Genomic DNA, 71621 nt, shown 5'->3' on the forward strand with positions numbered 1-71621 from the left:
CTTACAAGCATGATATTCTGCTCAATTGGATCAGGAGTGGACTTTACGTGGGCAGGAGGCAGAGTTAGAGAAGATGGGGAAGGAGAAGGTGGTTTGATTTTCTCAGAAGGAGGTGTGGTGTTCTGACTCGGATTAGATGGAACCGATGAAACATTCCCAACCTGGAAAGGTGGAGCTGCAGTAGAGGCAGTGGGTGGTTGTGGCAGAGGCTGCTGAGGCGGGGTTGTTGGCCTAAATGTCTGACCAAATCTGGGTCGAAAAATAGGCGGAGGGGTAGGAGGTTGAGCTTGAGCCTGAGGCTGAGCATCAGGCGCTGTTGACGCAGTCGCAAGTGCTGGGAGGTGGGGCTACTGGCCTCATGGAACCCAGGATGAGCCATGAGCGAGATTGGAGAGGCCGGTTTGCCATAATCCAACAGAATTAATCTGGAGCAAGTCGCCCAAATACTTAACTTGAACAAGAGAACGAGGAATGGGCACAGAAATTAAGTTTAGGGAACTTGGTATTTTTAAGTTCAACACCCAAGAAAAAAAAATGCAGAAGACATCTAAAATCCTAACACTAGTGCTCAAAAATCAAAACACACTAAGTGCAAATACGATGAAACATATGCTTCCTAAGACATGGTCTAGAAGAAGTGAATTTCTTACAGGACTTGACTCAGTGATATTCAAGATCCTTAATTTTGAGAATCAATTAATGCCACCACCACAATCTTTATTCTCATTGCCCTTGTAACTTTTATTGAACTAAGCAAATACAACGCATTATCCATCATCTTAAATATGTAAGGGAAATGCAAGACTAAAGCTTGATACTATATCAGCTTATGTTTCAAGGCCAGCGGATACGAGGGAGATATCCTATTGGCTCCTTTGTAGTCTAAGAATCTAGTGGGATCATGCACCCGTAAAAGATACTGGGAAGTGTATCAACTGTACTTTCTACGACTGTTAAGTATGGAATGTGGAGCCTTGAACCTCTCCCTCACTTTATACAGGCGCCTGAACATTAAGACCCAAAATTAGTATTGCTTGTAGTTGTACATCATAATTTCCTTTATGAAATATTGTACTGCTTTTCATTTTAATGGTATATATGTGGAACCAAGTCTCACACATCTCTGTTCCTGCTAGAGGGCACATTGATATCCCAAAGAGATGCTAGCGCTTTCAATACAAAACCCCATCTATATACTCCAAATTACTTCGATTTTTGTCTAACTTAATTCTTCTGTATGTTCATGGTTGCTCAAATGTGTTGGTCATGGACTCATGGCTGGCCCTCTGTTTTCTTGTTATCTCAATGAAAAAATAAAAATTAAGTGTAGATTTGAATACTAATATTATTTTTTTATTTTTAAAAATGAAAAGTCACAATAAATTTCATACAGAAAGTAGAATTTTTTAATAATATATATATTGAATCATATTTTTAAAAAATCACTTTCAAAAATTTTTTAAATCAAGGTAGCAAAAATTGTTTGATACCTCAATTTTTTTTAAAACAAATTTTAAGATGATTACTTTTTCAATATAAGTTTTCCAAAGTTCTTACATTTTATTTTCAAAATTATAACTATTTTTTATGTTAAAAATGGAAAATAAAAAATGTATTCAAATAGACACTTAGATTTCTTATTTTTAGTTTTTCTAATATAATGATTTTTTTTTCCTTTTTGTTTGTTTATTTAGCAAAGGATCAAGCCTTTGGGTTGAAAGACTAGTCCTAACCCTAGTAAGGGTCACCCCAATTTGGGACAAAACTCTATCCAAAGGGGCTCATCAAAGGATAAGAAAGGGGCAACTCAAATGCAAGTAGTGTTTCTATTACTGAAGTATCGGGAACCATCACTTCTGGTGACAAGGCTAAAGATGGTTTGTGAATTACAATGATATGAATCAAGAGACTCAACATCAGGAAAAAGAAGTTGAGAAAATTTGTTGCAAACTCAATTTAACTATTAAAAAATAGTGTTCACTCCTAGCCTTATCTCCATGTTTGAATCTCTATCTTGTGATTCTCCTATGAAAATGGATCCGCATGATGGAGAGGGTAAGGAGGCAGCTAAAAAGGAAAAAATGGTTCCGAAGGGTTTTGAAGCTAGTGATTGTGCAATCAAGATGGAAACAAATGGAAATAGACCTATTTTGAAAGAAAAAAAAATAAGTTGACGGCTTAAACTCTTCCAAAAAAGATAAGGAACAAATAAATAAATAAACCAAGGGAATAAGAGGAAGGAAGAAGAAGGCTAAGGAGGCATCAAACCATCCAATCCTATCCCATGAAGCTCATGGCCTAGAATGTTAGAGGGGTTCATTGCCCTAATTTTGTATCTCAAGTTAGGAAGCTACAAAAAAAATCTAGCTCATCATATTTTGTTTTAATCTAAAATTTAATGTTAATAGAACAATTGATATTTTGCCTAAACTCCAATTTGATTGTTATGGCAGTTGAGATAAAGCCTTTAAATTTGGTGATTCAAGGATAGAGAATAGAAGTGTTTTAGGATAGTTATTAAAGACTCTAATGGAATTATAAAAATAATTGCAAGTAAGCATATGGGTATTGCATCAATAATTATTTTGGAATGTATGAATTTAAGAGATGGTGAGCTAACCACTAAAAACAATGGTGACTAAAAAATATTCTTAATTCTATTATGCTATTAATGAAAGATATTTAGAACTTAGATATTGAAGGTAACTTAAAAATAATGATAAATTGTTATAATAAATAAAGAAATATTCTTAATTTTATTGTCTTATTAATGAAAGATATTTAGAAGTTAACTCGTGATCTAATATTTATAATTATCATAGTATTTATAAAGAAATAAATAATAAATAGATTATTTAGTTAAAAAAAAAAGGTATTTATAATATAGAGTATTAAAAAGAAAAAGAAAAAAAAAAGGGACTTACAGCTATGAGACCCAACTTCACCTTTCTTCAACTTAGGATCCTTGGTATGACATGTGATCTAAACTTGGAGCCAAAAACTTGAACTTAGTAGCCCTAACAAGGCAACCAATGAGTTCGAGGTTTTCAGAGAAACTTAGATTGTAAATTGAATATTAATTCACTAAGAATATAGTTAAACTTCTAATAAATTAAATTATTAAAGTTTTTAGCTAATAGGATAACACGTTATCTTAAAAAACTTTTTTATTTTTAAGTAATAAAGTTAAAGTCAAATTCATACCAAATACATGTAGGTCCATTAGAAATGACTTTAAGGTGAATCGAAACTCAAAGTCATAGTTCTAAATAAATAAATAAAAATCATAATATTATTGTTATTGTAAAAGGTTTATTAAATATGAAATAGGCTTTTACATAAAATCAAAATAAATTTTCTTAAAAAAATAATAACATTTTTCTTACTTTTAAATTTTTTTTTTTTTTAATCATGAGATTTTTTTAATAAAATTAGTCAAATAAGGTCAAAACCTTTGCTTTTAACCTTTTTGAAATCAATTCAAATATGATTCTAGAATCTTTTATTGACGTTTAAAAAAGAACTTTTGACTTCTCAAGTCAATCCAAAACTGATTTATCAATGCTTATTGAGGTGGTTTAATATATGAATATTTCGATGAATGAAAACGTTAATATTACTTTCAACTATCTTAAATGGTTATACGATATATCAATAATGTATGTAAATTGATTAATTGATTAACACATGACTATTGTAAATCATATGATGGATTTTAATGGGATAAATTACAAAAGAAAGAAAGAAAGAATTACTTCTACCAATGAGGGTCCATAACTTTTATTCAAACAGCTTCTGTACCTGTGGACGATTTGATTGACCCTGCCCCTGCCACAATTTAGATCCACATAAGATAAGATATATTGTAGAAGGGGGAGCAACAGAGTCGAGGGATTGGGTCTATATTTAGCCAATCAACTTGAAATCCAAATCAGATTGTCTAAAAATTTCAAGCCAAAACCCAATTAAAGTTCGAGCACATAGCTCATCAGATCTCCTAAGAAGATCCTTAAAAATGGTTACAAAGGGGTTTAAGCTGGAATGCCTACTAGGACCAAGCTAAAGGAGGCCCAAGCCTGGCCCAATTCCAATAGAAGAAGGTTCGACCGTTTGCATGGCTAATTGAAGCACAAAACAAAGGGAAGTTGTGAAGAATTATAGCACATATCCTTTGCTATAAACAAACAAAGAAATTCAAAAAATAGAAGAAAAATAATTTCGAATTTAATATATATTAATAGGTGAAAAATGACAGCAAACACTGTAAGGCTAGCTCTCATCCCTCACAAGGTGATCAAATTGCAACTCATTCACTCGATACTAATTCAAATCAAATGCAAATTGCACCTTTTATTAATTTCTTCCCCAATCATCGTCACCTCACACTTACAAACACTTAAATATTCAAATGAGGGCATATGGGTCACCATCTTAGGTTACATTCCATCTGAAGATCTGGAACACAACCATGGAGAATCAAAACCCATGCCTTTTTATCATATCACCAGTCACTTTTATTTATTCTCTTACATATATATCCTTTTATATAATGCAAGAATTTTGAAAATGAAAAAGCTTAATTTTATGCGTGCAAGCTCTTTGATCTCTACTTATCTTGCCCATCTCCATGGTCCTTGATATGCAGTCCACGGCCGCCACCACGACGAGTGAAGAAAACATGGACACCAGGATCGTGGTGGTTGCAAGAGGTGTTGAAGAGAATGGAGTTGTTAACGGCTTGAACATTGCTGTTCGTGAATGCATTCATGGGTGGTAATGGGGTCCCCATTTTGTTGTGAGCTTTGTCTTTCTTTTTCGACTTCTCTTCATCGCTGCTACTGGCATCGCTTCCTAATTTGGTCCCCAACCAAGTTTTGAGGTCGGTCTTCTTGACAAGAGGGTTGGAGTTGCCTTCAGGGTCGGGTTTCTTGCGGGCGGGGCTTAGCTCCATTACGGCTCCAGTGTTGTCACCTGCAAGCGTTATGATCTTCAAGCTGGCATCCTCAGAGTCTGCTTTCTTGAGGTTAACTTTCTGGTCTTTGGTCCCCGGCTCACTCTTCTCGTAACCAGGGACAATGCTTGGCTTCACAGAGTCGCCCACATTACTTTGCAGCCCACCAATGGAGGGCCTGAATGGTGACTTGGGCTTTTCGATGACCACAGTCTTCTGCTCAATTGGCTCAGGAGCGGGTTTTGGCTGGGCAGGAGGCAGAGTTAGAGGAGATGGGGGAGGAGCATGTGGTTTGACTTTCTCAGAAGGAGGTGTGGTTTGTGCTGGAAGCCTGGACAATAGTGGGGCTGGTGCCAATGCCCGTGCCCATGCCCGTCCCGGTGATGGTGCTTGTGCCTGTGGGGGTTCTGGTGCCGGGGCCGGTACTGTGATCGATTCGGTGATAACAGTGGTGGTACTGGTGGTGATGGTAGGAATGGTTGAGATGACTTTGGTTGTGGGGGAAGTTGGCACTGAAGAGGAGGAGGCAGAGGTTTTGGGAGATTTTGGAACTGGAGATGTTGGCACGGAAGACAATGTTGTGGCTGGAAAAGCACTAGTTGTGACCACTTTCTGGACTGGAGATGTTGGCACTGATGAAGTACCGTAAGGTTTCGCGACTACCGGAGATGTTGGCACGGATGTAGTGGTTTTCTGAATCGGAGAAGTTGGAACTGATACATTCCCAACCCGGAAAGGTGGCTGCTGAGGCTGGGTTGTGGGCCTAAATACCTGACCAAATGAGGGTCGAATAATAGGTCGAGCTGCAGGAGGCTGAGGTTGTGCCTGAGGCTGAGCCTCAGGAGCTGCGGACGCAGCCGCAGGTGCTGGTGTAGGCGCTGCGGGCCTCATGGAACCCAAGCGGATCCATGGGCGGGCTGGGGCAGGCTGGTTTGCCATAATCGAACAGAAGTAATCTGGAGTTACTCGCCCAAATACTTAATCTGAAACGAAGAAAGAGACCAAGGAATGGACACAGAAAAATAAGTTTCAGGCACTTGTTATTTATAACTTCTGCACCCAAAAAAATGCAAAAGACATCTAAAACCCTGATACTACTGCTCAAAACAAATGGGCAAACAATATTCAGAAAGAAAGAGGAATAAAAAAAAAAAGCATCCGATTCAGATTGCTCCTACGGCATAAAAATAAAATAAAAAAACTCGCTCCTAAGATTGGTATCATTTCCTGGAGTGTTTCAGGAGAATTGGCCCTTTTTTTAGCATACAGTTTACTCTCCAAAAAACCTCAAAAGTAAGGCTGGAATCAACTCTCAACCCCTCTCAGCTCCCTTGTGTCATTCTGAAGAGTTTCCCCCTTTCAGCCATACCATATATCTTTAAGCTATTCAACACCAAATCAAATACATATCCATTGATAGATGAAATTAGACTGCAACCCCACATGGATATCAGTCTTCTCTACTTAGCTTTCATGGAGCCATTGAACTTCATTTGGAAAGTCCCCACCAAACCATTCATGAAACCCACTTTCCAAATTAATTTTTATCCAAATGTTCTATATATTTAACCTTCAAATGTTCTAACAGTCATCACCCCAAAAAAACAAGACAACTTTCCCGTTGGGAATACTGATACTAGGGCATGTTTGGGAAAGTTAAATTGTTATGTAAGTCCCTATTCTTCCAAGTTATACATGAATACGTTAGCAAGCATGAGACCCACCTTCCACAGTTCTATCCAAACATCCCATTAATTAATTTAATCTTCTAACCTTTGCAATCTATATCATGCTGACAATCATCGTCCAAAGGCTGAAGAATAATTTTCACTACATAATGTTTAATAAATGATTTTCAACCATAAAGTTCGTATCAGTGTTACAACCCATTCAGCTGCCGCCGTAGTTGTTCATATTACGGCGCATAGTCTAGTGCTTGACAATCAAAAAAGTTCAACTCAAGACCATTTTCTCGAATGCTTCGGGAAAGTTAGTGCAAGTTGATGTACTGTCTCTCTATATACCTTCCTTCTGACTTTGCTTGCCAGGCTGGTGATGCCTCTTCCTTTTCCTCTTTTTCTACACCTTAGCTTCCTTCACCTTCGACGGCCCTACGTGATGATGTTGTGCTTTGATTCCATGCATTTCTGCTTATGAATTCAACTGCTCTTCCCCTACTGTTAATCTAATAATCTCCACCCTTCACGTCAATGTTATAAAATTAACGGTCAGTTTACTTCATTCCCTAAGAATGGAAGCTATGGTAGCGATTCTCTTCCTTCTTTCCATTTCTTTACTCAAATCAAAACATAGAGGTAGGTCCATGCAAATCTAAAAATCTCATTCTTCCTTTTGTACGTGAAATGGGTCTTCTTAGTTTACCGTTAATAATTTTCTTTTTCTTTTTCTTTTTCTTTTTCTTTTTCTTTTTCTTTTTTTAACAAAAATCAAAATATAAAGCAAGTCCATGAAAACCCAAAAATCTCATTCTTCTTTTTGTGGAATATCTTAAATTAGTATTAGGAATGTGGATTTTTTTTAGTTCGGAATATCATTTGAATTCCTCAAAATGACAAATGAGGCTTACGTTCATCACATATTTAAATATTTAAAAATACTCTAAAAAATAATATTGGAATTTTATTTTTTTAAAATAAAAATAAAATCATATTAAAATTGAAGTTATTTAAAATATTAAAAAAAATATTTTTTTCCCATAAACAATTCAAAATCGATCATTTTTATTTTTATTTTATTTCTAATAATTATGTGAATGCTATGATCATATTTTTGATTCTAATTCCATTTTCTTTTATTTGTTCGTTTCATATTTTGACTTTTCTTTTTCTTTTTTTTTTCTATTTTGTTTCTTAGTAATTTAATAAACGTGCCATAAATGTAATGGTTAATATTATGTTATGAATTCAGAATTTGGGTTGGGAGCTTCGCATGGGAATTCTGGTGGATTCAAACATACCAAAGGAATCGTAATGAAGGGGAAAAAGAGAGGAAAGGAATATAAAGCGATGCGCCCACAAGAAATATTCTTTGTTTTTACAATCTTTTGCTTTTGCTTTTGCTCCTTTTCTATGACACAAATGCTTGACAGACAAGATCGAACAATGGATGAGTTCAAGGTACAAATATTAATGGAAAATAAAAATATTGGGATCCACCATATTTAACTTTTACATTTCAAAGTTTTGCCTAAATAATAAAAGAAATACAAGCACAAATGCTTCGAATTTATTGCCATAAAGTGTCCCAAATTTCTAATCAGTATAAATTCTATTTTCTTTCATATATGAACGCAAGTATGATTGGTTGAATCATATTATAATTATGTATATTTCTAATCAATGGAAAAGTTAAGTCATTATTTCTTCATTATTTCTCAATTATTCTCTCTTCAACAACACACACACACACACACATATATATATATATATATATATATATATATATATATATATATATATATATATAAATGGTTGAAAACATTTAGACACCATGATCTTTGGGTGTAAATTGTTTTATGTTTATGTTTTTGCACAACAAATAGTATCAAGTTTTCAATTAGCACAAAAAGTTCTATTAGTGCCAAGCTTGAAATTTTGTTTAAGATAGAATTAATTATTCTCTCATTGGAGGATATGATACATGAAACATGTACTTCGTTATTCAGAATTAGTGTGATTTCTCCTACACACTTATTACATCTTGAAAAATGGAATTAGTGAAGGGGTTAAACCGTTCGAATCCTTGGACATCTACTAAAGGCAAACGAGGAGTGTTTATAGCATATGACAAGCACGTGGGCATAAACCAACTATGATGTGAAATTTTTCTAATTAAGTACATTGGGTGATTTCCTTAATGTATAGAAGGAAATCAAAAGAGACATATGCAAAGGTGAAAATTGTTTAAGTATATGTGATATTAAGAATATCTTTATAAAGTCATGAGATGAAAAAGAATGTGTGAAGACTACCAAAAAAAAAAAAATTGGGAGGTACCCACTACTGTGAAGGCTTGCAATTCAAAGTGTATATATAAGAAGTAAAGAAATATGAAATGTTTCAAAGTCCAATTGATATATCTATTTTATTTTTTTTGTCTATTTTAATATTTTCTATAGTAAAAAAGAATGACTCTCTTTCTTATTTGTAGATATGGGAATGCTCGGTTGAATTATGTTAAAATCTCGTGTATCTTAAATCACATCAGAAGTGTCTGCCCATGTCTAAACATCCTTAAAGCTGCATTAACCTTCTCGAGGTCCTTCTCTCGCTTAAAAATCTATTCTAAATAGGGGTTTAATTTTAGTGGCTTCTGTGATTGGAAGCCCAACAGGACTGGGAATAGGGCTTTGCTGACCCTGCCTTGACCCAATCCAAAATTTGACCGGATCAGCCCATGAGATGGTGGCCCAGAATGGACTGGGCTAGGTCTTTGATCTTTTATTGGACCTACGAAATTCTTTATCGATGGAGTGGTCCGAGCCCACCCTGACCCAGGCAAGTGCTCGGACGGGCCAAGGCAAACGGAGAAACCTAAACGGTGTCGTTTTTATCCAACATCTGAAATAAAACGACGCCGTATTGGAAGACTAAAAAGATTAAAAGGCCGAGGAACTCATACGCCTTGATGAAAATCCTGAATTTCCTCCATCTGGGTACCTACATCATCCAAAATGACTACCAGAAAAACCATCTTTTCACGTATTTTTCAGGTTGAGCTCTGTCTCCTTGCATAACTCAGTGATCTTACTAGCACAAACACAAAGCCATGACTCATGATCTCAATAGGAGAGGGTGATCTACAATGGTAGAACATTGCAGATTCAAGCTTCTTGTTTGTAAAAAGTACAGATGATACTAACACAGGACTAATACAGGACAATTTTCCTCCTCTCAATGCAATGCACCGATTCAATCCCGAAAATGGATGTTCCACAATGTAACATAACAACATTGATGATTTCCCACAATGTGCATAGTTATCAGAAACTGTTAAGTGTAATTTTCCCATACTTGATGAAAGATAGTCAATCTTACAAAGCTATAAGTAGTACAAAGTGGCCTAAAAAGAGATGAGGATGAAGTGAAGAACCTCACATTTGGAATGGCAGTCCCTCAAGGCCAATTAGTAAACTCAAACACTTTGAATACTATATCGATTCCGGTAGGGATCTGCCATATGAAGAGCAGCACATTCAGCCCATTCAATGCAATGTGAAGATTTCTGGCAGTTTCATTCCCTTTCTGCATTGCAGGAACAAGAGCTGCTGCAGCTGCCCATAATGCTGTGATAGCTGCACAAGGAAAAGCAAATCAGAAACATCATTCGGGTTGTTGCAGATATGAAAATTTTGGTAATTTTAACTCAACCCAGCTCAAGAAAACATCATTCAAAGTAGTGGGGGTGGCTTCAAACGCAAACCCTCATGCTATACCTGCTCCTGCAAAGAGATGAGGTCCTGGGAATAGCTTTCCTGTCCTGAACCATGTGTTGACTCCTCCTCCAATTGATTCAAAAACTCCGAACCCTAGCAGTATTGAACCTGCATTGAAGTGCCTATCTCTGAAGGACCCTTTAATCAGTTCCTTCCTCTCCTGAATTTTGATACAGAATGTGCAGCATAAGTAACTACATTTCAAGCATATTCCATAAATGGGGATTTGATATAAAATTCATACTAAGACCTGCCTAGTCTGCAGACATTGAAATTGAATTCACAGCCTAGAAACAGCAGTATGGCCTTAAATTCAGGTGAATTCATAAGGGAAAATGAAGCTCAACCACTTTATTCATTTGGGGGTTTTGAGCCTACCTCAGTGAGTTGCTGGATTTTGGCTTCAATAGGCGAAGGCGGTGGCGCTTCTGCAGGTGGGGATCCTTCCGGTGTGACTGCAACAGGCCTGACTTGTTTCTTGAGCTCATTGATCTCATTCTGAATTGTCCTGACTCGACGCCATTGCCAACCCAAATACCCAGCCCACAAGGTGTAGAAGAACAAGCTACCCATCACAATGGGGTGAATCAGGGCCAATGTTCTACCCTCCAAAATCCCAAACTCCCCACCAACAGCAAGTGCATCCTACTCGAGCCAATCACCCAATACAAAACAACAAAAGGTAAGCAAATAAGGTTGATGAGACAGTTCCATTGTTGTCCAAACGGGGGGAGAAATGGGTGAACTGGGCTTACCTTGGAGTCCAAAAGGAAGGGCAATGTGAGTGCTGTGAGGGGAAGAGCAGCTGATTTTAGGCGGTGGGTGGTCTCAGAGAGGAGTCTCTGGGGGTCAAGTGAGTGCTGGGAAATGACTGATCTCACTGGGTTGGGGCGATTTACTAGTTTTGAGTGGGTCTGGTGTGATTTTTGGGAAACAATAGAGAGTCTGAGGAGGCTGAGTGTGGTTGCCATGCTCTTTCTCTTATGTGTCAGGAGAGACACAGAAAAGATAACATGCTCCAAAGGATAAGGAAGTGGGATCTCGATACCTTCCTTCCCTTTGCTTTGGCTGGAAAATGGGCCACCTACCACTGACCTTTTACTTTTCAGAACCAATGAATCAATGACTCGCCATCACCAGAACCTTCTCAAATTTGCCCAACCCTGGAGAAAAATGAACACGTGACTGGGCCTATGTCAAGGCCCATGGGTGTTCTGAAAGGTAGCCTCACACTGTCAGACCCCAAAGACGCTGGGTTTGTGCTTTCATCTCTGATGAGTTTCAGGCTGGGCCTTGTACTTCCAATGGCAATCAGCTTTTCTCAGTTCAAAACTCTTGTGGGTGGCCGCCGAGGACATGATAAGTTACGGAATGAGGACAAACCCAACTCCAAATCTAAGCTATTTGTTCAATTAGCATAAATATGGATTCAACATTGGAATATGTACAAGGATTCTAGTAGGCCCATGTTTTTCTCTTCACATCCCCAATTTTTCCTTTTTTAATGATATGAAATATTTTATCCTAAGTTTTATAATTTTGCCACAATACACTACGTTTACCTATCATTTCTTGTGTCCATTAACAAGCACACGTGGTAGTTTGATTGAGCAACAGACAAGATGGGAAGGAATATTGCTGTGTGTATAAATATAACTATTGTCTCCTTTTCCTTGAATTAGGCAATTTTGTAGCCACAACCACCACACATGTATGACAATCCCCTTCTCCTAAAATTTCATTTTCAAGCATAAGAACACTCCAATTTATCTAGAATTTCCCCTTTGTTTGTGTTTGGATCCAGAGAAAAACAACACCCATGTGAAAATTTTCAGTGGGTCTTCATCAAATTACCCAAAAGGAGATTTTGGTGTAAAATTTTTGTATAGACTTTCATCTTTTTTTCTTCTATGGATAGTTCTACAAAGTCTTTGGGAAAATAAATTAAAATATTTAAGTTTTCAAACAAAATTTTGTTATTAAAAAATAACTTAAATTTGTTTTTAATAACAATTCTTAAAAAACCGATTTTTCAGAGTATTTTCGAGCCATCAAATAAACTCTAAATTTTATTTGCTATATTTTTTGAAAGCAAATAAAAGTTGTGGCATATATAATCATAAATATTTTAAATTTTCTCTTTATTAATTTCATGGCTAAGATTTGTTTAGACATTGAGGTTTGATATTATTAGTAGCATGGAATTTTCTCCGATCACTAAACATTTTTCAGCATATATGCCCCATCCAAACACTGCATGGAATAAAAAAATATAAAATAAAATAAATAAATAAATAAATCCACTTGAGAGTTGAGACAAACTCAACTATTAGAGCAAGTGGACTGCAAAAATCAAGATGGGGACTCTACACATGCCAACTTGCGATCAATATGGCCCATGAAAAATTTTCCTAGCTTGATAAATCCAAAAAAATATTGATTTTTTAATAAATTTAGTGATGAAGAAATTAAATTACGTGCCCTATTCTTGATCACACAATGATATGTCACCAACAAAGAGTAACACTAAATTTTAACATTTATTTTATATAAAAAAATCATAAAAATTCAAAGAATTTCAAATTATTAAAATTTTAGAATGGAAAATCTCATAAATTTTCATATCAATATATCAGTATTTACATATGAATATAAAGGGTATGTTTGGTTCTCCAAAAATAGTAAGAAAAAAAAAAAAGGTTATATGTGACTGAGGAAATAAAAAAAAGTTTGACAAAAATGATATTTTTATATTCCATTGTCCTAATTTATGTATTATCAAATTATTTTATCTTCATATTGAAAAATTATAACAAATTAAATAAGTTTAAAAAAGTAGTATATAAAAATAATTTATTAACTTTAAATCTATTTTTTGTTTTCTTTCGATCTTTTTTTTCTCGTACTTTTTCTCACTATTTTATTTTCCTTATATTTTTTCATAAATTTTTCAAAAACCAAACATAATATTAAAGAAATTTATTATTTTCATGTTTACTTACGTTATGAAAAGTACGAAAAATATAAAATATAATATAATTAAAATTAATTAGGATTAAATTATTTAATTTGTATATTTAAAAGTTAAAATAAGTAATATGAATCTAAAGTAATATATAGAAATAATTTATTAATTTTATTTTATTTTTCTATCTTTTTTTTTTTTCTAAGTTTCCTTTATATTTTATCTCAAATTTTCTAGAACATTGCCAAAAAGATCGGTTTAAAAAGTGAGTAACTTCTTTTCACCTACCAAAAAATTTTCAATAGAAAAACATAAAGATGAGTAATGGTGGAAGAGCCTCTCATCAGCATTTTGGACGTACTTTTCTTATCTTTGGAATCTATAGATAACTTAAACAAAAAGGATTCCCACATTAAAAAAGCCCTAACCTTTTGAATCGAATAGAAAAAGAAGAAATTTTTGGACCAACTCTTAGCAATGGTTCTATCTTAAGATAATGGAAGAGAATGTAACAACACTTGATTAGTATGATACAGCATGGTGAATTTTTATGGCCACACATTATACTTTATACCTAAAAAATTGTTCCACAAAAACTATAGAATATGAAAGACTTGGTTCATTTTAGATTAGTACACACCAAGATGGGTGGTAAGTCAATTAAAAAAATCATTAATGGAGGCCAAATCAACCTCATCTTTCAATCCAAACCAACCTATCAAGACAACCCATGGTTAGAAAAATACCCATTGAGATAGACTAGTTACATTTTTTTTATCTATTTATTTTTTAATTATGAATTAATTAATTAATTTGGTAGTAACACGCATTGGGAAGTGGAGAGATGCCAAATGGGGACTAGTCATGTTGACCTTTTCTGGTCTGAGCCCATCTACTTTTACACGTATAACACACGGTAGATACACCTTAGACAATTTGAACAAGAAAACTTTATTAATAGTATCAATATTGGGGGCTAAAGTTTAGTGATCGAGAAGTTTGGGGATGTGGGTCTTGGAAGAAAAAGACACATGAATGTTGTCCGGCTTGGCACCAACAATGGGTGCACCCAATATTTGAAAATTAATGCGATATAGTAACTTATTGAATAATTATAAAGATGCCAATTATTGGTTGATACTGTTGTGCGTGTGGGATGGGATGGGTTGTACGTACAAGGAAGTGTTTTTAGTTTTTTTATTATTAATTTTATCGTGATTTTAGTAATTATTTTTAATCTAAAAATTGATTTTTAAAAAATATTTGATGAAATTTAAAAAATATTTTTAAAATTTTTAAAAATTACTTAAAATGTTTTACATTGATTTTATGAAGTGTTTCTAATATTTTTTATATTTAAAATATAATTTTTTTTAAATATTAAAAAAATAGAAACATTTTTTAAAATTATTATGAAACGTAATTTAATATATTAAAAAATCGCTTATAATATATTTTTTCTAAAAAAATTCAATAAAAAATATAAATGCAACTCGTGGTTGTTGTTGGCATTGAGATGGCTAAAAAATATAGCAACTAAATTATTTTATAAAAAATATTAAAGTTTTAATCGTGGCCATCCACATGTCCAAATAAATAGATTGAAAATTATTTTAAAGCTCATTCAATAAGAGAATTTTTTATTTAAAATTTATTATTATTATTATTATTATTATTATTATTATTGTTTTGGAAATCCAATTTAAAAAACCATCTTATTTACTTGAGGAATGAATTTGTTTCCTCCGTTTATTTCAAGAAAGGACTTATTTTTTGAGTTTACATAGAATGGTTTATTTTTATGGATATTATATATTACAATAAATCAAATTAATACACGAATTTTATTTATTTTTAATATATTCAAAAACCAACTTATTAGAGTGAAAAAAAAAATTGAGTACGAAAAAGGTGTCTTTGATTTGGACGGAGAAAAAAATGATTTGATTTTGAACATGGGATGTGGCGTGTGAGGGAGGGAGTGTTTGGCATTCAATGGGGGAATAGATAAAGAAATTGATAAAATGGCTAAGTTTTGACTATTTTACTAACTTATGATAAGGGGCATCTTTGACTAGTGTAATTTAGGGTTTGAACTTTAGGGTTGAATGAATCAAAAAATTGAGGTAACTTCCATGGGGGAGATTTGTAACTTGACCAATGTTCAATTGAATTTCATTTTTATAAGTTTTGCCATAAAGATTTCATCATCATTATACCATCTCGAAGCCTTGTTGGTTGAGTGAACCATATTGAATTTTAATACTATAAATGGTTCTAATTTCAAAGTATGAATTTAGCCTAAGACCAATATGTGTATCAAGCTACTAAAGTCTTACATGTGAGTGAATATAATGAATGAAAATAAATAAATAAATGAAGTAAATGATTGAATTAGACTTTTGACTAGTACTAATTTTTTTGAATTTATTTGTGATCATATTTCGATATTTCCATTTTATTCAAATTCAACACGATGTTAAAATTTGTCATTTAAAGATAAGTAATACCACGTGCCGTTTAACAGATATTCAACACGGAAAAACATTTCATTCATATCATGCAAATCGACTTGACATCACCTCATTTTTCTCACAATCATAATTTTAAAAATATATATATTATTGCTTTATAATTTGTTTTTAATTTTCATATTAAATTTTACCAAAATTGGGGAAACGAGTATAAAAGCATTTACTAAACCTGAAAAAACATTTTTGACATGTAAAAATCCAATGGAGACGGGGGCAGGAAAGAGGAGACTTTTTCTTATTATGACCCTTGAATCTTGGCTATAGTCATACCCAAAAAGCGGCTAGAAGAATATACAAAATATGAATTCGGCTGTTCGATCAAGGTGCAACCTTTCGGCTTGGTAGGGCCAAAGACAAAATACACATAAAAATATATATATATAGGTATATGAAAAAAAGGCCAAAAAGATAGAAGCTGTGATGATGTTAGGGAAATAGTCTTTTGGAAAAGTGGGGAGCTATAAGCCTACAACCTCAAGCTTGAAAGTGAAACCTTGGGATATAGAGGCTTTCTGCCAATGCCATGATGTCATTTGTGGAGTTTACACGTAATTCACACGAAATGTTTGCGGAAAGGCTGGTAATTTTTTCCTTTTGGGTGTTTGGTTGGTGAGAAATATCATGGGAAGGGGAAAGAGAATTGATGGTCTTGTGAAATGGGTGTTGTCTTCTCCTTAATTTTGGTCAGTTTTTGGCTGGCATAATGAATGATGAATGTGATAATTCACTTCTCAGAAGTCAATTCCAATTCCATTCATGACTTTTGTTTCTAAAATTAATTACTTTATCCAAAATTGTTTGGATATTTTTCCTTTTTAATAAGAATTTTTAAAAAATTAGAAATTTGAAGTTTTAAAAGAAAATCTTAAAAATTGAGAAAGATATAATAAGTTTCTTTTTTCAAATTTTTTTCTAAATTTTATATGTATTTTTATCTTAATATGCCATATTCACAAATTATAAATTAAGAAATATTTCACAAAAAATAAAAATAAAAATAAAAATAAAAACAAAAATGATTCACAAACAAACATGGCTTCTTCAGCTTTTAAATAAGTCTATTTAGGAAGTGGGTGGAAACGAAATACAAACAAAAGGGAGTTCTGCCATCCCTTCCAAACTGTAGAACATAAATTAAAATTTTCAAATTTAATTAATTAATTTAATAATAATAAGAAAGAGGGAGGAAAAGGGAAAAGGAAAAAGAAAAAACAAAGCAGTTTATATTATCCTTCTCTCCCTTCGCTCTCTCTGGCCTTTGACCCCTCAATCTTCTTCTCCTCTATTCTCATTTCTCTGTATATAAAGTCTCCATTCACCGTAATTCTTAGCTTTCAAAACCCATTATGGTTTTCCATTATCCCATCTGGGTTCTGGCTCTGGTGCTCGGTCTCGTGGCGGTTGCTCTGAAAAAATGGTCGAGAGTCGGAGACTGGTTTCAGGCTTATCAGCTCTTCAAGGTTCCGGAATTCAATGAAAACATGCAAGACAATTATCTGTACAGAAAAGTTTCGGTATATATTAATTCGTTGGTTGCTCTGGAAGATTCTGATTTCACGAACCTATTCTCCGGGAAGAAGGCGAACGAAATCGTTCTGGCTCTGGACCCGAATCAGACCGTCCACGACACGTTTCTGGGGGCTAGGGTTTCGTGGACGAATGCCCATGCAAACAGTTGCAGGACCTTCGTGTTGAAGATTAGGAAGAAGGACAAGCGGCGAATTCTCCGGCCGTATCTGCAGCACATACACTCCGTGTTCGACGAATTTGAGCAGAGAAAAAGGGAGGTGAGTCTCTACATGAACGGCGCCGACGGGCGGTGGCGGTCGGTGCCGTTCTCGCACCCCTCGACGCTGGAGACGATCGCCATGGATTCCGACCTCAAGAACAGAGTCAAATCGGACTTGGAGTCGTTTCTGAAATCGAAGCAGTACTACCACCGGTTAGGCCGCGTTTGGAAGAGAAGCTTTCTCCTCTACGGCCCCTCCGGCACTGGAAAATCGAGCTTTGTCGCTGCAATGGCAAAGTTCCTCTGCTACGACGTGTACGACGTCGATTTATCGAGAGTCTCCGACGACTCCGATCTGAAACTGCTTCTGTTGCAGACGAGAAACAAGTCGGTGATTGTGGTGGAAGACCTCGACCGATTCGTGGTCGACAAAACGACGACGCTGAGCTTCTCCGGCGTTCTCAATTTCATGGATGGGCTATTGAATTCCTGCTGCGGAGACGAGAGAGTCATGGTTTTCACGATGAACACCAAAGACCACATCGATCCAGCCATGTTGAGACCAGGAAGAGTCGATCTCCACATCTACTTCCCTCTCTGCGATTTCAACGCTTTCAAAACCCTAGCCAACAGTTATCTGGGAGTCAAGGATCACAAGCTTTTCCCTCAACTGGAGGAGATTTTCCAAAGCGGCGCCACCCTCAGCCCGGCGGAGATCGGCGAGATCATGATCGTCAACCGAAGCTCCCCGAGCCGGGCTCTAAAATCCGTCATCACAGCTCTGCAAATCAATGGCGATTCAAGGAGCCCGGCGAAAATTGGGCAACGGAGCGCCGATAAACCGCCTAGACCGGTGGAAGAAGCTGGCGACCAGGGCGGCGGCTTTCTTTGCCGGGAAAGTGTGCACACAGTGAGAGAGTTCCGGAAACTGTACGGCTTCTTGAGGTTGAAGAGCAGCAGAAAATCTGGATCGTTCGATTTAGATTCAAACCAAAATGAACGATGATGACGACGATCGTGATAATAATTAATATATAATATTTTGGGAGGATTCATTAGTACAGGAATTAATTTGCGTACTACTTAGAAATTTAGAATACATCGAAAACAAAGCCGAAGGGCAATTGTCTGTGACGTGAATTCAGGCAGCAAGATTTGGTCATCTGATCATTTATTTTTATTACAGTTATTATTTCTTTGGAAATTTTTTTTTTTTTTGTAGTCTTGTAAATGACAAGATTTTTTGAATGATATATGCATCCTAATTTCCATATTTTTTTTTATCACTATGTTTATAAGAAATGGTAATTATGAATACAATTTTGAATTTATAATAATTTAAAAAATATTTTCAAATTTACAAAAATTTGGGAAAACGTCTCATCTGATTCTTAATTCAACCGTTACGGGTAATGGGACAAAATTAGTGGCTACAATGATAGAGAAACGAAATTCTATGTTAAGAATTCTATAATAACCAAATTTGTTTCAAAAATTATTTTTAAACAAACAAATCACAACCCCATGATAATGAACCAAAATAGATGTTTAGTTTTGTCGATAGCCCGACCATATTTTTTCAAATTTATTTTTAAAAATTATTTTTTATTTTTAAAATTTTAATAAAAACATGGTGAAATATACCTGTGTTTTCTTTTTATCTTTAAAAATGGGTGAAAATTATTTTTATTTTATTTTATTTTTAAAAATTGTTTTTAGAGAACCATGACCCAATAATGTTAAAATTTTAAAATAATCTTCTATTTTTTAAAACAAAAAATTGATTTTAACAGCCAAACAAACTCCTAGTAGTATATTTTCCATTTTAGAAAACAGTTTTATAAAACGCCCCCCGGCCCCCACCCATAAAAAGGAAAGAGAAGAATTTTTGGGGTTTTTTTCTGTTTTTTTTGGAAGTGGGCATTGAGCAACGCAAGAGGGTCTGATATGAAGTATTGGAAAGTCAGTTTTCCCCAATTTTTCCTGTTGTAGCCAAAAAGGCCGGCTTTTTCAAGCTATGATGATTGGTGATGATGAATTGACTTTTCTTGGGAAATGTCACTTGTCCTTTAGCCTTTGTTGTACACGCAAAGAATCGTTCGAGTCCAACCAGTGTCACATGAGGGATTACTGCTCAGAATCACACTGAGGGACTGTTTTCCTGGAAAACAACACTGACTTCCACTTCCCTTCTCCTTCAAGGAAAATGGGAATTTGAATTGACCCACTACCGTGAAAATGAGTCATGATTCTGGGTTTTTCTCCTTTTTTTTTTTTTATGTATTTAGGATTCATTTTTTATTTTTCAATTGCAAAATTTTTTCAAGGCCAGCTGGGTCTGTTGATGGACAGACCAAACTGCCTGGCACCAAGATGTGTCCTACACCACCTTTTCTAATGCCCAAAAGGGCTTTTAAGTAGGGCTACCTGCCCTAATAATGATCCTCTACCATACACAACTACTTTCGCGACCAATTGTTCAAAATTAATGTATACAATCATTGATAAATTCAAAGTTTCAGAATTATTCGGTACAACAACTCATGAGATAAAAGTAGGGCCAATTATAGTACCAATTGGATACATATAAAAACATACATCAATCATGTATGTATTTAGCTTTCATTGTTTTATACCAAATCCAATCACTTTATTTTATATTTTGATTTAGGTGGTATTTATTTTTCTATTTAATAAAAAAAAAAATCAAAATATTAGACTTTTTTATTCAACGAAAAAACAAACACCATCTTAACAGATGCCTTTTTGATACTCGAAACTTTTTCTAAAAAATTCTTGCCATTTTCTTTGTGGTATTGGCAACTTTTAACATATATACTTAACAAAAAAGATAGTAAGTGATGATTATGTTGGGAAATGATCGACTAATATTTTATGATCGACATGATTAAAGTTTAGTGATTGTCATCGATAACACCTAATTTATCAATGTTTTAGCTTGGCCTTTTATTGGTACTAAACTCAACAAACTTCCAAATATTTTTCTAATGTTGGAGGGTACTTTTTCGTTTGGACCAACATTATAATTTGGACGCTTTAAACTAATTAATTTAATCGGATCTAGTTGATTACTAAATGAACTTTAGGTTAAGCTTTCGAGATATGATTGAGATTAAGAAGTTTTAACTCTTCCAACTCAACCTTGAAGTCCCAACCATAAAGAGGGTTGTAGTTTTTGGATCATTTTCTAATATATGTCTATTTATGTTAATTTTTTAATTAATATAATTTAATATGAGATTTTGTATATGGTCATGTCATGATTGTAAACAATATAATAAAATAAATATTGAATCAACAAGGTCCAATTGGGTTGGGCTTATAAATTGGGCCAAGCTAGAAATTCAAAAGCCCATAAACCAAACTAGAAATTCCAAACCCATATGTAGGGAAATAATTTTTCAATACCATACAACATCATATGTAATTATTTTTAAAATTTTCATCATGGATATCATAGAATTTTCCATGTGATTAACAGGTACAAGCAGATAATTTCTTAACCTCACTTATTTCCAAATCAGATGCTGAAATCACATCAATCTTTGAGCCCTTGAGATTTGACGCATCGCAGCCGTTGGATTTTCCGTCACACTCTAAAGCCTTCTTCGACACCACACCGTAGATTTCCTCCAAGACCCTGAAAAACGCGGTCTCCACGTTGTCACCGTTGAGAGCCGAGGTCTCGGAGAAGAAGAGGCCTTGATCCTCTGAGAACTCCACAGCGTCTTCTGATGGAACCGCCCTCTGGTCCACCAGGTCGGCCTTGTTTCCAACCAGCATGATCACGATGGAAGTGTCGGCGTGGGCCCGGAGCTCCTCCACCCACCTAGCCACATGATCGAACGTTTGACGCTTGGTGATGTCGTACACCAGCATGGCCCCTAATGCACCTCTGTAGTACGCACTCGTAACCGCCCTATACCTAAAGAAAAAATTAAAAAATTCAAAATATATATGATTAAAAAATAAATTTATTAAGTTAAAAATAATAAGGATGGTTTTATTTCTTTTAGGGGTTCGGAAAATTTTTATTTTAGTTGAAATGAATAGAACATTATTTTTAAAAATAAAAAATAAAAAGACAAATTTCATGAGGGTTTCAGAAAATTTTATTTTATTTTAATAGAAATGAATAAAATATTATTTAATTTTACAAAATAAAAAATAAAAAATAAAAACCCAAATTTGAGTATTTGACTTGTCAAACTTTTAAATTAAAACTAATAAGAAATAACATAACCAAATGGGCAAAAATTTTCTGCAAAATTTCCCTAGATTCTTGACCAATTCATGTGAAACTTAATCTGAAAAAGGACAAAAGAATCAAAATCCAGTACAAATGGAACCAAACCCACTTGAAGAATCATGAAACAAAACTATAAAACCAACAATTAATAAATAATTGAATGTGTGGAGGGAGATCAAAGCAGAAGAGAAACCTCTCTTGGCCAGCAGTGTCCCAGATCTGAGCCTTGATGACTTTGGATTTAATGGTGACAGTACGAGTCTGAAACTCAACTCCAATGGTGGACTTGGAGTCGAAGCAGAACTCATTCTTGGTAAACCTTGAGAGAATCTGAGTTTTCCCAACCGCTGAGTCTCCAATCACCACCACCTTAAACACATAGTCTATTTTCTCGTGCCCATTCTCTTGATTCTGATGGCTCTGATCACCATGACTCCCTGCTCCATTCATCTCGTCTTTCATCTGGCTTTTTCTCACAATCCAGACACACCCACTGGCATATCCAACCGCTGTTATATCATATAAAAGGAAAGGAGAAGTGGGAGTTGGTAAAAGAAGAAGAAAACAACAGTGAAAAGATGATTAGACAGGGTTAGCTTCAATCAGTATTTGGTAGTACTCCGGTCTTTGTCCTACTGTTTATTTCAAGCCTTCTCCACCTCTTGAGTAGCTTCCATTATCTAATCAAATCTTTGGGCCAAACCCACTTGGATTAAGGGGTACAAAAAGTTGGGTTTGAGTAGGATTTGAAGAATTGGATATGCAAAGTGCCCATAATCCTTCCTCTTTGTCCCTTGATTTGGGGCATAATCCAAGAAATGTGACCCATACTTTATGATGTTTAGGGTTGTGTTTACAAAGTTGATCTCATTATTAAAGGCACTAAAGGGCCTTTAGTCCCTTGACCCGTGGACCCACTTCATGAACTTTCTAGAGTAGGGTGCATGGTTGAAACTACCGATGAATACTTTGACCCAAAATTCATTCAATCACCATCATTTATTTCCATTTACCAGATGAAAAAAGTACTAAAATTTAATGGATTTTATTTTTCTTCCATGGAAATGGCATTAACATTTGCATTCCCCCCACCCCCAAATGGTGAACAATGTTTGAATTGGGGAAGCCATTCTTTTTCCTTGTCTTGAATTGTGTCAGCCCCTTACCTTCCAAAGCTTCCACCGACAAATATAAGTACCATGTTGAGTAATTAAAGAAGAGGATTAACATTTTGGCAGGTAGCTGAAATGAAGGAGATGCAAATTGTACTAGGTTGGAAAGGTGGGCATGACCAAATTTGAAACAATAAATTTGTCGGTTGGTAGTTGAAGTGGCCCTTTAGTTAATTAAATGATTATCGTTTTCAAAATAGGCATGGACACTTTATTTTTTCTGTTATCTTATTTTATTACTTATTTTAATTCTTTTTTTTTTAATTTTATTTTCCTTTTTATAATATGAACCTTTGGCCATTAAGCCCATGACCTTGATGTCAAATCTTAGCTCTATGTCAATTTTTTTCTCTATATATTTGGTAATTTTTTGCCCATGCACATTGTTTACAACTCCAAAATTTAGGTTATGTTTGTTTTCAAAAAATGCTAAAAAAAGAAAAAAAATATAATAAAAATAATTTGATCATGGTTGTTTTTATAGAAAATTCAAAAAAAATATATATATAATTAAAATTAGTTAAAAACTTATATATTTTAAAATTATTTTATCTTTATATTAATGAATTAAAATAAATAAAATAAGTTTGAAATAATAAATAAAAATAATTTATTTATTTTAACTCTATTTTTATTTTATTTTTTTCACATTTTCTTTTCTTATATTTTTCTTCTCTATTTTCTTTCTCTTAAATTTTTTAGGAGCCAAATATAACTTTAATATTTATATAGATTCATTTTATTACAAGAAGTACAAAATTACAATCACTTAAAAAATAAAAATAAAAAATAAAAAAGAAGGAAATGAAATAAGAAATAATGACATTGAGATGGATTCCATTGAGCTTTCCCACATGAATTTGAACACTTAAAATAACTCGTAATCTCCCGTATTACAACTCACATATCCAATTCTATTTTCCATTTTATATTATTTTAAACTTCAATTCCTTTCTTTTTTTTTTTTACATAAAAATTTTGAATTTCATAATTTTTTTTATTTGATATTTTCTTATTGGTATTATCTTGGAGACAAAGATATATAAATTTTAATATTCTTTAAATATTTTATTTCATGAAGGCATAGGATGAACTTTATTAATATATCACTTCTAAATTTACATTGTGATAATCAATTATAATAAATAAAAATATATTATTCAACATAAAAAAAAAAAAAAAATCCAAAACCATATATTGATCATATAACTTTGGAAGCTAAATCTAGCATGTAATTTAATTATTGCTATGAGATTATGACAAATAAACTTGTAAGATTTAAAATAATAAGAATCATCTCCCATGATTGCTGCTTATGTGGTTACCTCAAGAAAAAGGACCCCGCGAAATATCATAGGAATATTTCAGGAGGGAAATATTGAAAAGAACTCTAAAAAAACATGTAAGCACAAATGTATTGGCATGTTGTCTGAATTCATACAATCTGAAAAATGGTTTAAAGCCATTCAAATCTGTCTTATTTTCACCTAAACTGGTATTAAAATCAGCCAATGGAGCTATGAAGAAAAGTATTCATGTACCAAAAACCAGTAAAGACAGAAATACACCCTAACACTACATGAGCTTGTAGTAGCAGTCGCTTTCAGAGATGAAAACTTGGTAGGCTTTGGAACAGGGACACTTCAAGTATATGCTCAGGTACTCCCCTACCCTCTCTATGCTCACTTCCTCCTCCTGCATCCAACAGAGTCATTCTTTTTCTATTAATTTTCTTAGCAACCAAACGGTCAAAAATAATAATAAAAGAAAAACACATGCATTTGTATTGTTGTGGTGAGACCCAGCATCCTCTACTTCTAGCACTACTTCTTGCGACCATTGTTTCATCTCTTTAATCCTCTCTATCATTCTCTTCAACCTCTGCAACCATTCAAAAAATTTTCAATGGCTTTTAGTTTCTGAGACAAGGCAGGAAAACTGTCGAAACCATTATAAACGACCCAAGAAGGCTAAAGAAACTAGCTGTAATACAAACAACAGAAACAAAATACTCTGTAAATTGTTTTGCATTTTTCCTTAATTTCTCAGCAACCAAGCACACAATAATTTGAAATTACAATACGTAAAAGCATCTTAGTATCATAGTAGTATGTGGGCTGCAAGGGTTCTTAGGAAACGCGGGAAAACAAAAGAAACCCAGAATTTGAATCTTGAATTTCTTTTTCATCATTTAGGGCCCCCAAGAGAAATCATACATCCAAATAAGATTACACAACTAATTATTCAGAGACCCAAAATTTTGACACTACTTCTATACGTGAATCTTGAATCTTCTCCATTTTTCAAGAGCCAAGAAACTACTAACAAACAAAAAAATAAAAAGGAAAAAAGATAGTTGAAATAGAAATAGAAATGAAAAAAGAGAAGAAAAACAAACTTAAAAGTATTAACGCAATTTTCTCAGCAACCAAACAACAAAAACTTCAAAATTAACACAATACAGTGCACCAACCTCAGGATCAGGGTTCTCTTGGGACACCGCCGGGGATCCAATACCCATCTCGCCGTGACCACTGACTCCGGTTCTTGGTGGAGAAGCCACCGGCAGCTGATCAGAAACGGACCGGCGAAGAGGAGGCAATTCCGTGGAACCCTCTTTCATCAGTGACGGCGACAGCGTGGAGACATTGGGGTTCATCGCCTGAGGCGAGCAGGAAAAATTCTCCAAGGAGGACCGTTTCGCCTGGTCGAGGCCGGGAGAGTTGATGAGATCTGAGCTCGTGCGGCTGAGAATGGGGTAGAAATTTGGCGGAGGAACAGCGACCCTGGAGAAGCCGCGGAGGCGGTAGTCGTGGACGGAGACCGTTTCTCGCTTCTTGAGCTGGGGTTGGCCATCGCCGGAGGCATCGTGGGATGTAGTGAGGTCTCTTTTCTTGAGAGAATCACATAGATTGCAGTAGTCGGAGATGCTTTCTTGAAACTGAAGTTCTGGGTTCTGGGCCATTATCTCAGGTTCTTTATCATTCATTTGAAGATCTCTCTTTCTGTTTCTTGAAGCTACGATTGATGTTTGTTTTGTGAGAAAATGTGGGAAAAATACAGTTGAAAGTTGAGAGAAAGGCTTCAGCAGGGTGCATACATATATATAGAGGAAGCTCATAACTAAAAAAAGTTAAAAAATATTTTAATTTAAAAATAGTAAGGATTGCAAAACTAAAAAAATAAATATTTGAAAATATAAAATTAAAAGAATTTTTATTATATAATTTAAATAAAAATTAGATATTGAAAGACACATTAATATTAAATTCTTATATCATAAAGGAGAAATTTTTATGATTGTTAGTCTCATTTTTTTAAAAGTATAATTGAATTAAAAATGAATTAATTTTATATAGAATAATATCAAGATTTTATATAATAAATCTGGAAATTAAATTTATTTTGGTCTTATCATATTTTCTTAACAATGGATTTCTCAAAATTAGTTTTTAAGAATATTCTAGAAAATAAGTTGTGGACCCCGCATTTCGTCTCATGCGTTTCCCACTCGATGGCGAGCTCGATTTTTATTTTATTTGAAAAATTGATTTTTATTTGATTAAGAAAATGACTTGGAGTCGCCACTTATTTTTGTTTTATTTTTAAAAGGGTAAACAAAATAAGAAAGAAAAACCCTAAGTGTGACTCCTTATTTTGGAAAAGGTGGTCTGCGAAAAACCGGATCGGGTTCGGGGGTCAGGTTACTTATCGGGAAGGTACGGTAAAGACCGTAGCACCCCTCTAAGTCCCTAAAGTCGGGTCTCTACTAATAGACTGAAACTGACGTGGCAATCAATGAGGAAATCAACGGATACTCAAATCAAACTTGCACATATGAAAATAAGAGCATGCATAGAGAATAATCAAAATGAGAATGGGTGCGTACCTGGACCTCCAGTGACAAATGCGCTATCATGAAGCAGGATCAGTGAACAATGAATATGTACATATACTTATACGCATGTCAAGGAACAGAATAAATCAAACACGCATGGCAAATAAATCAACCAAACGGTCAATCAGTCACAAGATCATATATGTGGGGCCCTCACCAAAGCCCGTTTATTTTTGCATGAATTAATTCCATAAATCTCATCAGTTGAGAATCACGGAATTTTATTCTCGCTTATTTTAAAACATTTCAAAATCATGAAGTTTGTGAAAATTGCATGCCGAAGAAAATGACAGCAAATTTTATTGAAAATGGGATTTTGAGTCCTAAAAACTCTAAGGATGAGAATTTGAAAAAAGCTAAAATTATTTAAAGGATTTGGAAATTGGGAAAATTATTTAAGAAAATGAGAATTTAAGAAAAAGTTATTTAGACAACCATGAATGGGAGAAATCAATTAAGAAAACAAAACAAAGATGAAGAATTTGGAAATTTGACATTATTAAAAAAAACAATTGGAGGAATTATTAATAAAAATGATATTAAGGAAGATTATATTGAAAATCACGGGAAGAAAAAATGGGCGATAACACGTGGCCTCAAGTTCACTGCCACTGCCATTATACCCACCATAATCACCAGGCTCTCTGTTAATATCTCCGTTCCTTGTGCAATCCTTCCCATGGCAGCATCAACAAGACTTGGGCTTGTTTTCAAATGCTGCCAAGTGTTCCAGCCAAGTCCCATCACATGTGATCAGTCAAACTCCCGACATGACAAACATTTCCATGTTCTTCAAGAAGGTCATGCATGCACCAAGACGGGCATGATAGTGGTGGGCGTTTCGAGCAACATGCGGCCACGTTCCAGCAGGTTTACGCCGCGGCGGTAATGGCTGTGGACTGAGTGTCTTGGCCAGAAAGCTTGGTGAAGCTGGTAGAAATTTGATGTTTCAGATTATGAGGCGATGACTGCTTGATCGGTCAGATTCCGATACTGGCTTTACCTCCTGGTGGACTGCCCGGTATCCCATTAGGAATGACTTTACATAATAATATGAAGAAGTCAGCTACGGCGTCCATCTACCAGTTCATGAGTGAAGTTTTGCTCTGAAACCCATTTGCAATCTTCACATTTTGCTTCATCTCCGACGGAACCTTGATGCTATCGCTGACGACGCGAAGATTAATGACAGCAGACTAGGACTTGTTGGACTAGTCTTGAAGGTGCATGACGGGCAGAGAGGTTGGGATATACAGAGATTTGCGTGCATGCGGAATGGGCAAGGATCTCATGGGGAGAGTGCAGTCACGGGTAGAGAGAAGGTAAAAAAATATTGGTTATATGGAAATGTGAGCCTTGGGTTTGATGGTCATGGATATGTGCAGGATAAGGATAAATATGAAATATGGTAAGAAAGAATGCGTATGAGCAAATGGGAGATATAAATTGTGATGGGAACACATGGGTATGAAAATCAGTTAGAGCGGGAAAATAACGAGACATGTGGGCATGATGAGCATATGAGGTGACATGTTCGCATGGGGACCCAGGTTGATGAGCAATGAAGGGGAATGGGTATGAGGTGAAGTATGCTGGCATGCAAAGGTGAGGGAAACAATGGCTTCAACAGCGTGCTCCCTCAACAGTTTCATGCTTCTTTCTCGTTCTAATAACGGTCCTCGGTACATTCTTGACACTCTGATTCTTCTTCTCACCAGGGGCATAGTTTAAACCTCATGACTCTCACCTTCAAACCGATTGAAAGCTTTACCAGAGAAAACACATCCAAAAACAAAGAATCTTCTCTTGTCAAAAACGTGAATCGACTTAGAGACATAGAGCATAGGAAGACCTTCAGGATCAAAGTTTCCAATAGTAGGCGGCGTGGGTATCACCCAAGGGTCTTTTATACACATTATCCAGATGATATCTTAGAACCGTGGCAGACGAGGGAAAGTGGAAAATCATCATCTCCAGGAGGTCAGTGCTTGTTGGGACTCAGCAGGTGATGCTACCCAGTTTCTTACCGGACCCCGTTCAAAAAGCTCCACAATACCTATCCAGGTGCAGAAAATTCTCTATCTCAAGAAACCCACTTCACGGAACATTGATGACCTCCAGACATGATCTCATTGTGGTGAATTTCATTACCTCTCCAACCCCATGCATGGAACCAGAACCAAAAAAACAGATGCGGTCTCGACAATAAAAAATGTATGAAAACAGAGCATAGCAGGAAACAAATACAAAAAAAACGTCCTCAAAGAAGGCTTCACATCATGGGTCATCAGTGAACCTCCTTATTGGGTGAGAAAATCAGCATCAAATATGAACATTAGAATGATTCTTGGGTATTTAACAAAAGAGACATGGCACATCAAGATTAATAATGTTGGGCATGAACTCAGAATTTTATCTCAACAGGCAATAAGTGGCCTTCATTTATCCACCCAAACAAGCTAACCAGCATTCAGATATCAACAAGAAACATAGAAGAGTAATAGGAATCCAAATCAAACCATAAACAATGTTACATTCATACCTGAGAGTATCCTCTTCCAGTAAGATAATACCCGGCTTCAAACACCTTAAATCCTCCTCTAAAACCCAAGGAACTAATGAAACAGCCGAGCTACCTATACTCTCCAAATACACCACTCTCCTTTTCTTACTCTCAAGTCGTATCCTCCCCTTCTAAGCTTCTTTCTCCTCTCAAGCTACTCTGAAACATGCCCTGTCTCCTCTCTTCAGAAACCTCTCTGTTTCTTCCTCGCTTCCTCTCTCTAAAGCTCTCTGAAAACTCACCTCTCTTGCCTTTCTTTTCCACCTGCAGAAAACCACCCAAAAAAACCTCTCTACTCTCTGCAGCCTGCCTTCTCTAAAAATATCTCTAACGGACTCTGAAAAGCACTCCCTACTCCAGCTGCCAGAGACGCTCCTCCATTAACGGCTTCCAGATTCCCATGCAACGTGTCCCCTTTTGATTGGCTTCCCAAACCACTATTATGATTCTCTCATGGCTTCTCAGGTGTTGACACGTGGCTGACCAAGGCTCTTCCACATGGTAAAATTGAGCTGCAAGGTAGGAATGACCTAAAAGGGGGTCTACAAATATGCCCCTCTTCGATAGAGTTCACGAGTGTAAAGAACATGAACACTGGAGTGAAAAGTAAGTGTGAATAGTGAGTGGAATGAAGTGAACTCTACCGAAGAACCAAGGAGACCCCCATAGAGACACTAGTGAAACACGAACTCACTGAAACCAACGACCGAACACAAAGGCTCTAATCCTAAGAGAAAAAGATGTCACAAAATGCCTCTGAAGCCACACTAAGGATCCAAGCTCTCTCTAAGACGTCTCCAAAAGTGACTCGAAGATCAATGTCAAAGATGAGTAACAGTCGAACCACCCTGGAGTACAAGAAAGAATGTGCCCGAAGGAAACTACCCTATGTGAACTACATGAGAAGACTAGGTGTAGGGTGCCCAACGACATGACAAAAATACGCATCACGGGATCAAAGAACTATGTCATGTGCAATGGAATGGGAAGTCTAGAAGAGCAATGACGATCAAGCAATAAGCTCCAGGTAACTGAGTGAGGAAAATGACTCTGAAAAACCAAAATGGAGGAATAATGACGACTCAGAATGCAAAGAAGACTCAACTATGCAGGCGTGACTCGGAGGTGAACAAGACTCAACTCAATCCGACAAAACAATGACCGATCGATATAGGTGCGGTCCCGACTCAAACTGGACTGATAGGATGATGGCCGATCGATATAGGTGCGGCCCCGACTCGAATTGACAAGACAATGACCGATCGATATAGGTGCGACCCCGACTCAAACTGTCATGATGAATGACCGATCGATATAAGTGCGGTCCCGACTCGAACTGAACTGATAGGAAGATGGCCGATCGATATAGGTGCGGCCCCGACTCGAACTGACAAGACAATGACCGATCGATATAGGTGCGGTCCCGACTCAAACTGGACTGATAGGAAGATGGCCGATCGATATAGGTGCGGCCCCGACTCAAACTGACATGATGAATGACCGATCGATATAGGTGCGGTCCCGACTCAAACTGGACTGATGGGAAGATGGCCGATCGATATAGGTGCGGCCCCGACTCAAACTGACATGATGAATGACCGATCGATATAGGTGCGGTCCCGACTCAAACTGGACTGATAGGATGAATGACCTGATCAAGTGACCCAAAACCAAAGGATGACCCAGATAATGATGCAAGTAAACTCGGGAGGGGATATGCCCTAGTATGACAACTCATAAGGATCGACAACTAGGTCGAAAGATAATGAAGCCTGTGAAAGGTCCGATGATCCTAGGGAAGGAGGGTATGCCCCAGTATGCAACTTCTGGGGTAGACAACTAGATGAAAGGTGAATGAAACCTGTGGAAGGTCTAGTGCTCTAGGGGAAGGGGGTATGCCCCAGTATGACAACTCAGAGGATCGACAACTAGATCGAAAAGTGAATGAAACCTGTGGAAGGTCCGATGTTCTCGGAGAGGGGGTATGCCCCAGTATGCAATGATAAACAGACAGAGATGCAAAATGCCTCCAAACCACTGTACTCTGAAATATGTTCATCCATCATGTAATGAAAATGTCCAACCTCAAATGGGTAATGCCAAACAGGACCATGTGTCATGACACCATGCTGACAAAACAAAACTAACTGATGAATAACAACAATAATGATGACCAGTGCTCAAAATGAAAAGAGCAAGCAAACCAACACTCAACATGCCAACTATCAAAATGAAAGCATCGTCACTGATAAGTCAACAATCTGTCAGGCCCTGCTATCATGGAAGATGTTGAACCTAAAGTCCAGAAGATGTATGAAAACACAACTAAGGTGATCGAGGACTGATCTGCATCTCCTCCTAATCGAGAAAGGGGTGAGTTCATGTGTCACGGTGGGATGCGTAGGATAAAAGAAGGTGATGATCAGGCTCTGGTATGATAGAAAGCGTGAAAGTATCCATAGTGAAATGTCTGAGTATGAAATGAAAGGTATGGAGATATCCGAGATCATCCAAGTATGCCGAGAAGACTAAACCCGAGGTGTCGATAACTCCATAACCCATCGTAAGCAGCAATCACAAACAGGAAGTCAAGCCTCAATGTCAAAACCTCTAACAAGGTGGCTATGCCCCAGTATGCAATGAGGACAACATGAAATAATCCAATGATCTCCCTATCACTCGTCAGGTACTCCAATGTCAAGAACCAATCTGATCTCCCTCCAAAAGATGGACATGCCCCAGTGTAGAGGATCCAAATAGGGTGGCTATGCTCCAATGAAAAATGCTCTCCATCCCGGCTATGCCCCAGTGTAAAGTAGTGTATCCGAGTCAACAAATCAACCAACCTCTACTCCTGGTGCCAAAACGGAAACATCTCAACATAATCTATATGAATCAGAATCCCCGGGCTCCATGAATGTGAATGCGGTGGCTATGCCCCAGTATAAACCAACTGAAGTGACTATGCTCCAATGACCAATCAAAGTCCATCACCAATGAGAGGGTTACGCCTCAAATAAAATCGTCATCTCAAAAACCAACCATCGATGAGTAGAGTGTGTCCCAATGCAGAGTATCGAGTAGAGCGACTGTATCTCCAATAAAAACGCCCTCCGAAATGGCTATGCCCCAGTATAGGGTCATCCCACAACTCCTGATCCATCGTAATCCAAGTGAAGAAGCGAACTGACTATGCCTCAGTGCAAGGCACCATCCCGAAAGAAAATGTCATCGATGAGCGGGGTATGCCCCAGTGTAGACGACGTCGCCTCTAAAAATCCATCACTGATAAGAGGGGTATGCCCCAGTGTAAATCATCATCTCAACTCCCCATCCATCCTGCTCCGAGGAACAATCTCCGACCAAACTCAAGTATTGCCCATGTGTGAGCCGTCAAACACAATGTGAAGTAATGGCCTCAGGGTGGTCTTCAGACACGGGACGTAACGTAGGTCAAGGTAATAGGGTGAAAGAAACGAAAGGAAACTAGGTTCAAAAATCCCAATGATACAATCCCCATACCCTTCGTGCATGATATGCTATGCGTAGAAAATGTCATGAGTCCCAGACCTAGGGGTCCCCACACGAAAAGTGATGATAAATGAATGGTCGCATCGAATAAGCAAGAATAAAGTGTGGATGCTGAACCCATGTCAAACATCAGACAGAATGAGAAAAGAATGAGATAAGATGAAGTGGAGTGAAACGGAGGGGTAAAATAAAGATGAAAGAAGGCGAAGAGATAGAAAAGTGAGTGATGGTCACCCTGCATCAAAGCATGGAAAGTAGTCACATCCGAAATAGACGGAATGATGGATAGAGCAAGGATCCAGAGATACTGAAGAAAGGTCGCTCGCATCTCTCACAAAAAAACGAATGGGCGAATCATACTCCCACCCAAAATATACATCAAGATAAACCTCAAGAATAAGCTCCCATACGAGCTCTCTCTAACACATAAACTCAATGAAACAAACTAGCACGTCCATACACATGCCCAATGGAGAATAATAAAATGAACAATCCGCTATCCTTTTTTTTATTTTTCATTTTTATTTTTATTTTTATTTTTTTTTTGCGCATACTCTGATCAATAGTGAAGGATCTCCCATGAAAATACATACCCAAATGATCAAACCCTCTCCACATACGAATGTAACATGAATCCTCACTAACAAGACAACCTCTCAAAATAACATCTCTGAACCACTGCCCATGGGGTGAATGATAGGAAAGAATGTGACAACCCTCCATGCAGTGACGTGTGAGAAACCACCACTCAAGGTGGAACAAAGATAATGTCGAGTAAGTAATGATGTGAGAAAAGACAAAGAACGAATATCGCAAGTGGTGATATGTGATATCGGAAAATAGTGATGAAATGATGACCAAGTGGAAGATATCACAATGAAGAGTGAGGAATGAGACCCGAATATGTGTGCCAGGTCTAGAACTCATGACGTATCCAAACATAGCATCCAAGCACTACAGGATCCCCAACCCGGTGTAATAGGTAAATGAGGTGATGAAAGAAAAGGCTATGATGCTCGTGCGAGGCTCAAAGGGCTAGCAATGGATAACTCTATATGTGAGGGTGGTAAAGTAAATAAGCTCATGAAATGATGGCCACCCATCCTTTGACCACAACCTCGAACATCGTGCTTTCAAGATCTCACATGGCCAATACTAAAGACTGGCATCCATCTAACATAGTCATGTCAACTCCTCCGAAATCGTGTGAAAGCCCCCACTGATGCTCTATGATAACCATCAATGTCCTCTGAAAATCAACTCACTCTATCATCACAAGCTACTCACCATCATCTCATAAAATCACCCTCTGATCATCTCGACTCTCTGAAGTCATGTGTAATGGCTCAAATCTGGATGCTCCATGACGATCCATTTGCCTCAACAACATCATCAAGTAGTCAAGCCACTCTCTCATCACGATCCATCTATCATCATGTAAAGCTCACCTCGGGTCTAACCATCTCGGACCCTACCTGGTCAGATCCATGAAATGATGGAAAGGATAGGTAATGGTACTGTAATATGCTAAGGTGAACAATGGATGGCAAGGTCGTATGATGGTACCAAGGGGTGGTGTCATGTCAGGCTCAAAATGGGTAAGTCATCAAGTCCACAGAGTCAAGGTGTGGATATGGATATGGTACTACTCTAATCAGAAGGTGAGATGAGTCACAGTCTCGAACTCCCTAGGTCGATCTCCCGATCCTAGGTCAAAAGGCTCAATATCCTCCATGATAGGTCAGGCCAAAGTGATCGTGATGTAAGTGAAAGATGTATCATATCGAAAGCATAACACGCATCAATCACAAGATATGTAAAGCACACATGAGAAAAATGCCACAATACTCAAATAAAATATCATATCACTGAATGAACCAACAAGTACATCATATGTGAAACGATAAAAGACTACAAACAACTGGACTCTCAACATGAAACTAAAAATAATGACCCTAAACCGAAAACAGGACTCAACAAAACAAAAACAACTCTAATGAACTGAAAACTGGACTCAACAAAATGGAAATGAGTCTGATGATGACCATAATCAAAATGAGAAATGCTCTGAACTGAACTGCTACCAAGTGATGTACCCATGCCGACTGACCCAAGTCCTCATCCTGGAAGATCCCAGAACACCATATGCCATCAGTACCCTCAACATCCAAATCAATCTACTGAAGACCAGGAGGAGGAGGAACTGCATGTGTGGAATGCGTAGGCAGGGGATTGGCGGTCACATTTGGCCCAGCCAAGTCGACCAACCCCGAATCGATCAAGTCCTGTATCGCATGATGGAGTGCTGAACAACGCTCAGTATCGTGCCCCGGAATCCGATGATACAAGCAGTGCTCATGTGAACGGAAATGAGGAGGAATAGGATGGGGCAAAGGCCTCGGCGCCAAAGGAACAATCACTCCAGCGTCTCTGAGCTTCTCAAAAGCTCTAGTCAAAGTCATACCCAACGGAGTGAACTGTCTCGCGGGCCTCTGTGCATATGGTCTGGGTGGCGGGTGAGTAGCGGCTCTCGGATGCGAAGGTCGTGGCTGCATGCTAGTCTGAGCAATGTAAGGCTCCTGAACATAATCTGGCTGATACTGATACTGTGGAAGAGAGAAAGGAGCTCTGACTGTAGGAGGCCTATAAGCTGAGTGATGCGCGGGCCTCCGATGCTGATAACTAATAGCGCCAACCTCTCCAGATCTACCCAATGGTCCAATCAGCTTCTTCCCCTTACTGTCAGGGGAAGAAGTAGTATCTGTCCATAATCCTCGAGCAATGGCCTCCTCAACACTGAAAGCTGCCTGAACCAAACTCCTGAGATCCTGAAATGGGATACCCACAAGACGTCTCGCGAACCTCGGCTGTAGGTTCCGAAGAACCATATCAATCTGATCCTGCTCCTTAGGCCGGTCTACCATACCAGCCACTTTTGCCCTCCAACGAGTGACAAATGAAGAAATAGACTCCTCTGGCCTCTGTCTAGTGGCCTCCAACTCTCGTCTGGATACATCAATATCAGCACTGAAAGCGAACTGAGTCAAGAACTCACGAGCCACGTCCTCCCAGGTGCGGAGTCTCGAAGGCTCAACTGAAGCAAACCATCTCTGAGCTGCTCCACTAAGTGACATCGGGAAGAGGGCCACCAACTGTGCATCATCTATCCCATGTGCTCTCATGACTGTGCTGTATAGTCTCAAGTGGATCTTGGGGCAACCAATCCCACTATAACGCTCAATGTCCGGCATGCGAAACTTGGCGGGCAAGCTAGCCGCCGGTATGCCGTCTCTGTCATCCCAAGTCAAACCTCCATCCTGCAATCTGATCTGTCTCATCATGGACTCAAGCCTCTCAACCTTGGCCTCCTGCTCGGCCAACCGAGTATCCTCAATAGTAGGAACCATGGGAGGCGACACTGTGACAGTAGGTGGTGGAATGGTCTCATAATGATCTGCCAGATGGAACGGAGTACCAAGTGAAACCCCAGGTGGACGAGTCTGTGCTGTCTGAGATGCATGAGGAACTGTCTCATCAATGACCATGCCAACCGGCTGGGGATCCTGGCGAGAACTCTCTATCTGATCCAAGCGCCTACTGACTCCAGCCATGAACTCCTGAATGGAAGCGAGTGTGGAAGCTAGCTCGTCTGACATCTCAACTGAACTGTCTGAACTCAAATATGAATCTGATCTGATCAATCGTCCTCCAACTCTCCTCCAAGAATGTGACTCCAGACTCAACCGACTCCTAAACTGACTTCCTACAATGCAAACAAGATGGATGAAGGACACGAGATGAAACTCTAAAAGACGACAGTACAACATACAAGCACATGGTCCAGAGGTGGCAATCAGAAATCTGGATGTATGACGAAAACTCTAGAGTCATAAAGGTGTCCATTGTGAGATGGCTACAAATGTGACTAGAGAATTCCTATCAATAATCCAAGATGAAAGAGGTGTGAAAAACACACTATCACGAGATCGGTACTCCATCAATAAACATATACCTTTAACTCAACTTCCAACCCAAGCTCCATAAGAGAAAAAATGATAGGGTGATCAAGGCGAATCTCTCGAAAAAAGTGTGGATGTGAAAATGCGCCTTTCACCTTTCCGTAATGAAAATATGAGCATCGGGTTGAAAATTGAATCAAGTATCCAACGAAGAAATGAGGTACTGAGCCCGTGATAGGTGTACAATGCAAAAAGATGATCAATGAGCATATCCCAAAGTATCAAGTGAGTGTCAACAAAGTGAAAGAAGTGTGCCGAGCCAAGAAATGATAACAAAAAGCCCTAGGGAGAAAACATGCTAAACTCGTCAAGTGAAAAGCACAAACTAAGGCGACAAGATGAAGGGTGATCCAACCGATACTCAAACTCATACCAATCTCCGAGCACTCTCAACTGGAGACTAAAAAGAGGGAAAACTGGATCCGAACTGTAACTAAAGAGGCTCTGAAGGCCCTCAGATGCACCCACGTGTAGGGAGGGGGTCCTAATAGAAGGATCTACGGCTCAACCTACGAGGTCAAGGTGGCTCTAAATGGATATGGGTGGACTTTTAAAAGATCCCTAGCAGAAGCGATCATACCCTCCAACGGTACGCAACCCTCTGCACGCCTCAGAAAAGACGGGGCGCTTCCATGCAAGGTGGACATCGCATCCACACATGCACTACCTCGACATCCCAGGGGGTTTCCTATGGTGAATCCTCTCAAACTCTCAACGCTCAATAGTCAACTAGAGTGCATAGTGATCAGTGTGGGTGCATCCGAAACCCTAAGAAGCTAAAGCAGAAGATGAAACGCACTGGTCGCACAAATATCCATGAAACCTAGCTCAGGGCTATACAGGTCTTCAATGATCGGACTCCAATCGACAACAATGCGCCGCTCTCCTCCAGAATGCTCCCAAACATCGGTATAGCCCGTCGCTAGACCCTACTCTTAACCTCTATCTCGGTCAGAGTACAAACACACACAAGGCCTCACACTTGCAAAAGTGAGAACCGTAATGAAGGAAGTGACCGAGACTAGAGAGTGAGAGATAAGGGGATAGATGTGAGACCCACATAGACAAGCAACATGCAATCACGCAAGAGGAGGGCAGTCATGCAACACGCAATCAGGCAAAGCTCAGATATATCATCATGTACACACAAGATAAGCGAGAATACGACGATCAAGACGAATAGTGATACAAACATCATGCTCAAAGACGATCAAAATAGTATACAAGTCAGAGAATCAACATGTCAAGCTGAGTGATATACAGTGGTGAGTATATGCATGTGAAGTGATCAAAACAATCATGACAAAATCAGGGTCAACGTGCTAAGCAAAGCAATAAGATCAATCATCAATGATCCAACATGTCAATGTCTCAAACGAATATATCAATGAAACACAGAAGAAATCATGGCATCAGAATCCTCAATCAATATAAATCAATCAACACGATCAACGTGTCAAAGTCTCAAGTGGATATAAAATCCAAGCATGCATCAAATATCCTCAATGTGCAATCAAGAGATGAGTACCCACTGATCGACTCACCAAACGCCACATTTGCTTCATCCTAAGTTCAAGCTTGACCCTCTAAACAATCCCCAGCGGACCGTTATTAGAACGAGAAAGAAGCATGAAACTGTTGAGGGAGCACGCTGTTGAAGCCATTGTTTCCCTCACCTTTGCATGCCAGCATACTTCACCTCATACCCATTCCCCTTCATTGCTCATCAACCTGGGTCCCCATGCGAACATGTCACCTCATATGCTCATCATGCCCACATGTCTCGTTATTTTCCCGCTCTAACTGATTTTCATACCCATGTGTTCCCATCACAATTTATATCTCCCATTTGCTCATACGCATTCTTTCTTACCATATTTCATATTTATCCTTATCCTGCACATATCCATGACCATCAAACCCAAGGCTCACATTTCCATATAACCAATATTTTTTTACCTTCTCTCTACCCGTGACTGCACTCTCCCCATGAGATCCTTGCCCATTCCGCATGCACGCAAATCTCTGTATATCCCAACCTCTCTGCCCGTCATGCACCTTCAAGACTAGTCCAACAAGTCCTAGTCTGCTGTCATTAATCTTCGCGTCGTCAGCGATAGCATCAAGGTTCCGTCGGAGATGAAGCAAAATGTGAAGATTGCAAATGGGTTTCAGAGCAAAACTTCACTCATGAACTGGTAGATGGACGCCGTAGCTGACTTCTTCATATTATTATGTAAAGTCATTCCTAATGGGATACCGGGCAGTCCACCAGGAGGTAAAGCCAGTATCGGAATCTGACCGATCAAGCAGTCATCGCCTCATAATCTGAAACATCAAATTTCTACCAGCTTCACCAAGCTTTCTGGCCAAGACACTCAGTCCACAGCCATTACCGCCGCGGCGTAAACCTGCTGGAACGTGGCCGCATGTTGCTCGAAACGCCCACCACTATCATGCCCGTCTTGGTGCATGCATGACCTTCTTGAAGAACATGGAAATGTTTGTCATGTCGGGAGTTTGACTGATCACATGTGATGGGACTTGGCTGGAACACTTGGCAGCATTTGAAAACAAGCCCAAGTCTTGTTGATGCTGCCATGGGAAGGATTGCACAAGGAACGGAGATATTAACAGAGAGCCTGGTGATTATGGTGGGTATAATGGCAGTGGCAGTGAACTTGAGGCCACGTGTTATCGCCCATTTTTTCTTCCCGTGATTTTCAATATAATCTTCCTTAATATCATTTTTATTAATAATTCCTCCAATTGTTTTTTTTAATAATGTCAAATTTCCAAATTCTTCATCTTTGTTTTGTTTTCTTAATTGATTTCTCCCATTCATGGTTGTCTAAATAACTTTTTCTTAAATTCTCATTTTCTTAAATAATTTTCCCAATTTCCAAATCCTTTAAATAATTTTAGCTTTTTTCAAATTCTCATCCTTAGAGTTTTTAGGACTCAAAATCCCATTTTCAATAAAATTTGCTGTCATTTTCTTCGGCATGCAATTTTCACAAACTTCATGATTTTGAAATGTTTTAAAATAAGCGAGAATAAAATTCCGTGATTCTCAACTGATGAGATTTATGGAATTAATTCATGCAAAAATAAACGGGCTTTGGTGAGGGCCCCACATATATGATCTTGTGACTGATTGACCGTTTGGTTGATTTATTTGCCATGCGTGTTTGATTTATTCTGTTCCTTGACATGCGTATAAGTATATGTACATATTCATTGTTCACTGATCCTGCTTCATGATAGCGCATTTGTCACTGGAGGTCCAGGTACGCACCCATTCTCATTTTGATTATTCTCTATGCATGCTCTTATTTTCATATGTGCAAGTTTGATTTGAGTATCCGTTGATTTCCTCATTGATTGCCACGTCAGTTTCAGTCTATTAGTAGAGACCCGACTTTAGGGACTTAGAGGGGTGCTACGGTCTTTACCGTACCTTCCCGATAAGTAACCTGACCCCCGAACCCGATCCGGTTTTTCGCAGACCACCTTTTCCAAAATAAGGAGTCACACTTAGGGTTTTTCTTTCTTATTTTGTTTACCCTTTTAAAAATAAAACAAAAATAAGTGGCGACTCCAAGTCATTTTCTTAATCAAATAAAAATCAATTTTTCAAATAAAATAAAAATCGAGCTCGCCATCGAGTGGGAAACGCATGAGACGAAATGCGGGGTCCACAAAATGGCGACTCCGCTGGGGATCATTAGAGGGTCAAGCTTGAACTTAGGATGAAGCAAATGTGGCGTTTGGTGAGTCGATCAGTGGGTACTCATCTCTTGATTGCACATTGAGGATATTTGATGCATGCTTGGATTTTATATCCACTTGAGACTTTGACACGTTGATCGTGTTGATTGATTTATATTGATTGAGGATTCTGATGCCATGATTTCTTCTGTGTTTCATTGATATATTCGTTTGAGACATTGACATGTTGGATCATTGATGATTGATCTTATTGCTTTGCTTAGCACGTTGACCCTGATTTTGTCATGATTGTTTTGATCACTTCACATGCATATACTCACCACTGTATATCACTCAGCTTGACATGTTGATTCTCTGACTTGTATACTATTTTGATCGTCTTTGAGCATGATGTTTGTATCACTATTCGTCTTGATCGTCGTATTCTCGCTTATCTTGTGTGTACATGATGATATATCTGAGCTTTGCCTGATTGCGTGTTGCATGACTGCCCTCCTCTTGCGTGATTGCATGTTGCTTGTCTATGTGGGTCTCACATCTATCCCCTTATCTCTCACTCTCTAGTCTCGGTCACTTCCTTCATTACGGTTCTCACTTTTGCAAGTGTGAGGCCTTGTGTGTGTTTGTACTCTGACCGAGATAGAGGTTAAGAGTAGGGTCTAGCGACGGGCTATACCGATGTTTGGGAGCATTCTGGAGGAGAGCGGCGCATTGTTGTCGATTGGAGTCCGATCATTGAAGACCTGTATAGCCCTGAGCTAGGTTTCATGGATATTTGTGCGACCAGTGCGTTTCATCTTCTGCTTTAGCTTCTTAGGGTTTCGGATGCACCCACACTGATCACTATGCACTCTAGTTGACTATTGAGCGTTGAGAGTTTGAGAGGATTCACCATAGGAAACCCCCTGGGATGTCGAGGTAGTGCATGTGTGGATGCGATGTCCACCTTGCATGGAAGCGCCCCGTCTTTTCTGAGGCGTGCAGAGGGTTGCGTACCGTTGGAGGGTATGATCGCTTCTGCTAGGGATCTTTTAAAAGTCCACCCATATCCATTTAGAGCCACCTTGACCTCGTAGGTTGAGCCGTAGATCCTTCTATTAGGACCCCCTCCCTACACGTGGGTGCATCTGAGGGCCTTCAGAGCCTCTTTAGTTACAGTTCGGATCCAGTTTTCCCTCTTTTTAGTCTCCAGTTGAGAGTGCTCGGAGATTGGTATGAGTTTGAGTATCGGTTGGATCACCCTTCATCTTGTCGCCTTAGTTTGTGCTTTTCACTTGACGAGTTTAGCATGTTTTCTCCCTAGGGCTTTTTGTTATCATTTCTTGGCTCGGCACACTTCTTTCACTTTGTTGACACTCACTTGATACTTTGGGATATGCTCATTGATCATCTTTTTGCATTGTACACCTATCACGGGCTCAGTACCTCATTTCTTCGTTGGATACTTGATTCAATTTTCAACCCGATGCTCATATTTTCATTACGGAAAGGTGAAAGGCGCATTTTCACATCCACACTTTTTTCGAGAGATTCGCCTTGATCACCCTATCATTTTTTCTCTTATGGAGCTTGGGTTGGAAGTTGAGTTAAAGGTATATGTTTATTGATGGAGTACCGATCTCGTGATAGTGTGTTTTTCACACCTCTTTCATCTTGGATTATTGATAGGAATTCTCTAGTCACATTTGTAGCCATCTCACAATGGACACCTTTATGACTCTAGAGTTTTCGTCATACATCCAGATTTCTGATTGCCACCTCTGGACCATGTGCTTGTATGTTGTACTGTCGTCTTTTAGAGTTTCATCTCGTGTCCTTCATCCATCTTGTTTGCATTGTAGGAAGTCAGTTTAGGAGTCGGTTGAGTCTGGAGTCACATTCTTGGAGGAGAGTTGGAGGACGATTGATCAGATCAGATTCATATTTGAGTTCAGACAGTTCAGTTGAGATGTCAGACGAGCTAGCTTCCACACTCGCTTCCATTCAGGAGTTCATGGCTGGAGTCAGTAGGCGCTTGGATCAGATAGAGAGTTCTCGCCAGGATCCCCAGCCGGTTGGCATGGTCATTGATGAGACAGTTCCTCATGCATCTCAGACAGCACAGACTCGTCCACCTGGGGTTTCACTTGGTACTCCGTTCCATCTGGCAGATCATTATGAGACCATTCCACCACCTACTGTCACAGTGTCGCCTCCCATGGTTCCTACTATTGAGGATACTCGGTTGGCCGAGCAGGAGGCCAAGGTTGAGAGGCTTGAGTCCATGATGAGACAGATCAGATTGCAGGATGGAGGTTTGACTTGGGATGACAGAGACGGCATACCGGCGGCTAGCTTGCCCGCCAAGTTTCGCATGCCGGACATTGAGCGTTATAGTGGGATTGGTTACCCCAAGATCCACTTGAGACTATACAGCACAGTCATGAGAGCACATGGGATAGATGATGCACAGTTGGTGGCCCTCTTCCCGATGTCACTTAGTGGAGCAGCTCAGAGATGGTTTGCTTCAGTTGAGCCTTCGAGACTCCGTACCTGGGAGGACGTGGCTCGTGAGTTCTTGACTCAGTTCGCTTTCAGTGCTGATATTGATGTATCCAGACGAGAGTTGGAGGCCACTAGACAGAGGCCAGAGGAGTCTATTTCTTCATTTGTCACTCGTTGGAGGGCAAAGGTGGCTGGTATGGTAGACCGGCCTAAGGAGCAGGATCAGATTGATATGGTTTTTCGGAACCTACAGCCGAGGTTCGCGAGACGTCTTGTGGGTATCCCATTTCAGGATCTCAGGAGTTTGGTTCAGGCAGCTTTCAGTGTTGAGGAGGCCATTGCTCGAGGATTATGGACAGATACTACTTCTTCCCCTGACAGTAAGGGGAAGAAGCTGATTGGACCATTGGGTAGATCTGGAGAGGTTGGCGCTATTAGTTATCAGCATCGGAGGCCCGCGCATCACTCAGCTTATAGGCCTCCTACAGTCAGAGCTCCTTTCTCTCTTCCACAGTATCAGTATCAGCCAGATTATGTTCAGGAGCCTTACATTGCTCAGACTAGCATGCAGCCACGACCTTCGCATCCGAGAGCCGCTACTCACCCGCCACCCAGACCATATGCACAGAGGCCCGCGAGACAGTTCACTCCGTTGGGTATGACTTTGACTAGAGCTTTTGAGAAGCTCAGAGACGCTGGAGTGATTGTTCCTTTGGCGCCGAGGCCTTTGCCCCATCCTATTCCTCCTCATTTCCGTTCACATGAGCACTGCTTGTATCATCGGATTCCGGGGCACGATACTGAGCGTTGTTCAGCACTCCATCATGCGATACAGGACTTGATCGATTCGGGGTTGGTCGACTTGGCTGGGCCAAATGTGACCGCCAATCCCCTGCCTACGCATTCCACACATGCAGTTCCTCCTCCTCCTGGTCTTCAGTAGATTGATTTGGATGTTGAGGGTACTGATGGCATATGGTGTTCTGGGATCTTCCAGGATGAGGACTTGGGTCAGTCGGCATGGGTACATCACTTGGTAGCAGTTCAGTTCAGAGCATTTCTCATTTTGATTATGGTCATCATCAGACTCATTTCCATTTTGTTGAGTCCAGTTTTCAGTTCATTAGAGTTGTTTTTGTTTTGTTGAGTCCTGTTTTCGGTTTAGGGTCATTATTTTTAGTTTCATGTTGAGAGTCCAGTTGTTTGTAGTCTTTTATCGTTTCACATATGATGTACTTGTTGGTTCATTCAGTGATATGATATTTTATTTGAGTATTGTGGCATTTTTCTCATGTGTGCTTTACATATCTTGTGATTGATGCGTGTTATGCTTTCGATATGATACATCTTTCACTTACATCACGATCACTTTGGCCTGACCTATCATGGAGGATATTGAGCCTTTTGACCTAGGATCGGGAGATCGACCTAGGGAGTTCGAGACTGTGACTCATCTCACCTTCTGATTAGAGTAGTACCATATCCATATCCACACCTTGACTCTGTGGACTTGATGACTTACCCATTTTGAGCCTGACATGACACCACCCCTTGGTACCATCATACGACCTTGCCATCCATTGTTCACCTTAGCATATTACAGTACCATTACCTATCCTTTCCATCATTTCATGGATCTGACCAGGTAGGGTCCGAGATGGTTAGACCCGAGGTGAGCTTTACATGATGATAGATGGATCGTGATGAGAGAGTGGCTTGACTACTTGATGATGTTGTTGAGGCAAATGGATCGTCATGGAGCATCCAGATTTGAGCCATTACACATGACTTCAGAGAGTCGAGATGATCAGAGGGTGATTTTATGAGATGATGGTGAGTAGCTTGTGATGATAGAGTGAGTTGATTTTCAGAGGACATTGATGGTTATCATAGAGCATCAGTGGGGGCTTTCACACGATTTCGGAGGAGTTGACATGACTATGTTAGATGGATGCCAGTCTTTAGTATTGGCCATGTGAGATCTTGAAAGCACGATGTTCGAGGTTGTGGTCAAAGGATGGGTGGCCATCATTTCATGAGCTTATTTACTTTACCACCCTCACATATAGAGTTATCCATTGCTAGCCCTTTGAGCCTCGCACGAGCATCATAGCCTTTTCTTTCATCACCTCATTTACCTATTACACCGGGTTGGGGATCCTGTAGTGCTTGGATGCTATGTTTGGATACGTCATGAGTTCTAGACCTGGCACACATATTCGGGTCTCATTCCTCACTCTTCATTGTGATATCTTCCACTTGGTCATCATTTCATCACTATTTTCCGATATCACATATCACCACTTGCGATATTCGTTCTTTGTCTTTTCTCACATCATTACTTACTCGACATTATCTTTGTTCCACCTTGAGTGGTGGTTTCTCACACGTCACTGCATGGAGGGTTGTCACATTCTTTCCTATCATTCACCCCATGGGCAGTGGTTCAGAGATGTTATTTTGAGAGGTTGTCTTGTTAGTGAGGATTCATGTTACATTCGTATGTGGAGAGGTTTTGATCATTTGGGTATGTATTTTCATGGGAGATCCTTCACTATTGATCAGAGTATGCGCAAAAAAAAAAAAAAAAAAAAAAAAAAATGAAAAATAAAAAAAAGGATAGCGGATTGTTCATTTTATTATTCTCCATTGGGCATGTGTATGGACGTGCTAGTTTGTTTCATTGAGTTTATGTGTTAGAGAGAGCTCGTATGGGAGCTTATTCTTGAGGTTTATCTTGATGTATATTTTGGGTGGGAGTATGATTCGCCCATTCGTTTTTTTGTGAGAGATGCGAGCGACCTTTCTTCAGTATCTCTGGATCCTTGCTCTATCCATCATTCCGTCTATTTCGGATGTGACTACTTTCCATGCTTTGATGCAGGGTGACCATCACTCACTTTTCTATCTCTTCGCCTTCTTTCATCTTTATTTTACCCCTCCGTTTCACTCCACTTCATCTTATCTCATTCTTTTCTCATTCTGTCTGATGTTTGACATGGGTTCAGCATCCACACTTTATTCTTGCTTATTCGATGCGACCATTCATTTATCATCACTTTTCGTGTGGGGACCCCTAGGTCTGGGACTCATGACATTTTCTACGCATAGCATATCATGCACGAAGGGTATGGGGATTGTATCATTGGGATTTTTGAACCTAGTTTCCTTTCGTTTCTTTCACCCTATTACCTTGACCTACGTTACGTCCCGTGTCTGAAGACCACCCTGAGGCCATTACTTCACATTGTGTTTGACGGCTCACACATGGGCAATACTTGAGTTTGGTCGGAGATTGTTCCTCGGAGCAGGATGGATGGGGAGTTGAGATGATGATTTACACTGGGGCATACCCCTCTTATCAGTGATGGATTTTTAGAGGCGACGTCGTCTACACTGGGGCATACCCCGCTCATCGATGACATTTTCTTTCGGGATGGTGCCTTGCACTGAGGCATAGTCAGTTCGCTTCTTCACTTGGATTACGATGGATCAGGAGTCGTGGGATGACCATATACTGGGGCATAGCCATTTCGGAGGGCGTTTTTATTGGAGATACAGTCGCTCTACTCGATACTCTGCATTGGGACACACTCTACTCATCGATGGTTGGTTTTTGAGATGACGATTTTATTTGAGGCATAACCCTCTCATTGGTGATGGACTTTGATTGGTCATTGGAGCATAGTCACTTCAGTTGGTTTATACTGGGGCATAGCCACCGCATTCACATTCATGGAGCCCGGGGATTCTGATTCATATAGATTATGTTGAGATGTTTCCGTTTTGGCACCAGGAGTAGAGGTTGGTTGATTTGTTGACTCGGATACACTACTTTACACTGGGGCATAGCCGGGATGGAGAGCATTTTTCATTGGAGCATAGCCACCCTATTTGGATCCTCTACACTGGGGCATGTCCATCTTTTGGAGGGAGATCAGATTGGTTCTTGACATTGGAGCACCTGACGAGTGATAGGGAGATCATTGGATTATTTCATGTTGTCCTCATTGCATACTGGGGCATAGCCACCTTGTTAGAGGTTTTGACATTGAGGCTTGACTTCCTGTTTGTGATTGCTGCTTACGATGGGTTATGGAGTTATCGACACCTCGGGTTTAGTCTTCTCGGCATACTTGGATGATCTCGGATATCTCCATACCTTTCATTTCATACTCAGACATTTCACTATGGATACTTTCACGCTTTCTATCATACCAGAGCCTGATCATCACCTTCTTTTATCCTACGCATCCCACCGTGACACATGAACTCACCCCTTTCTCGATTAGGAGGAGATGCAGATCAGTCCTCGATCACCTTAGTTGTGTTTTCATACATCTTCTGGACTTTAGGTTCAATATCTTCCATGATAGCAGGGCCTGACAGATTGTTGACTTATCAGTGACGATGCTTTCATTTTGATAGTTGGCATGTTGAGTGTTGGTTTGCTTGCTCTTTTCATTTTGAGCACTGGTCATCATTATTGTTGTTATTCATCAGTTAGTTTTGTTTTGTCAGCATGGTGTCATGACACATGGTCCTGTTTGGCATTACCCATTTGAGGTTGGACATTTTCATTACATGATGGATGAACATATTTCAGAGTACAGTGGTTTGGAGGCATTTTGCATCTCTGTCTGTTTATCATTGCATACTGGGGCATACCCCCTCTCCGAGAACATCGGACCTTCCACAGGTTTCATTCACTTTTCGATCTAGTTGTCGATCCTCTGAGTTGTCATACTGGGGCATACCCCCTTCCCCTAGAGCACTAGACCTTCCACAGGTTTCATTCACCTTTCATCTAGTTGTCTACCCCAGAAGTTGCATACTGGGGCATACCCTCCTTCCCTAGGATCATCGGACCTTTCACAGGCTTCATTATCTTTCGACCTAGTTGTCGATCCTTATGAGTTGTCATACTAGGGCATATCCCCTCCCGAGTTTACTTGCATCATTATCTGGGTCATCCTTTGGTTTTGGGTCACTTGATCAGGTCATTCATCCTATCAGTCCAGTTTGAGTCGGGACCGCACCTATATCGATCGGTCATTCATCATGTCAGTTTGAGTCGGGGCCGCACCTATATCGATCGGCCATCTTCCCATCAGTCCAGTTTGAGTCGGGACCGCACCTATATCGATCGGTCATTCATCATGTCAGTTTGAGTCGGGGCCGCACCTATATCGATCGGCCATCTTCCTATCAGTCCAGTTTGAGTCGGGACCGCACCTATATCGATCGGTCATTGTCTTGTCAGTTCGAGTCGGGGCCGCACCTATATCGATCGGCCATCTTCCTATCAGTTCAGTTCGAGTCGGGACCGCACTTATATCGATCGGTCATTCATCATGACAGTTTGAGTCGGGGTCGCACCTATATCGATCGGTCATTGTCTTGTCAATTCGAGTCGGGGCCGCACCTATATCGATCGGCCATCATCCTATCAGTCCAGTTTGAGTCGGGACCGCACCTATATCGATCGGTCATTGTCTTGTCAGTTCGAGTCGGGGCCGCACCTATATCGATCGGCCATCTTCCTATCAGTTCAGTTCGAGTCGGGACCGCACCTATATCGATCGGTCATTGTCTTGTCAGTTAGAGTCCGGGGCCGCACCTATATCGATCGGCCATCTTCCTATTAGTTCAGTTCGAGTCGGGACCGCACCTATATCGATCGGTCATTCATCATGTCAGTTTGAGTCGGGGCCGCACCTATATCGATCGGCCATCTTCCTATCAGTTCAGTTTGAGTCGGGACCGCACCTATATCGATCGGTCATTGTCTTTAGTTTGAGTCGGGACCGCACCTATATCGATCGGTCATTGTTTTGTCGGATTGAGTTGAGTCTTGTTCACCTCCGAGTCACGCCTGCATAGTTGAGTCTTCTTTGCATTCTGAGTCGCCATTATTCCTCCATTTTGGTTTTTCAGAGTCATTTTCCTCACTCAGTTACCTGGAGCTTATTGCTTGATCGTCATTGCTCTTCTAGACTTCCCATTCCATTGCACATGACATAGTTCTTTGATCCCGTGATGCGTATTTTTGTCATGTCGTTGGGCACCCTACACCTAGTCTTCTCATGTAGTTCACATAGGGTAGTTTCCTTCGGGCACATTCTTTCTTGTACTCCAGGGTGGTTCGACTGTTACTCATCTTTGACATTGATCTTCGAGTCACTTTTGGAGACGTCTTAGAGAGAGCTTGGATCCTTAGTGTGGCTTCAGAGGCATTTTGTGACATCTTTTTCTCTTAGGATTAGAGCCTTTGTGTTCGGTCGTTGGTTTCAGTGAGTTCGTGTTTCACTAGTGTCTCTATGGGGGTCTCCTTGGTTCTTCGGTAGAGTTCACTTCATTCCACTCACTATTCACACTTACTTTTCACTCCAGTGTTCATGTTCTTTACACTCGTGAACTCTACCGAAGAGGGGCATATTTGTAGACCCCCTTTTAGGTCATTCCTACCTTGCAGCTCAATTTTACCATGTGGAAGAGCCTTGGTCAGCCACGTGTCAACACCTGAGAAGCCATGAGAGAATCATAATAGTGGTTTGGGAAGCCAATCAAAAGGGGACACGTTGCATGGGAATCTGGAAGCCGTTAATGGAGGAGCGTCTCTGGCAGCTGGAGTAGGGAGTGCTTTTCAGAGTCCGTTAGAGATATTTTTAGAGAAGGCAGGCTGCAGAGAGTAGAGAGGTTTTTTTGGGTGGTTTTCTGCAGGTGGAAAAGAAAGGCAAGAGAGGTGAGTTTTCAGAGAGCTTTAGAGAGAGGAAGCGAGGAAGAAGCAGAGAGGTTTCTGAAGAGAGGAGACAGGGCATGTTTCAGAGTAGCTTGAGAGGAGAAAGAAGCTTAGAAGGGGAGGATACGACTTGAGAGTAAGAAAAGGAGAGTGGTGTATTTGGAGAGTATAGGTAGCTCGGCTGTTTCATTAGTTCCTTGGGTTTTAGAGGAGGATTTAAGGTGTTTGAAGCCGGGTATTATCTTACTGGAAGAGGATACTCTCAGGTATGAATGTAACATTGTTTATGGTTTGATTTGGATTCCTATTACTCTTCTATGTTTCTTGTTGATATCTGAATGCTGGTTAGCTTGTTTGGGTGGATAAATGAAGGCCACTTATTGCCTGTTGAGATAAAATTCTGAGTTCATGCCCAACATTATTAATCTTGATGTGCCATGTCTCTTTTGTTAAATACCCAAGAATCATTCTAATGTTCATATTTGATGCTGATTTTCTCACCCAATAAGGAGGTTCACTGATGACCCATGATGTGAAGCCTTCTTTGAGGACGTTTTTTTTGTATTTGTTTCCTGCTATGCTCTGTTTTCATACATTTTTTATTGTCGAGACCGCATCTGTTTTTTTGGTTCTGGTTCCATGCATGGGGTTGGAGAGGTAATGAAATTCACCACAATGAGATCATGTCTGGAGGTCATCAATGTTCCGTGAAGTGGGTTTCTTGAGATAGAGAATTTTCTGCACCTGGATAGGTATTGTGGAGCTTTTTGAACGGGGTCCGGTAAGAAACTGGGTAGCATCACCTGCTGAGTCCCAACAAGCACTGACCTCCTGGAGATGATGATTTTCCACTTTCCCTCGTCTGCCACGGTTCTAAGATATCATCTGGATAATGTGTATAAAAGACCCTTGGGTGATACCCACGCCGCCTACTATTGGAAACTTTGATCCTGAAGGTCTTCCTATGCTCTATGTCTCTAAGTCGATTCACGTTTTTAACAAGGGAAGATTCTTTGTTTTTGGATGTGTTTTCTCTGGTAAAGCTTTCAATCGGTTTGAAGGTGAGAGTCAGGAGGTTTAAACTATGCCCCTGGTGAGAAGAAGAATCAGAGTGTCAAGAATGTACCGAGGACCGTTATTAGAACGAGAAAGAAGCATGAAACTGTTGAGGGAGCACGCTGTTGAAGCCATTGTTTCCCTCACCTTTGCATGCCAGCATACTTCACCTCATACCCATTCCCCTTCATTGCTCATCAACCTGGGTCCCCATGCGAACATGTCACCTCATATGCTCATCATGCCCACATGTCTCGTTATTTTCCCGCTCTAACTGATTTTCATACCCATGTGTTCCCATCACAATTTATATCTCCCATTTGCTCATACGCATTCTTTCTTACCATATTTCATATTTATCCTTATCCTGCACATATCCATGACCATCAAACCCAAGGCTCACATTTCCATATAACCAATATTTTTTTACCTTCTCTCTACCCGTGACTGCACTCTCCCCATGAGATCCTTGCCCATTCCGCATGCACGCAAATCTCTGTATATCCCAACCTCTCTGCCCGTCATGCACCTTCAAGACTAGTCCAACAAGTACTAGTCTGCTGTCATTAATCTTCGCGTCGTCAGCGATAGCATCAAGGTTCCGTCGGAGATGAAGCAAAATGTGAAGATTGCAAATGGGTTTCAGAGCAAAACTTCACTCATGAACTGGTAGATGGACGCCGTAGCTGACTTCTTCAGATTATTATGTAAAGTCATTCCTAATGGGATACCGGGCAGTCCACCAGGAGGTAAAGCCAGTATCGGAATCTGACCGATCAAGCTGTCATCGCCTCATAATCTGAAACATCAAATTTCTACCAGCTTCACCAAGCTTTCTGGCCAAGACACTCAGTCCACAGCCATTACCGCCGCGGCGTAAACCTGCTGGAACGTGGCCGCATGTTGCTCGAAACGCCCACCACTATCATGCCCGTCTTGGTGCATGCATGACCTTCTTGAAGAACATGGAAATGTTTGTCATGTCGGGAGTTTGACTGATCACATGTGATGGGACTTGGCTGGAACACTTGGCAGCATTTGAAAACAAGCCCAAGTCTTGTTGATGCTGCCATGGGAAGGATTGCACAAGGAACGGAGATATTAACAGAGAGCCTGGTGATTATGGTGGGTATAATGGCAGTGGCAGTGAACTTGAGGCCACGTGTTATCGCCCATTTTTTCTTCCCGTGATTTTCAATATAATCTTCCTTAATATCATTTTTATTAATAATTCCTCCAATTGTTTTTTTTAATAATGTCAAATTTCCAAATTCTTCATCTTTGTTTTGTTTTCTTAATTGATTTCTCCCATTCATGGTTGTCTAAATAACTTTTTCTTAAATTCTCATTTTCTTAAATAATTTTCCCAATTTCCAAATCCTTTAAATAATTTTAGCTTTTTTCAAATTCTCATCCTTAGAGTTTTTAGGACTCAAAATCCCATTTTCAATAAAATTTGCTGTCATTTTCTTCGGCATGCAATTTTCACAAACTTCATGATTTTGAAATGTTTTAAAATAAGCGAGAATAAAATTCCGTGATTCTCAACTGATGAGATTTATGGAATTAATTCATGCAAAAATAAACGGGCTTTGGTGAGGGCCCCACATATATGATCTTGTGACTGATTGACCGTTTGGTTGATTTATTTGCCATGCGTGTTTGATTTATTCTGTTCCTTGACATGCGTATAAGTATATGTACATATTCATTGTTCACTGATCTTGCTTCATGATAGCGCATTTGTCACTGGAGGTCCAGGTACGCACCCATTCTCATTTTGATTATTCTCTATGCATGCTCTTATTTTCATATGTGCAAGTTTGATTTGAGTATCCGTTGATTTCCTCATTGATTGCCACGTCAGTTTCAGTCTATTAGTAGAGACCCGACTTTAGGGACTTAGAGGGGTGCTACGGTCTTTACCGTACCTTCCCGATAAGTAACCTGACCCCCGAACCCGATCCGGTTTTTCGCAGACCACCTTTTCCAAAATAAGGAGTCACACTTAGGGTTTTTCTTTCTTATTTTGTTTACCCTTTTAAAAATAAAACAAAAATAAGTGGCGACTCCAAGTCATTTTCTTAATCAAATAAAAATCAATTTTTCAAATAAAATAAAAATCGAGCTCGCCATCGAGTGGGAAACGCATGAGACGAAATGCGGGGTCCACATAAGTGTTTAAAAAATATCAAATATATATATATATTATGATAAGAAATAAAAAAAATTAAATGTAGATAGACTCTACTAACAACGACATTTAATGAAGAGAATGATGAACTTATGGAGAATACGCACAATGCTATTCTATTGTGTTCAAGTAATGAGGTACTTCATGAGGTTGCAGAAAAGAATATAACTATCAAGTTATGGTTAAGGCTAAAAGGTCTATATATGACAAAATCTCTTGCAAATTGCTTGTATTTAAAGAAATTGTTGTTTACTTTCCAAATGAAAGAAAGTACAACAACCTTGATGAGATTAATAAGACTGTCATGGATTTGAGGAATTTTGATGTTAAAATTGATAATGAAGACCAAACCATAATTTTAATGTGTTTCCTACTGAATTCTTATGAACACTTCATGGATACCATGATGTCTAGTAGAGATACTCTCTCCATAGAGGATGTTAGAGTAGCTTTAAACTTAAAGGAGTTGAAGAAAAATGTGTTCGAGAGAAGAGAAGATGGCTCATATGAAGGTTTGATGGCTAGAGGGAAAACAAGAAAGAAATAATAGCAGAAAAAATCGATCTAGATCTAAATCAAAGTTGGGGAAAATAACAAGTGTTTCAATTGCAACAAAGAATGCTACTATGTGTAAAATTGTCCAAATCATTAAAAATAAAAAATAAAAACAATAAACTTATCGGTTGGTAGGCATAGGGTAGGATTTTTGGCATAGGGTAGATGAAATTAAAGAGGTGTAAATTGTACTAGGTTGGAAAGCTGGGCATAGCCAAATTTGAAACAATAAACTTGTTGGTTGGTAGGTAGAGTGCCCTTGCGATGAATCATATGATTATTACTTTCAAAATAGGTATGTACACCTCATTATTATTATTATTATTTAATCTTATTTTACTACTTGTTTCAATTTTTTTATTTTTTATTTTACTTTGATTTTTATAATACAACTTTCATGATCAAACTCATGACCTTGATGTCAAATCTTAGCTCTTATGCCGATTTTTTTTTAATTATGTTTTTACAATATCACTTAAAAACCAATCGATATTCAATAAAGATATGTTAACACGCTAAAAAAATAAGTAAATCTTATCTACGACAACAAAGAAAGAGAAGGACTAACTTCCATGTGCAAGGGCTTACTTATTGAATAGCCAACATTAAAATAAATTTTGAATAATGCGAAATCCCTCTATTTTTACATCAATACTAAATAATGAATGAATATGACAAACATGCTTCGATATGTGATGCACATGATTGTATTATTTCAGGAAATAACTAGGAACAATAAATGAGTTACAATTTTGTGTTTAATGTATTAAAAAATAAAATTAAAATCAATAAATCTACATTAACAAAAAAAAAAAAATGGATTTTACACTCTGACATTGATATGAGTAAAATTTCAAGAGTGCCCTTCAACTTTTCTTTCTTCCACAGCCTACCATCAACCACCATAATTTTTTTATTTTTAATTTTTTATTTATTTTAAGATTTAACAAGACAAGGGAAAGAACTCATAATTGTTGTTTTGATTTTAAAGAAAAAAAAAATTGACATATGACAATCAACCATACCACACTTTTTTTTTTCTTTTTTCTTTCTATCATGCTTATCAATGTTTTTAAGCTTGAAATTTGGTGAATCAACATGCCACATTAATTTTTTTTTTAAATCTTTTTCTTCTTTCTTCATTTTAGTTTTTGACTTTTGTCTAATATGTTAGTTACACATTCTCATGAAATATTTTTAATTTTATTTTTTCACTCTTTTCATCTTTTGATTTTAATTATTTATGAACACTTTAAATATAAAATAATAATAATAATAATAATAATAATAATAATAATAATATATGATAAATAATTAATAAGAAAAAATAGTATAAAAATAAATATATAATGAAAAAAATTAGTTTTTTACTTATATAGGTTGCTAACTTTACCGTGGTTTTAACTTTTTTTCTTAATTAAAATGTTTAATATTTTTAATTAAAAAAAAGATAAAAACTTGATTTTGATTTATTAAAATTTTTAATTTTTTATTACATAAAATAAAATATAAAATTATTTTTCATAAAAAATTTATATTTAATCATTTATATTAATTTTTTCTTAATTTGATTGAAAATTAAAATTTTTACATACCTTATCATAAACTAAAAAAAATAGTATATCATTCCTATCGTAATAGTACTTTTAACCAATGATAAAAATATCGGTAATAACGGATATATCGATAGTTTGATTTTATGGATATATCGATATCGACGAATATTTTGATATAAAATATCGATTGATTTAAAATTGATTAAAACTTTTGAAAATGTAAAATAAAGCTCTTAGAAATGAAATTAAAAGTATAATAGACATTTTAAAGTTGTTTTGTTGAATAAATTAATATATATATATATATATATATATATATATATATATATATATATATAAGTGTACATTGATTATTAAATTACATCAAATATTATTCGATAATAATATTGTGATATTTGATTATAATATGTTTAATTTTAAAATATATTCAATATTAAAATTATGATATATTTAATTTAATTGTATTAAATGATATAAAACAAATTATGATAAATGTATAATTTTTTTAATATTTAATTAATATATTAGTGATATTAAAAACTTTTTGATACTCAATTAAATGAAATTTTTTTATTTAATTATAAAATAATTATAATTAATTTGTTATCTAAAATATTGTTTTAATATTTTGTGTATATGAAACTTTTAATATATGTATATATGGTGCAGGATTATTAAAAAAGGGCAAATTTGCCCCAATGGTTTTTGACTAGCGTTGACCACCGATATTTCTACGAAAAATTTTGTTTCCACATGCATGTTTTTTTTTTTTTTTTACTTATTTTTATATATTTGTGAGGGGCGTTTGGTTGCTAAGAAACTAAAGGAATTTTGCAAGAAGTTATGAATGATCAAACAGAAGAAGAAGTGAGCGCAGAGCGGGTTGGAGACTACTTGAAGATTTGTTTAGGAAGTCCGAGTAGTAAAAGCTACGAACTCCTATTAAGTGCAAGTAATTATTAATATAAGATCATGTAAAGGGGTTGATTCTAATACCAGTTTAGGAATGAGCACAACAAAAAGGTCTAAACCCATTTTTCTTTGTTCGGATTAAGTCAGATTTTTCCTCATGTTCAATACTTAGTAATTCAAGTTGCTGTTACAAGTGCAATACTTAGTAATTCAAGTTGTTATTATAGTTGAGCATGGACACTCTTTACTATTTTATCGCATTCTGTTCATAAACTAGTATATCTTCTAGTCCATTTTGAAAATCTTCTGCCCAAGTAAAAAATGTATCAAATAAGTGTACAACATCTTAGACAGGACCTCAAATGATCCAAGCTTTCCTTTGTACTAAAACAATGAGTTTGTCTTTTTTTTTTTTTCATAAACATACACAAATAATCTTTAAATTATAGTTACATTTTATATTTAGGTTATGTTTGATTCTCGAAAAATGCTAGGGAAAAAAGGTTTTCTACAGGCAAACACAGAGAATACTGGCTCTCACTAGAACAATACACGTGCATTTTTTTTTTTTTTTTTGTGGGGGACGTTTGGTTGCTAAGAAACTAAAGAAATTTTGCAGGAAGTTATAAATGATTAAACAGAAATGGAGGTGAACGCTGAACAACTTGGAGACTACTTGAAGATTTGTTTAGGATGCCCGTGTAGTAAAAGTTACCACATCTTATTAAGTGCAAGTGATTGTTACTATAAGATCATGTAAAAGAGTTGATTCTAATACCAGTTTCAGAATGGCCACAACAAAAAGGTCTAAACCCATTTTTCTTTTTTCGGATTGACTCAAATTTTCCTCATGTTCAATACATAGTAATTCAAGTTGTTATTATAGTTGTGCATGGGTACTATTTACTATTTTATCGCATTCCGTTCATAAACTAGTATCTGCCAGAAAAAAATGGTAATCAATATCTTCTAGTCCATTTTGAAAATTTTCTACCCAAGTAAAAATCGTATCAAATAAGTGTATAACATGTTAGACAGGACCTCAATTGACCCAAGTTTTCCTTTGTATTATAACAATGAGTTTGTCTTTTTTTTTTTTTTTTTTCATAAACAGACACAAATAATCTTTAAATTCTAGTTACATTTTATATTTATGTTATGTTTGGTTCTCGAAAAATGCTAGGGAAAAAAACTTTTTTGCAGACAAACACAAAGAATACTGGTTCTTGCTAGAACAACACACATGCATGTTTTTTTTTTTTTTGTGGTGCGTTTGGTTTCTAAGAAACTAAAGGAATTTTTCAAGAAGTTATGAATGATCAAACAGAAGAGGAGGTGAGCGCAGAGCAGCTTGGAGACTACTTGAAGATTTGTTTAGGATGTCCGTGCAGTAAAAACTACCAACTCCTATTAAGTGCAAGTGATTGTTACTATAAGATCATGGCCACAACAAAAAGGTCTAAACCCATTTTTCTTCTTTCGGATTGAGTCAAATTTTTCCTCATGTTCAATACTTAGTAATTCAAGTTATTGTTACAGTTGTGCAATACTTGGTCATTCAAGTTGCTATTATAGTTGTGAATGGACACTCTTTACTATTTTATCGCATTCCGTTCATAAACTAGTATCTGCCAGAAAACAATGGTAATCAATATCTTATAGTCCATTTTGAAATTTTTTTACCAAAGTAAAAACCGTATCAAATAAGTGTACAACATCTCAAACAAGACCTCAAATGACCTCAACTTTCCTTTGTACTAGAATAATGAGTTTATCTTTTTTTTTTTTCATAAAAAGACACAAATAATCTTTAAATTCTAGTTACATTTTATATTTAGGTTATGTTTGGTTCTCGAAAAATGCTAGGGATAAAAAGCTTTTCTATGGGCAAACACGGAGAATATTGGCTCTCGCTAGAACAATACACGTGCATGTTTTTTTTTTTTTTTGGTGGGGTGTGTTTGGTTGCTAAGAAACTAAAGGAATTTTGCATGAAGTTACGAATGATCAAACATAAGAGGAGGTGAGCATATAGTGGCTTGGAGACTACTTTAAGATTTGTTTGGGATGCCCGTGTAGTAAAAGCTACCAACTCCTATTAAGTGCAAGTGATTGTTACTATAAGATCATGTAAAGTGGTTGACTCGAATACCAATTTAGGAATGGCCACAACAAAAAGGTCCAAACCCATTTTTCTTTTTTCGGATTGACTTAGATTTTTCCTCATGTTCAATACTTAGTAATTCAAGTTGTTGTTACAATTATGCAATACTCAGTAATTCAAGTTGCTATTACAGTTGTGCATGGGTACTCTTTACTATTTTATCGCATTCCATTCATAAACTAGTATCTGCCAGAAAAAAATGGTAATCAATATCTTCTAGTCCATTTGGAAAATTTTCTACCCAAGTAAAAACAATATCAAATAAGTGTACAACTTATTAGACAAGACCTCAAATGACCTAAGCTTTCCTTTGTACTAGAACAATGAATTTGTTTTTTTTTTTTTTTTGTCATAAACAGACAAAAATAATCTTTAAATTTTATGCAGGCAAACGCAAAGAATAATGGCTCTCGCTAGAACAAGACACGTGCATGTTGTTTTTTTTTTTTCGTGGAGGGCATTTGGTTGCTAAGAAACTAAAGGAATTTTGCAGGAAGTTATGAATGATCAAATAGAATAGGAGATGAGCGCAAAATGGCTTGGAGATTACTTGAAGATTTGTTTAGGATGCCCGTGTAGTAAAAACTACCAACTCCTATTAAGTGCAAGTGATTGTTACTAGAAGATCATGTAAAAGGGTTGATTCGAATATCGGTTTAATTGAAACTTGTTTTCCTATGCTACCATTGGGTCATGTTGCCCAAACCTTACCTTCTTAAGTAAACAGAATTGTAGGAAGCACGTCCAAGTGAATTCACTGGCTATCATAGAATTCACACCGCATACTAGAATGTTCTAGAACTATATGTGCACAAACATTTGTTTGTCTAAACCCCTACCAAACAGCAATCCAGAAACCTTGTAAAACTCCTTCTCTCAACCGTGACCTTTCCTACATTTTCTTTCTATTTTCTTATCTGCCAAACGGAGATGAGACATCTAAGAAGTAGGAAGAGAGGCGATCCCCAAAGACCAATTTCTAACTCCTGCATTGTGTGTGCCCTACAATTTGCTCACTCACCTCATATAAAGAATTTTGACTATGCTAATTGCCCAGTAAAAATACAAATCGTCTCTGTCCAAGGAGTTTCTAAGGTGGCTGTCAGTCCCAGTGGCAATAACTTCCTACTTGTGAACAATCTCGATCAGATGTAATAAAAGTACTGCACCAGAGTCTACCACTAGACTAGCTATAATAGCAATTGGAGTGTCATAGGAGGATTCGGTAGGCCTTCGAGCATGGGCATTTGAGATCGATCCTCAAGTACTTCCCTTCCTTTTGAATACAAACTTCTTCGTCCTCGCCTGCCTCCATGCTACTTGCATCCATCAACTCCGATCATTGTGTTAGCCCCTTTCCATTTTTTGACAAAAAAAAAAAAAAAAAACAAAACAAAACCAACTTACATTGTTATTCCCAACATCATTAAGTTTCGGTTTCCTGCTCTAATTGAGTGTTCTAAACAACCCCTACATCTTCTTCCACCTCTAGTTCCATTTTTTCCAACCACTTCTTCATTTTTGTAACACTCCTCATCATCTTCTTCAACTTTTGTTTTATCTTTAAAATAAAATGTTCGTGGAAACATTAGAAATTAAAATACATGTTTTAATTCTTTTAAAACTTCTTAATTTTCTTAGCAACCAAAAAACCAAAAAATAAAAAATAAAAAAATAAAAATCAAAAGTAACCGAGTGTACCAACCTCACAACTAGGGATTTGTTCCATCACCGGCGATCTCGTGCCCAAGACTCTTGTCCATGGAGAAGTGACAATCACTTGCACAATTGTAATAGAAACTTAAAATATTGCACAAATATTGCACATTAAAAAAATATTGCACGAATATTGCACATTAAAAATATTGCACGAGTCGGGTTGTCAAACCAGATCAAACAAAACTAGGCTCCACAAAGCCCGACAGGATTGAGTAGATTTTTCTTCATATTTGATACTTCCTCATATTTTTCATGTTGAATACTTTGAATTTAATTCTAGTTGCCATCTTGGGTTGCATTCTGAAGATCTGGAGTACAACCAGGATTTTGAAAGTGAAAAAACTTAATTAATTTTATGCGTGCTAGCTATTTTTTGTTTTTTTTTTTTTTTGTTGGTGGGGTGCGTTTGAATTGGGTCCAAGATGGTTTTTTCTTTAAGAACAATTTAAATATAAAACTTTTCTGTAGACAAACACAAGGAATATTGGCTTTCACCAGAACAATACACGTGTATGTTTTTTTTTTGGTGGGGTGTGTTTGGTTTCTAAGAAACTAAAGGAATTTTGCAAGAAGTTATGAATGATCAAACAGAAAAGAAGGTGAGCACAGACCGACTTGAAGATTTGTTGAGGATGCCCATGCAGTAAAAACTACCAACTCCTATTAAGTGCAAGTGATTGTTACTATAAGATCATGTGAAACAGTTTTATGATGAGATGATTTCAATTTTTTCTTGGTTGTTGATGGTTGGAAAATGAATCATAGTAGGCTTTGATGCAATACTTTTAGGTTTGTGAAGCGGTTTTATTACGGGATGATTTCAATTTTTTGCTGGTTGTTGATTGTTGGAAAATGAATCATGGGTCGATTGCTGATATAATACTAGGTTACCTTTTTTTGTTGATTTCTCTCTCTATTTGGCCTACGGCAATCTCTCATACTCTCGAGGTTAGCCAGTTTAGGGTTTTTGAAAATCGGTTATAGTATATTGTTCTTTTGGTTTCGATTGGAGAAGAAATTGGTTAGGATTTCAGAACAATTTTTTTTTAATGATTTTGCCTTCACAATCTTGCCAATTCCACAAGTTTTTCTTCTAAATTTAAAACACAAACATGAATATTTCTTTGTTAGAAAGTTTTATATTTAAATTGCATATGGTTAGGATGAAATTGAGTCTTGTTGCCAACCCTTGGGTTAGATTAGGGTAGGTTTGGATTGGGTTCAAGATGGTTTTGCCTTTAAAAACAATTTTTGCTTGCTGCCCGGTGGCCAATTAGGTGGGCTTCAGCCTGATTTAAGCATATTAGGTTTAGACACTATTTGGACACTCGATACGTTAATAGAAACCCTCATTTCTTGTGGTGCAGAGTGGGAATGGACAGAACTAAGTTTGCTTATAAAATATATAGATTCCTGCTAGAACATCGACTTTGTAAAAGGTAGTAAAAACTAAAAACGGAGACTAATCAGATCACACAATGTAGACGATTCTAAGGTTTTTATTTATTTATTTATTTTTATTCTATGCACTTATATATTTCCATAATTTTTTAAACTATTTATATCCCATGGATACTCTTAATTTTCTATCAATGTTGATAATTTCAATTCAAACTACTCATTTGGGCTATTAAAATATATATTTTGATTTTTTGAAAATTCTTGTTCAAAATAATCCTATTAGTTGCATGCCTCAATTTTCTTTTTCTGAAAAAGAACAAGGTTTGTTGAAAACATATTTCAAAATTATGGCTTTAATACAAATTTAGAAATTGTATTTTTAAACTAATTTTAGATAATAAATCTTTAAAGTATAGCTTTAGTACAAATGTAGAAATTATTATTTTTATTTTATATAAAAGTCTTATTTTCAAAATTAAGTTTGAAACTAATTTAAAAGTAAATAAATAAAAAATAGTTAGTAAACAATTAACTATTTCATTTTGTTGAATTGCCACTTAATGTTTTAATTTTCGTATTAATTTAAAAGTCTTATTTTCAAGTAAGGTGTGTGTTTCATAAGGGAGCATAAATACGAGAACTTGGATCCTAAATGTGAGGCATCCTAGGGGAAGGGCTGAGTAGGTCAAAGATCAAGTATTGGCTCTGAGATAACCACCTCCTAGTTGGTAATCGTGGACGGAGGCCGTTTCTCGCTTCTTGAGCTGGGGTTGGCCGTCGTCGGAGGCATGCTCGTTTTTCTTACGAGAACCGAATGCATTGCATTGGTAGTACATGGCTTCTGGGTTCTAGTCCATGATCTCTGGTCCTATATCTCTCTTTCTGTTTCTTGAAGCTACGATTGCTGTTTGGTTTGTGAGAAAATGTGTGAAAAATACAGGTGAGCATTGAGAGAAGGGTTTGGCACGGTGCATATATATCTTTATATATTTTTACTCGTATTAGAGAAGTAACAGGTGTATGTCATTTTTTTTCCAAAAATACCCTTGTTAATCTCCCTTCAAACCTAACCAAGCCCATAAGTCGGTCCATAACTTATACAAAAAATCTATATCTATATACATATAAAAGTAGGGAGTGTTTAAACACTTTTTTTTCCCCTAAAATAACCTTATCATTTCTATTATATATACTTATATCCTATTGTGGACCCCATGGTTCGGCTCATGCGTTTCCCACTCGATGGCGAGCTCGATTTTTATTTTTGAGAAAATGATTTTATTAATTAGGAAAAATGACTTGAAGTTGCCACTTATTTTTGTTTTATTTTTTAAAAGGGTAAACAAAATAAGAAAGAAAACCCTAAGTGTGACTCCTTATTTTGGAAAATGTGATCTACGAAAAACCGGATCAGGTTCAGGGGTCAGGTTACTTATCGGGAAGGCACGGTAAAGACCGTAGCACCCCTCTAAGTCCCTAAAGTAGGGTCTCTACTAATAAAATGAAGCTGACGTGACAATCAATAGGAAAATCAATGGATACTCAAGTCGATTATGTGCATATGGGAATCAGAACATGCATAAAGAATGACCAGAATAGGAATGGATGCGTACCTGGGCCACGGACGAGTAATGCGCTATCATAAAAACAGAGTCAGTGCACAATATAGAGCACGAAACATATCACATGCATCACCGAACAGGGATTAAAATTGTTCGAAGGAAAACTGGATTTTTGAAATTCATTTGAGAATCGGAGTCTTAGAGATTATTTGAAAATTGGAGTTTTGGAGATTATTTGAATATCAGACTTTTAGAGGTTGAATGTGAGAACGAGAATTTTAGAAATTGAATTTGAACGAGATCGGAATTTTAAAAACGATTTGAGAGTTCGGGATTTTAAATGAGTGGATAAGTGGATGAGTAGGTAAGTGAAAGAAGAAAATAACAACGATGGCGAAATAATAAAGATTAGGTAAATAATTGCGAAAGATGGAATTTTAGAGATTGAAAATGTGAATTTAGAGATTGAAAACTTAAGAATTTATTTAGAGATGAGATCTTTGGCATATGAATAACTGAATAAGTAAATGGATGGGATAACATTAATAACGAGAATGATCATTAAACAGCGGTATACGAACGGTGGAGCTTTTGAGATTGGAAATTAGATTTGGAAATCGGGTTCTGAAGAATTAAACTTTAACGATTAGAATAAATAAATAAATAAATATGGAATAATAATGCTATTTGACGGAAACAATATTTTAAACGAATAGAAAATGAGTAGTTGAATTTTTAAGATTGAAAATTAAATTAGGACGTTGGATTTTTGAAGAATTGGACCTTAAATAAATAAATAGATATGGGATAAGAATTCTGATTAACGAAAATAACGTTTAAACGAATTATTGAAAAATTAAATTAAGTCATTAGATTTTTGAAAGATCGGACTTTAAATAACTAGATAAATAAGGGATAATGATTCTATTCGATGAAAATAAGATTTAAACGAATTATTAAAATATTAGATTAAGACATTAGATTTTCGAAGGATCAGACTTTAAATAACTAGATGGGTATGGGATTATAATTCTAATTGATGAGAATAAGATTTGAACGAGTTATTTGAAAATTTGAATTAAGACAGAGGATTTTTGAAGGATTAGGCTTTAAATAACTAGATAAGTATGAGATTATAATTCTAATTGATGAAAATAAGATTTGAACGAGTCATTGAAAAATTAAATTAAGGTAGAGGATTTTTTAAAGAATTTTAGACTTTAAATAACTAGATGAGTATGGGATTATAATTCTAATTGATGAAAATAAGATTTGAACGAGTTATTGAAAAATTGAATTAGGGCAGAGGATTTTTGAAGGATTAGGCTTTAAATAACTAGATAAGTATGAGATTATAATTATAATTGATGAAAATAACATTTAGACGAATAGTGTAATTTTTAGGATTGAACATTAAATTGAGACATGGGATTTTTTGAAGGAACTGGACTTTAATGAATGCGATTCTTAGAAGAGGATAAATAAATACATATGAAGTAATAATAATAATTAACAAACATGATATTTAAATGAGTGAAATTGAATAGTGGAAATTTTGAGATTGAAAATTAATTTAAGAAGTCAGGTTTTTTTTTTTTAAGAATTGAATTTTAATGATTGAAATTTTTAGAAGAATTAATACATAAATACAGACTAATAATAATAATAACAAGGATATTATCTAAACGGATGAAAGTAAATAGTCGGATATTTGAAACCGAAAATTAATTTAGGAAGTCGAATTTTTGAAGAATTGAATTTTAGTGATTGGAATTTTTAAAAGAATTAAATATATAAATACGGACTAATAATAATAATAACAAGAATAATATCTAAACGGATGAAAGTAAATAGTCGAATATTTGAAACCGAAAATTAATTTAAGAGGTCGAATTTTTGAAGAATTGAATTTTAGTGATTGGAATTTTTAAAAGAATTAAATATATAAATACAGACTAATAATAATAATACCAAGAATAATATCTAAACGGATGAAAGTAAATAGTCGGATATTTGAAATTGAAAATTAATTTAGGAAGTCGGATTTTTGAAGAGTTGAATTTTAGTGATTGGAATTTTCAAAAGAATTAAATATATAAATACGGACTAATAATAATAATACCAAGAATAATATCTAAACGAATGAAAGTAAATAGTCGGATATTTGAAATTGAAAATTAATTTAGGAAGTCAGATTTTTGAAGAGTGGTTTTAAAGAACATAAGTTTTGAAGATGAGACTTAAAATTTGGAATGTAGAAAATTCATTGAGATCAACATAAATTAATTATATACAAATTTTCACATATGATGATTAGACATAATTAAAGCAACGAAGATAAAATATAAATTATTTTAAGTTTTAAAAAACAATATTCTATCCTAAAAAATTATCTCTTAGTTGTGTTTAAGTTGAGCTAACTAAATTGGTAGGAATAAAATAAGATAACCAATAAAAGGGAATGATTGAATTAATTAATTATGGATGTTAGAGGTTTTTAAAAGAATTATTAAGAATTTGGGCAGCCTAATGGGCTAGCTTGAAATGGACATGGGCCATGAGAGTGATTGGCTCAAGGAGGAATAGGGCCCTTCATGAACAACTTTGGACCTGGGCTCCAACTTAAGCCCATACCCGCCACCATGGGCAAGCCCAAGGCCCCATCACCTTCACAGCCCACTTATTTGAGAAGATGCTACCCCCACCATCAAGCTTGGGTTGGGCTCCAACTCAAGCCCAAACCCATCACCAAGAGCAAGCCCAAGAGCTCCAAACTCCCTCACAGCCCACCTCTCCAACCTCCGCCTAGGCATCACCCTCGTCCACGGCCTCAGCCGAGGCTTCTCCAACTCTCCCATTACCAGCAACTCCAATGGAAACAACACGAGAGCCTCGAGATTATTGTAGAGGACAAGGCCCCAAGTCTTTAAACCTATGTTCATAACCACATGCTTTATGTAAACGAAGTCTATGGACATGCTCACCAAGTAGGCCACTCCCCAGCTATACGCCATGACACTGAACTGATTATCTGTTAGCACATAAAGCACACTTCCACCGAAGATGGTGGCGAGGGAGAGCCAAGTCTTTACCGACGGCCATGGCTGGTGCAAGAAGAGGGTCTCTCGCACTGCAACAAAGATGGGGACAGCTGACCTTACCACGATGAACGTGTCAACGTTGGAGTGGAGGAGGAGCTCACTGTTGGTGAAGATGGAGATGTAGAACAAGACTGTAGAACAAAGACTATTAGAATCTTTAATTTCATTTTCTACACCTATCATTATTATATGTAATTAATTCATATATCTTATCATTATTGTATATAATTAATTAAAATAATATTTATATTTTAGATAAAAATATATATAAAAAAACAATTTTTTAGAATCCGAATAACATCCTTCTAAAATCCAAATTACATCTTTTTTTAATTATACACGTTTATATCCTATTATTATATGGGATTAAAAAAAGGTGAGTATAGTTGTCTACTCATCTAATACGGACAGATTCTGCCGTGGTCATAGATTATGTAGATGGCCGTTGACTCCAATTACAATCAAAGATTCAATCACTAGACCGGCATCAGAACCGAATAATCTTTTAACCAGCATCACAACTGAATAATCTTTTATAATTCTTCATCACTACATTTACGAATGAAGCATGCTCAAAATTGGCTAAAACTTCTACAACCGATTCTCCCAACAAAAAAGGAAAAAGGAAAAAAGAATTTCCACAATTGAATAAAGGCCTCTAAGTATTCACCTCATGAGAGCCCAAATTAGGCTCTTCAATCCTCATCATATTTTCTTATTGGTATTATTTTAGTGACAAAGTCAGTCTAAATTTTAATATTTTTTGAATATTTTATTTCATGAAGATCTACATGAACCTTATTAATATATTACTTCTAAATTTTACATTATGATCATCAATTATATTAAATAAAAATATATTAATATATCAATTACGGCTATGAGATTATGACAAATATGCATGTCTTGTAAGGTTTAAAAAAATAAGAATCAAAAGAAATTTGACCAAGCTGACTGACTCTTGTGGAATTCCCTTTTTGGATAAAAATGAAGGAAAATAAAATATTATTTTTAATAATAAAAAATAACAAAAGAAAATTGCTTTTTTAATTGAGTTCTTGTTTTTTTTTAATAAAAGATTAATAATTATCTTTTTCTTAAGAGTCTTTTTATGCTTTTTTTATTCCTAAAAACTATAAATTAAATATTTAAAAATGATAAGAAAATTAATTTTTTTCTCTATTTTATTTCATGTTATATTTAATTTGTTCTTATTGATTTTTTTATGTTTAATGTGTGTTTTTCTGTCAATTGTATTTTATGTTTTATTTAATTTATTCTTATTGGTTATCTATTATATATTATAATTTTGTGTTTAATGTATTAGAAAATGAAATTAAAGATTCTAATAAAAATTATATATATATATATATATATATATATATATATATATACATAGATTTTACACTCCAATAATAACATAAACAAAATTCTAACATTGTCCCTCAACTTTTCTTTCTTCCATACCCTACCATCAACTGCCACATTTTCCTTTTTTTTTTTGTTAAGATTTGACATGACAAGTGAGTTCTAAAAGAAAAGAGATTGATATGCGACGACCAATCATGCCACACAATTTTTTTTTTCAATCATGTTTATCAATGTTTTTAAGCTTAAAACATAGGGAACCAACATACCATATTATTTTTATTTTTTCTTTTTCCTCTTTCTTCATTTTAGCTTTTGACTTTTTTTATAATATGTTAGACACACATTCTCATGCAATATTTTTAAATTTTTTTTTTCATTCTTTCATCTTTTGATTTTAATTATTTATGAACACTTTAAACATAAAATAATACTAATAATAATATATAATAAATAATTAATGAGAAAAATAATATAAAAATAAATACATAATGAAAAATTTTAGTTTTTTATTTATAAGTATCTAATTTCACTGTGATTTTAATTTTTTTTTATTAAAATGTTTAATATTTTTAATTAAAGAAGATAAAAACTTGATTGTGATTCTAATGTTTTGATTTATTAAAACTTTTAATTTTTTTATTGCATAAAAAAATCTTTTTCATAAAAAATTATATTTAATCATTTATATTAATTTTCTCTTAATTTTATTAAAAATTAAAATTTGTGCATACCTTATCAAAAAAAAAAAAGAGTGGTATATCCTTCATACCATAGGAGTTCTTTTAACATACTTTAATGTTATTTTTTTGTGATACAAACTTTTTCATAAAACCAAATAAAAGTGGTACATTCTTCTCACCATGGTGCTACTTTTTAGCACACTTTAGTGTTACTTTTTTTTTTTTTTTTTTCCATAAAAGAGTGTTTTTCCATAAAAGAGTGGTACCATTTTTTGCAGAAAAGTGTGATATCTTCTTTTCCAAGGGTTATGTCGATTAATGCGCAATTTTAATGTGTAAAAATTTAATTTTTAACAATATTAAGATAAAATAATATGAATGATTAAACATATTTTTAATGACAAATTTTATTTTTTATTTTATATAAATAAAAATTTAAAATTTTAACAAAACAAAATGTCAAAAGTTAAAATCACAATTAAGTTTTTATTTTTAATTAAAAATATTAAAAAAATTAATCAATAAAAAAGTTAAAATCGCAATCAAGTTAAACACATAAGGAGAAAGGTAAAACCATAATCATCCATTTTGATTTTCATATAAAAATTTTAAAATTTTAAAAATAGAAATAATTAAAATTAATCCAATCATGTGGTATAGTTGGTTGCCACCTATCATCTTTATTTATTTTTATTTAAAAAAAAAAAAATCATGATCATGGCAAAAGGACTGCCACCCTTAAGCCAAAATCTCCCTAAAAACCCTCCTAGCACCAATCACATATAACACTCGGAGACATGGCCACCTAAAAGTAGTTTAATAAATATCATAATTATTCTTGCATTTGATAAAAATATTTTAAAATAGGATTTCCAAATATAAATTCTAATGATACTAATGAGTTAGTTATATGTCTTCTTTCCGTTTTTGTCCCCTCCTAAAAGTAGAAATTAAATGAGGAAAACAACATATTGATTATACAATGTTTTTACATAAAGGAAAATATTTGATTAAAATAGATGAGATTAAACCATTTGAAAACCACTCTAAGTTATTAGAACCATTTTTAAAGATAATTCTCTATCATTTTTAAAAATAAAACTTTATTTAAAAACTCCATTGAAAAAATATCTAACAAAATAATATGAAAAGAGAAATTTATTAATAAATTCCTTAGTTCTTGTAAATTAAAGCTAATCGATTAAGGAAAATTGCCCTAGAAGGGGGTAAATTGGATTTTTGAAAATCTTTTCCAAACAAAATAAATTTAAACAATTTAAAGAATAAAAATAAAGAGATAGAGATAAAGAAGTCAAACACAATATTTTATAGTGGTTCGACACTTTCTACCTACGTCCACTCTCCTCAAATTCCAACCGAATGAGGGTTTCACTATTCTTGAAGCTTTAATCAAACTTTCAATCATTTATAATTGAATTCCAACTCAAATAAACTCTACAAGATTCCTTAAAGTACTAGATGGAAATGAGGGCTTTTGATGAGAAACAAGCAAGTAGAAAATTAATAGTAGATGTTCTCTACATAATAAATGAAATGAAACTCTCAATTTATAGGTCTTTAGCTTCAAGCACCAAAAAATGTTCCAACAGACTCTTCTGGATTGACTTAATTCCATTTACTTTTAATAATTTTTTCCCCATGGAATTAAATTTAATGGATTTTGCTTTTCTTCCATGGAAATGAAATTAACATTTGCATTCCCCACCCCCAAATGGTGAACAATGTTTGAATTGAGAAAGCCGTTCTTTTTCTTAAGCTTCCACCGACAAATTTAAGTACCATGGTGACTAATTAAAGAAGAGGATTAACATTCTTTTGGCATAGGGTAGTTGAAATCAAGGAAATGTAAATTGTACTGGGTTGGAAAGGTGGGAATGGCCAAATTTGAAACAATAAATTTGTCGGTTGGTAGGTGAAGTGGCCCTTATGGTGAATTATATGATCATCAGATTCATCACTTTCAAAATAGGTATGGACACTTTATTTATTTATTTATTTTATCTTATTTTACTACTTGTTTCAATTTTTTATTTTATTTATTTTATTTTACTTTTTATAATATGAGGCTTTCGTGATCAAACCCATGGCCCTATTGTAAAATCTTAGCTCTATGTCAATTTATTTATTTATTTTTAAATTTGACAATTTTATTTAAAAAATCAATTGATGCTTAGTGAAAATAGACTAGCATACTAGAAAAATATATAAGTGCATCTTATCTACGATAGCAAAGACTAAAAAAAAACTAACTTCTGTTTGTAAAGGCTTATTCCAAAATGAATTTTGGACAATACCAAATCGATTGCTATTTTTACATCGATACTAATTACTAAATAATGAATGAATATGGCAAACATATGACAATATATGATGCACATAATTGTATTATTTTAGGAAATATCTAGGAACAATAAAAGGGTTACAATTATAATGTTGAAGTTTATATGTTTGGTACATTTTTTATGCATACACATTGTCTACAACTTCAAATTTAATCTTTATATAGAGTCATTTTATTACAAGATGTGTAAAATTACAATCATTTTCGAAATATATAGGAAATGAATAAGAAATAATGACATTGAGATGAATTCCATTGAATTCAAACACTCAAAAGTAGCTCATAATCTTCGAAATTACAACTCACATATACAATTCTATTTTCCATTTTATATTATTTTAAGCTTCAATTCTTTCTTTCTTTTTTTTTTCCTTTTTTATTTTTTTACATATAAATTTTGAATTTTATAATTTTTTACATCATATTTTCTTATTGGTTTTATTTTGGTGACAATCTAAATTTTAAAATTCTTTGAATATTTTATTTCATGATGTCCTAGGATGAATTTTATTAATATATTACTTCTAAATTTACATTGTGCTCATCAATTATATTAAATAAAAATATATTATTCAACATAAAAAAAATAATTCTAAAACCATATGTTTAACATGCAACTTTAGAAACTATACCTAGTATGTAACTTAATTCCCGCTATGAAATTATGACAAACATGCATGATTTGTAAAATTAAAATAATAAGAATCATCTCTAAGGCAATCTATGTGGTTACCCTGAGAAAAGAGACCCCACAACAACCGATAATACCTCCAAGGATGCCTAATTAATGCTAAAGAACTGAGAATTGGTCTCCTTCCATGACTACCGCCTCTCGAGGTAGTTGTTCTTCCGCCAAATTTCTACACCAGTCTTAGCTGCACGAGCTTCGATCTCTTCAACTTTCTAAATTTTTTAATAAATATCATAATTATCCTTATATTTG

At 36.5% G+C, this 71621-nt stretch overlaps 8 protein-coding genes across 8 annotated transcripts in view; 2 read left to right on the forward strand and 6 right to left on the reverse strand.

The window, feature by feature from the left end:
- Window positions 1-4324: 4324 nt before the first annotated feature.
- Window positions 4325-6024, reverse strand: LOC104881879 (vegetative cell wall protein gp1). The gene has a single exon (XM_010663384.3). It carries the CDS (start codon window positions 5888-5890, stop codon window positions 4607-4609), a length of 1284 nt encoding a protein of 427 aa, XP_010661686.1. The 5' UTR covers window positions 5891-6024; the 3' UTR covers window positions 4325-4606.
- Window positions 6025-9950: 3926 nt separating this feature from the next.
- On the reverse strand, window positions 9951-11483 carry LOC100250645 (uncharacterized). Its single transcript, XM_002262718.5, has 4 exons — window positions 11162-11483; window positions 10785-11051; window positions 10407-10566; window positions 9951-10265 (listed from the first exon to the last, which is right to left on the reverse strand). The coding sequence occupies exons 1-4, from the start codon at window positions 11375-11377 to the stop codon at window positions 10087-10089; spliced, it is 822 nt and encodes a 273-aa protein (XP_002262754.1). The 5' UTR covers window positions 11378-11483; the 3' UTR covers window positions 9951-10086.
- A 5460-nt stretch (window positions 11484-16943) lies between these two features.
- On the forward strand, window positions 16944-18907 carry LOC100255828 (AAA-ATPase At2g46620). Its single transcript, XM_002262688.5, has one exon. The coding sequence runs from the start codon at window positions 17252-17254 to the stop codon at window positions 18638-18640; it is 1389 nt and encodes a 462-aa protein (XP_002262724.1). The 5' UTR covers window positions 16944-17251; the 3' UTR covers window positions 18641-18907.
- Window positions 18908-20915: 2008 nt separating this feature from the next.
- On the reverse strand, window positions 20916-22581 carry LOC100260897 (ras-related protein RABA3). Its single transcript, XM_002262582.5, has 2 exons — window positions 22098-22581; window positions 20916-21580 (listed from the first exon to the last, which is right to left on the reverse strand). The coding sequence occupies exons 1-2, from the start codon at window positions 22364-22366 to the stop codon at window positions 21130-21132; spliced, it is 720 nt and encodes a 239-aa protein (XP_002262618.3). The 5' UTR covers window positions 22367-22581; the 3' UTR covers window positions 20916-21129.
- A 1886-nt stretch (window positions 22582-24467) lies between these two features.
- Window positions 24468-26169, reverse strand: LOC104881846 (uncharacterized). The gene is made up of 3 exons (XM_010663178.3): window positions 25550-26169; window positions 24856-24957; window positions 24468-24771 (listed from the first exon to the last, which is right to left on the reverse strand). The coding sequence occupies exons 1-3, from the start codon at window positions 26063-26065 to the stop codon at window positions 24652-24654; spliced, it is 738 nt and encodes a 245-aa protein (XP_010661480.1). The 5' UTR covers window positions 26066-26169; the 3' UTR covers window positions 24468-24651.
- Window positions 26170-31465: 5296 nt separating this feature from the next.
- On the reverse strand, window positions 31466-36724 carry LOC104878559 (uncharacterized). The gene is made up of 3 exons (XM_059743054.1): window positions 35273-36724; window positions 35114-35191; window positions 31466-31666 (listed from the first exon to the last, which is right to left on the reverse strand). The coding sequence occupies exons 1-3, from the start codon at window positions 36722-36724 to the stop codon at window positions 31466-31468; spliced, it is 1731 nt and encodes a 576-aa protein (XP_059599037.1).
- Window positions 36725-42767: 6043 nt separating this feature from the next.
- On the forward strand, window positions 42768-48025 carry LOC109124290 (hypothetical protein). The gene is made up of 3 exons (XM_059743055.1): window positions 42768-44219; window positions 44301-44378; window positions 47825-48025. The coding sequence occupies exons 1-3, from the start codon at window positions 42768-42770 to the stop codon at window positions 48023-48025; spliced, it is 1731 nt and encodes a 576-aa protein (XP_059599038.1).
- A 17808-nt stretch (window positions 48026-65833) lies between these two features.
- The window catches only part of LOC104878448 (GDP-mannose transporter GONST3), a 6576-nt gene continuing 788 nt past the window's right edge, over window positions 65834-71621 (reverse strand). Inside the window, exon 2 of the mRNA XM_059743056.1 lies at window positions 65834-66396. Coding sequence (XP_059599039.1) covers window positions 65834-66396 — 563 coding nt within the window. The remainder of the gene's footprint in view (window positions 66397-71621) is intronic.

Source organism: Vitis vinifera, chromosome 15, assembly GCF_030704535.1.
Source record: "Vitis vinifera cultivar Pinot Noir 40024 chromosome 15, ASM3070453v1".
Taxonomy (NCBI): domain Eukaryota; kingdom Viridiplantae; phylum Streptophyta; class Magnoliopsida; order Vitales; family Vitaceae; genus Vitis; species Vitis vinifera.

Excerpts from the sequence above, each read along its gene's own strand:
- LOC104881879 (XM_010663384.3), bottom strand. The coding sequence starts at position 5,890 with ATGGCAAACCAGCCTGCCCCAGCCCGCCCATGGATCCGCTTGGGTTCC.
- LOC104878559 (XM_059743054.1), bottom strand. The coding sequence starts at position 36,724 with ATGTCAGACGAGCTAGCTTCCACACTCGCTTCCATTCAGGAGTTCATG. Across the intron at positions 35,192-35,272 it reads CTACGCATTCCACACATGCA|GATGAGGACTTGGGTCAGTC; the intron begins GTTCCTCCTCCT and ends GGGATCTTCCAG. Across the intron at positions 31,667-35,113 it reads CATTTCTCATTTTGATTATG|CATGGTGTCATGACACATGG; the intron begins GTCATCATCAGA and ends TTGTTTTGTCAG.
- LOC100255828 (XM_002262688.5), top strand. The coding sequence starts at position 17,252 with ATGGTTTTCCATTATCCCATCTGGGTTCTGGCTCTGGTGCTCGGTCTC.
- LOC100260897 (XM_002262582.5), bottom strand. The coding sequence starts at position 22,366 with ATGAAAGACGAGATGAATGGAGCAGGGAGTCATGGTGATCAGAGCCAT. Across the intron at positions 21,581-22,097 it reads GACACTGCTGGCCAAGAGAG|GTATAGGGCGGTTACGAGTG; the intron begins GTTTCTCTTCTG and ends TTTTTTCTTTAG.
- LOC100250645 (XM_002262718.5), bottom strand. The coding sequence starts at position 11,377 with ATGGCAACCACACTCAGCCTCCTCAGACTCTCTATTGTTTCCCAAAAA. Across the intron at positions 10,567-10,784 it reads AAATCCAGCAACTCACTGAG|GAGAGGAAGGAACTGATTAA; the intron begins GTAGGCTCAAAA and ends ATCAAAATTCAG. Across the intron at positions 10,266-10,406 it reads TCATCTCTTTGCAGGAGCAG|CTATCACAGCATTATGGGCA; the intron begins GTATAGCATGAG and ends TTCCTTGTGCAG.
- LOC109124290 (XM_059743055.1), top strand. The coding sequence starts at position 42,768 with ATGTCAGACGAGCTAGCTTCCACACTCGCTTCCATTCAGGAGTTCATG. Across the intron at positions 44,220-44,300 it reads CTACGCATTCCACACATGCA|GATGAGGACTTGGGTCAGTC; the intron begins GTTCCTCCTCCT and ends GGGATCTTCCAG. Across the intron at positions 44,379-47,824 it reads CATTTCTCATTTTGATTATG|CATGGTGTCATGACACATGG; the intron begins GTCATCATCAGA and ends TTGTTTTGTCAG.
- LOC104881846 (XM_010663178.3), bottom strand. The coding sequence starts at position 26,065 with ATGAATGATAAAGAACCTGAGATAATGGCCCAGAACCCAGAACTTCAG. Across the intron at positions 24,958-25,549 it reads AAGAGAACCCTGATCCTGAG|AGGTTGAAGAGAATGATAGA; the intron begins GTTGGTGCACTG and ends GAATGGTTGCAG. Across the intron at positions 24,772-24,855 it reads CTCACCACAACAATACAAAT|GAGGAGGAAGTGAGCATAGA; the intron begins GCATGTGTTTTT and ends TGTTGGATGCAG.